This window comes from Triturus cristatus, chromosome 1_2 (genome assembly GCF_964204655.1).
Source record: "Triturus cristatus chromosome 1_2, aTriCri1.1, whole genome shotgun sequence".
Taxonomy (NCBI): Eukaryota; Metazoa; Chordata; class Amphibia; order Caudata; family Salamandridae; genus Triturus; species Triturus cristatus.
In genome coordinates this window covers 783,024,910-783,096,998 of record NC_140580.1, presented here as the reverse complement: position 1 = coordinate 783,096,998, position 72,089 = coordinate 783,024,910, and the positions used below count along the sequence as shown (strand labels likewise).

General features: G+C 42.3%; 1 long non-coding RNA gene across 1 annotated transcript; it reads right to left on the bottom strand.

The window, feature by feature from the left end:
* Positions 1-19,079: 19,079 nt before the first annotated feature.
* Positions 19,080-66,635, bottom strand: LOC146868027 (uncharacterized). The gene is made up of 3 exons (XR_014966174.1): positions 65,889-66,635; positions 62,826-62,968; positions 19,080-19,610 (listed from the first exon to the last, which is right to left on the bottom strand). It is a non-coding gene; the product is annotated as an uncharacterized LOC146868027 (long non-coding RNA).
* Positions 66,636-72,089: the final 5,454 nt, after the last annotated feature.

The window sequence follows — 72,089 nt, the reverse complement described above, 5'->3', positions numbered from 1 at the left end:
CCCCTGCACCCTCCTTCTTGCCCATCATAGCCATTGTGCTGCCACTAACCCTCCCACTTGCCATGCATGGTCTTCTGTGCTGCCATGGCCCCTCCCACCTTCCCTGTGTGGTCAGTTAGCTGCCCCTGACACCCTTCCACCTTCCCTCCATGGTCTGTGTGTATGCCATCACAGTCTCACTGTTGCTCTTCATGGTGTGTCTTGCTTCTAGTGCCCATCCTGCCTGACCTCGATGGCTATCTTGCTGCTCCTGCCCTGCCCCCTTGCCCCCAGCCCTCTGTTTACATGTGCAGACCCCTACTCCCTCCCTCCTGGCTTGTCTGTTCTATTGTAATGCCCCTGATCCGTCCCTCCTGCCCTTTATGGTCTGTTATGCTGTAGCTTTCTCTCCTGTCTGTCCATTATGGTCAGCTAGCTACCATTGCCTCTTGCCCCTCTGTTCTCTGTTGTCCATGTGCATGGTCCTGTCCCCTCCCTCTTGCTTTCTATGGATTGTTGTGCTGCACTCCCGTCCCGCATGCCCTGTGTGGTGTATTGTGCTGCTGCAAACCCTGATGCCTGCCCTGCAGGGTCAGTTTGGTGCACCTCTCCATGTCCCTCCTGTCCTCTGTTATCCAAGTCCATGTCCATACCCCATTTCCTTCCATGATCCAATGTACCATACTTGCGAACATTTTGATCTTGGTAAGAGGGAGATTTTGAAAAAAAACTGGGGTATTGATTTTCCCCTTTGAGTTACATTGAAAAAGAGGAGATTGTAGACAGGAGACAGATCAAATAAAGCCCATTTGAGCTTAAAAACATTGGACGTTTCCTGGCTGAATCGGGTCTGTTGGCATGTATGGTTGTACTACCATTGCCTCTTCCTTCTGCCCACAATGGTCTATTACATTGCCACAGCCTCTCTTGCAAGTCCTGTATTGTTGGTTTGTTGCCCCTGCCCCCCTTTCCACTGCCCTCAATAGTCTGTTGTGCTGCCACGGCCCTTCCTGCCTGCTCAGTGTGGTTAAATTGTTGCCTTTGCACCCTCCTACCTGCCTTCAATTTTCAGAGTCCGTGCCCCTGGCCTCTGCCTCTCAACAGTATCCTAATGAACAACTAGATTGCTAACATTCTATATTTATTACAAAAGTGTGGAACGCCTGACGTCATCTTGATGTAATCAAAACTGTAATACCTAGAGCATTTCCTTTAGAAATTACATATATGAGAGGGTCTTATTGGCATCAAAATTATGGTTAGTGCGCTAAAAGACTAAAATAAGGACATATTTTCTGAGTTTTCAAATAGCAACAAAGCACTTTTAAATTAGTTCTCATCTTTATGTTTTTTTATCCAGTTGACCACTTGATTAAATGTTGCACTTAGGGGATAGGATGTGGTGTTACTTCCAGAACTGCAGACTTTGCAACTGGGGAACCAGGTTGGAGTTTCTGCTTCAGCTCGACATTCTGTGATTCTGGTCAAATCCCTTAGTCTCCCCATGTCTACAACCAAAATGAATTTGTTCTTGTGTGATGTAACCAATGCTCATGTAAAGCACTCCAATACACTATATAACACTGCAAAAACACAAAATAATAAGTGTTTTGCACACTTCTGTCATTGGGCTATATTTGGGCTACATCTGGGTGATTTTGGGCTACATTTGGGCTCTTTTGTCTCCGGTGGCCATCTTGGGAGATTTATTTGTTATGAAGTTTCCTAATTTCCTCATGTACTGCAGTCTCCTCAGTAGGAAATGCTTTCAGTTTTTTACTTTGATTCCATCATGAAGGTATTCAGATATGTCACACATTTGCCATAAATTCTGAAAGTTAGCACTCTAGTTGCTCATTAGATCACTGTAGTAAAACTACTGTTCACCATGGAAGTCTGCTCCTGGCATTAAAAGTGCATGTTTCAGTCTGCATGTCAGAATTTTTTAATGAAATAGAAGAGGATTTGAGAAGTCACTCAAAATGTGCCCTAATTTTCTTTCTTCAGCATTAATCATAATTTCTAAGGCAAAATGAACCCCCTCATTGTGTTCCTTTTTAAATTACATGTTTTAAGTGTTACCAGTTTATTCCAATCAAGATGGCTTCAGGTGTGCCATACTTTTGTCATAATGAAGACAGTAAGCGCTCTAGTTGTTTTTAAGAACACTCTGGGACATTCTGTCATTGGGCTATACTTGGGCTACTTCTGGGTGATATTTGGGCTACATTTGGGCTCTTTTGTCTCTGGTTGCCATCTTGGGAGACTTATTTGTTATGAAGTTTCCTAATTTCCTCATTTACTGCAGTCTCCTCAGTAGGAAATACTTTCAGTTTTTTACTTTGATCACACATTTGCCATAAATTCAGAATGTTAGCACTCTTTTTGCTCATTAGATCACTGTAGTAAAGCTACTGCTCACCAGGGAAAACTGCTGCTGGTATTGAAAGTGCATGTTTCAGTCTGCATGTCAGAATTTTTTAATGAAATAAAAGAGGATTTCAGAAGTCAAAATGTGCCCTAGTTTTTCTTTCTGCAGCACTAATCATACTTGTTATGGAAAAATGAACCCCCTCATTTTGTTCCTTTTTAAATTAAATGTTTTAAGAGTTACCACTTTAATCCAAGCAAGATGGCTTCAGGTGTGCCATACGTTTATCATAAGTAGGACTGTTAGCTCTCTAGTTGTTCTTTGGAACACTCTGGGAAGCTGCAGTAGAACACAAAGGAATCAACTGACAGTCTCTGCCCTTGTTGGATGTACATGTTTTACTGAGAATGTCAGACTTCATTCTCACATGACTGAGAAAGATAATGTGAATTTACAGAAAATAAGCTCTCAGTTTAGCTTATAGATCACCTTCCAAACCTCTGTGGGAAAAGCATGAGAACATATTTTTCTCTCAATCATGATATCCCAGCAGAAGGCTTTGTCACATGGTGAAATCACCTTAGAACATACCACAATTCCTAAAATGAGTATGGTACCATCAACAAATGATTTATAATGTAACTAAAGTCTTAAAACCTTCTATCAACTGCAATGCTTTTTAATGAGGTGCTATCATGTATATTGGTCCCAAGATGGCTGCCAACACTTCTTGGATGAAGTGCTGACAGCCAATCAGATCTCAGGATGAGATGTGTGGTTAGGCTCCGCCCACATATATATATGATTTTACTTTTGATTTTCTCAGGAACTACTGAACAGATTGACACCAGACCTGCAAAAGGCACTTCCCTGAGCTGAGGACTACCTCTCTGCCAAATTTCAAGTAATTCTGTTCAGCCGTTCGGGCTGTACCTTGGACTAAAGGTCCCTATGGAAAATTGCATGGGGAAAACGCGTTTTGGGACCCCCCTTTTTTCTCAGCCCCCGCTTGACGAATCCCCCCGAGACTTTCAGGGTAGGAGCGGAGCGCCCCACCTATTTTGAAAATTTCGCGAGGATTCGTCAACCGGCGTCAAAGTTATTCCAAATAGAATGTTGCGGATTTCCTACGGAAACACGGTCCTAACTATAATTATCTACTGGCGACAGCCAGCAGATAATACATATATATATATATATTATCTACTGGCGGTCGCCAGTAGATAGTTATAGTTACAACCTAGTTTGCATAGGAAATCTCAAAACTCTATTTTGAATAACTTTGGCGCCGTTTGAAGAATCCTCGCAAAATTTTCAAAACTAATGGTGCGCTCCGTTCAGCTCCTACCCTGAAAGTCTCGGGGTGATTCGTCAAGCGGGGACCGAGAAAAAGGAGGGGTCCCAAAACGCGTTTTCCCCATGCATTTTTCCCTAGGACCTTTAGTCGCAGCTACAGCCCGAACGGCTGAACAGAATTACGTGAAATTTGGCAGAGAGGTAGCCATAAGGTCAAGGAAGTGCCTTTTGCAGGTCTGGTGTAAATCTGTTCAGTATTTCCTGAGAAAATAGCATTTAAAAGCATATCAATATCTATACGCGCGCACCGTGCGCGCACTGTGTGCGTGCTGCAGATCAGAGCTTATAAATTCTCCCTACTTCCACGGACAGAGTAATTTCACAGTCATACGCACATACACTCTTCATACGCTGGTGGGGCCCATAACACCAACATTCATTCTATTACTCTATTCCCACTGAATATAAGAGAGAACTCCTTGATCAATCTGCATCTAATTTGAGGTCAATGCAACCTAATTGAATTGTCTCGAGTCATGATTTAAACAGTTTAAACACATTTGAGATCTCAATAAATGACAAAGAAATAACCACCCGACACTGAAATTCAAACAAGAATTATTTTATCTAAATTAATTCATAAGGAAAGTTATTCAATTGCAAAATCATTATTCTCATATTTACCTATTCTAGCTAAATGTCGTATTCTAGTCAGGACAGGTCTCTCAGTAAAGAATCAAAGTCTCTCGAGTCGCCGTCCTCTTAGTCAGCATCGATCCTCTTGAGCATAAGTTCAGGAAGAAGTGGCCTTAGACCCTCTCTAGTCTAGTCATATTTATACCAAAACTTACATATTAAAAGTTACAAACAAACTCTAAACGTCCGTTGAGCAGAGCGAGCAGGAAAGGATGTCAGCTTGCAACATTTAGAAAAATCTTCACTCTTGGATAACTCAAAAATAAAAACACGGAAAAAGGAAGTCACAACTAAATTTGCAACATCCATGGATGCTCTTCTCCGGAATTATATCACTTGCAATGAAGCCACCGCAAGTTTATCAAAAATGTTCATTTGTGACAAATGTTCTCCTCCAAGGATATCTGGCGACCATCCCAGAGTTGTCGTCTTTTCATAACTTTTAGCTCAGACAGAGGCCGAGGTCATGTTCAACTATATTCAGCGAGGCCTCTCTTCATATTTCATCTACTCAAATGCAGGCTGTAGATGTTGGCCATTTCTCAACAGGCCAGAATGGACAACTTAATTAAAAAAAAGAAACACAAAACAACGTTACTACATCGTATTGATTATACAGTGTTAATTCCCACTAATACCCTTATGTGTATGTATTTATCTAGCCTTTTGCAACATAAAAAAGCATTAAAGCATATTATTTTAAAGCGCAAACACATAACAAATAGCACATTAGCCACACTTTTTTAATTAATTTGCTCACCAACTTAGTTCACTTATTAATTAAGCCATGCAATTGCATTCCCACGTGAAATTTTCTTATTAGTAAGGTTGATTAATAAAAAACTTAACAAAACTTTAGTACTTAATAATTAAACATTAATAATTTTATTTATGACATACGAAAATATAAACTGAAGTTTGAGTTTAAATAGAAAACCCTGCTCCAGCAATCCCCCCTTTGGTGATATATCATCACCACAAAAATCCAACCCAAAAATGTAGTCCCCTTTTCTTAGGAGAAAATCAAATGTCTTTTTGCTTTTACATTAAACACATTAAACTCCAGTTTCTCTTTCATCATCTCTTTTTGTTTCTAAGTACATGCTCTCTCTAAATTCTTCTAATTCTATTTCTTGTCGGTCTCTTTTTGACCTCTTTTGTCTCTTTTCAGAATTCTCTTTTACTATTTTCTTTTTATTCCTCCTATATTTACAGCATAAACACCCTAATCTAAGAATCAATAAAGCATCAATCACACATGTCAATGGAAATAATATCCTACCAAAAATGGTACTACCTATCTTAGCAATAAAATTCTTAACAGCAATCATCTTATTAACCATTTTAGTCCAGATACTTTCAGCTTCCAGTGGTACTAATTCTTCATGCAAATCAGTAATATTTTTGATATAGACCTTTAGATCTTTGCTTTCATCAGGAATGTAAGTGCAACAATGTTGAACTTTCAGCATTCCGCAGACTCCACCCTCCTTTGCCAATAGAATATCAAGGGCAAGTCGATTTTGCATAGACATGGCGCGTAAGGCAATCATCTCTGTATTTACCAATAGAAACCCTCCAGCGGTGCTTGTCGATAAGCGATCCACCACTGTTGACAATTTCCGAATTCCATATGCATTTAGTGAAATTCCCACTGCTGGAATCAAAGCTCCAAAAATATCTCCTACAATTTCTGTCCAGGTTTCTCTTCTAAAGCGTGTTAGTAAATTAATTTGTTCTGCATCTTCTATTCTATCCATATGAAAAATCTTTGGAAAGACCAGGCCAACATAACATGTGCCATACCAATGGTCAGGCAACCTGTAATAAGCCTTATTCCCACAAATATAATACACTCCCGGGAAAACTGGATCTTCTCCTCCTTTGAATCCCCATCCTGTTGCAATAAAGTATGTATCATGACACTCACTAGTCCCAACAAAATAATTATCATATTGGGATTTCCTTCTGGTAATGCATAGTTTACCCTTCTGTGGTGCATCTAAAGCCAAAGTTGGACTGTCCCCATTCTTCAATTCCTTTCCCATCTCAATGTCCCACACTGTCTCACTCATTTTATATCCTCCTGCCTTTTCATACATGCTCATTCTCCTTTTCTCTACCATGTCTAGGAAAGCTTTTTCCTCTTCCTTCAAACTACAAGTTAAATTGTTTCTAAAAATGTAATCTAATGTTAATTCTTCTGTTTCAATAAAAATCTCACCTAAATTGTTAGCTTCTTTAGCAGGATTCAGTTTTTTATTCATAGGCAATTGCCCAAAAATATTATCCTTATTAGACATCTCATAATCTATTTTCCCTAACAAATAAAAAATACTACTCAACACACTTCATGAAATTCCATACGTAGCTGGAATATGATGATAAGTAACTCCCTCTGAAACGGATGCAGGCAATTGCATACAGACGTAGCAATCCCTTACTTCTATTGTCTTTACGTATTCATATAACAATTTTGAAAAAACATTGCTAGAAAAATCATTAATTGACCTATCCTTGTGTATGTATATATTACTAATTCTAGTTGGTACTACTTTCTGTGAACTCTTCCCTATGTTAGTCATATTCTCAGTATGTATTCCCAAAGTGTCTATTGTAACTCTAAAAGTAACTAATAAAGCAAGCACACTCCATAGTAGCATTAATAATCCTGTACAGCAGCAGCACATTCTACACCATCTTTTCAAGAAGGTACATCTACTTTGATTATTTTCTGTGTTAGCCATCTTATTACTTTGGCAGTGTCTTTTGACTTAGCCTCTACTACTCCACTACTGAATTTCTAGAACACTAGATCGTTAAAATCTGTTAATTTTAGTTTCTTCTTCTTCACTCTTCTCCAAGTGACTCCTTTAGTTCACTCAATTTGAATTTTCATCACTTTTCACTTCTTCTTCAGCAACATCAAATTGTATCAGATCCTGAACATCTGTCTCTTCTCCAATGTCAGACAAGATAACTTTCAGGATTCCAACAGCTTTCTCCTCCTCAACCACTCTCCGTAAGGTCCCCTCTGGATTTCCTTGACCTTCTGTCTCTTCTTCTTCTTCAGACAGTGCCACATACGTCCATTCCGGTGACCTATACTTCTGGTTGGGTTTTCTGATTCTTTTGATCTCCTCTGGTTCCTTTGGTTCCTTTGGTTCTTCTTCTTTTGCTTGATTTTGACTTGACACCTCGTTCACCTGTTCAGCTTTCGATGAATTTACTCGTGTCAATCGGTAGCTCAGCCTCTTTATCTTGTTAGGCCAAAAATCCCCTTTTACACTTCTTTTCTGTTTCACTTCTCTATTGTTTCTTTCTCCAATCCAAGCTCTCTTTCTCAGAACTCGGCCCTCTGGTATCTCATTCTCACTCTCATCCGATTCTGTCTCATTTGCCTCTTGTTCATCAACAATTCTCTCTTTTTCCACAGTCTTCTTCCCCACCGATTGAGATTTCCCTACTACTGTCCCTCCTCGGGTCTCCGACACGCAATCTTCTTGCTGTCTACTTGTCCCTTCACCTAGCTTATCAGGAATGTTCCCTACACCTCCTCGGGGGTCTTCCGCAATCTGTCCCTCTCTATCTTCTTCTGACCCTACTTCTTCAGAAGTTATTTCAGGTGTATTTCTCTCAATCTCTTCATTTGACTCAGGTATAGTCTCTGTGGAATCACTCTTTTCTTTTCTTTCTTTCTCTTTATTTTCTCCACTGCTCGTTAGAACTTCAGGCACCTTTCCAGAATCTGAACTCTCTTCTGAGGTTCGCAATGTTCCTCTTGAAGCCTCTCCTGGTAAGAAAAAAGAATCACCTGACTCTCTTTCTGACTCTCTTTCCCCCCTTTCAGGATTCTTTTTTCTTCTCACTGTTTCAGTGTCTGTATCATCACTAGAATCTGACTCTTCAAAGTACTCTTTCCCAGTCCCATCCAGCCAGGCCTTTACAGTAATCCAAAATCATGTCATCAGTTATAGTCATCAGCTTGTTGACAGGCACGAATGCATGTCTCATTGCACGTCCCATTAATATTTCATGTGGACTCAACCCCGTAGTTCTATCTGGAGTAGATCTAATAGCCATTAACACTAGAGGCAAGACATCAGGCCATTTCATTCCAGTGGCTAAGCACATCTTACCAATTCTGTTTTTTATTGTGCCATTCATCTGCTCAACAACGCCAGAAGCCTCTGGCCTGTATGCACAATGTAGTTTCTGCTGTATGCTCAATGCTTCACAAATTAAACTCATGAGCTCATTGTAGAAGTGTCCTCCTCTGTCTGACTCAATTGTCACTGGGAACCCGTACCTAGGAATCAACTCTCTTAACAGTAACTTGGCCACTGTTATTCCATCATTTCTCCTAGTTGGATATGCTTCCACCCACCTTGAGAACAAACAGACTACCACTAGAACATACCTCAATCTATTGACTTGGGGCATTTCAATGAAATCTATTTGCATTCTGGTAAAAGGACCTCCTTCTCTGCCTATTGTTCCTAGGCTCACCACCGTTTTCTTTCCAGTATTGAATTGCTGACAAATCAAACATCTTTGACAGATGCTCTCTGCAATCAGCCTGAACTTTGCATTGTACCAGGTCTGCTTGAAGGACCTAATCATAGCATCCCTCCCCAGGTGCCCCTGGCCATGATACATTCTTGCCATTGTTGACAACATAGAATTTGGCATGACTGGTCTTCCATCCCTATAGATCCAAACATGATCTTTCTCTCTTGGTGCACAACCTGCTTTGATCCAATCTCTCATTTCCTCATCTCCTGCTTCATCCTGCAACTGCCTCACTTCATCCCATGTTTCCAGTTCATTAGTAAACATCACAGAACAAAAAGACATCTCCTTCTCCTTTCCCCTGTTAATAGAATGATTGTTCTTTGCACAATACTGTGCTATGTCATTTGCAAACCGATTACCAAGAGTAACAAAATCATTTCCCTGTCCATGAGCAGCACATTTTACAACTGCTAGTTCTTTAGGCAGCTGTATCGCCTCAAGCAATTTCCCAGTCACCTCAGCATTCTTTATAGGAGTTCCACTCGAGGTCAGGAAACCTCTCTGTAGCCAAAGCTGGCCAAAGTCATGAACAACTCCGAATCCGTACTGACTATCAGTCATTACAGTCACTCTCACATTTCTTCCAATCTTGCAAGCTTTTGTCAACGCCACCAATTCCGCTACTTGAGCAGATTTAACTCCTTTCAAAGGTGAAGCTTCCATAACTTCTGAAACTTTACACACCGCATATGCTGCACTCAGCACACCTTCTTCTGTTCTCAGACATGATCCATCCACAAACAGCACATGATCACTCTCAGGTAGTGGCAGATCTCTTATGTCTGGTCTCGGCTTTGTACAGTAATCAAGCACATCCAAGCAATCATGATCAACATCCTCTCTCACACTTACATTTTCAGCATCTGGCAAAAGTGTTGCTGGATTCACATTCACACATCTCTCAAGAGTCACATTTGATGCTCCCAGAATGATTTTCTCATATTTAGTCAGCCGACTATGTGACATATATTGAGTTCTGCTTCTTGTCAAAAGAATTGCCACATCATGAGGTACGAACACCCTTACAGGATATCCCATTATTATACCCTCACTCTGTTCCAAGCTTCTGCATGTAGCAGCTACTGCTTTCAGGCAACCTGGTAAACCCACAGCTACTGGATCAAGTGTTGATGAGAAGTACGCAATTGGCCTCCTCAGACGTCCATGTTTCTGGATTAACACTGAAAGTGCACATCCATTCCTCTCACTACAGTATAGTTCAAACTCCTTCTCATAGTCTGGCATTCCTAGAGCAGGAGCTTCACATAATCTGCTCTTCAGTTCTTCAAATGCTGCTATTTGCTCTGCATTTAATTCCAATGGGTCTTTTACTTCATTTTTGGTCAATTTAATCAGTGGCTTTGCTATCAGGGAAAAATTACTTATCCACTGACGACAATAACCCACCATTCCCAGAAACATTCTCACTTCTCTCTGGGTCATTGGGGCTCTCATTCCTCTGATAATTTTGATCCTGTCAATGGTCACCTTTCTTAGACCTTTTTCAATATTGTGTCCAAGATAATGTACTTCTTTCTTGCAAAATTGCAATTTGGCTGGAGATACCTTTAATCCTCCATCTGCCAGATGATTCAGTAAAGCTATGGTATCTACTTCACAAGCTTCACGTGTCTTCGATGACACAAGTAGGTCATCGATATACTGTACTAGTACTGAGCTTTCAGGCATAGTCAGACTCTCCAAAGACCTCTTCAGCAACTGATTGAATATTGAAGGACTCTCTGTATACCCCTGTGGGATTCGGCACCATGCCAAAATACGCTGTCCAAACCGAAATGCAAAAATCGGCTGGCTGTCATGATGCAATGGAATTGAAAAGAAAGCATGGCACAAATCAATTACTGTGTACCATTCAGCATCATGAGGAATCTGATACAAAATGACTGATGGATTTGGCACAATGGGACAGCATGATACCACAATTTTGTTAACCTTTCTCAAATCTTGCACTATTCTGAACTTCCCATTAGGTTTCTTCAATCCCATTATTGGTGAATTACATGGGCTACTCAGTAACTCTCTCAAAACACCTTGCTGAATCATTTTGTCAATTATAGGTGTTATTCCTTCAATTATCTCCGGTGTCAATCTGTATTGTGGGATATTGGGATAAGAGATTCCCTCTTTCACTGTAATCTTTACTGGATCTACATTATTCATCAATCCCACATCTTCTCCAGTAAAATCCCAAACTACTGCTTTTACTGTGTTTCTCAACTCTTGAGGCAAGTCATCTGGATTAAATACAGCATATGTTCCAACAATCTCATTTTCTCTATTATCTAGAGTCATCCTGTATAAGACATCCTCATCCGGTGTCTCAAAGGCTATTCCATCCGGAGTACAAAAAATTGTGCAATTCATTTTACACAACAAGTCCCTACCTAACAAGTTCACTGGACTAGTGTCGCACACTACAAACCTGTGCATATCTGAAAATGTCCCTATCCTTACCCTTACTGGTTCAGTAAGTCGAGTCTTAATCTGTGTATTAGACACACCAACCACTTGGATTGCTTCATCCGAGGGAGGAAGATTTCTTATATCTGCTGACCTGACAGTTGATCTCGTCGTTCCTGTGTCTATCAAGAAAGTAACACTTTCCCCATTTATTTTCCCATCTACAAATGGTCCTGCCTGGTCTATTTCTAGAGTTGCTCCAAGTATGCACTCTTCCTCCTCTCTTCGGCACCGTCAGTAGTCCCCTTCAGACTCACTCCCCTCATTCTTTAACCAGTATTGTTGTACTGGATTCGTACGTCTCGGTTTGTTTACCTGTTCATCATTGTAGAATCCCGAGTCTTGATTGTATTTCTGGGATCCTCTGTTCTGTGGCAAGGGCGGTTTTGGCTCTTGATTCTGCTGCTTGACAACCTTCTGCTGTTGCTGCTGATGATTACACCCATCGTTCTGCACCTGTTGATTCAAGGATTGATTTTCATTATTCACTAATGGTGGATTCGTACACTCGGATCTCCAATGCCCTAATTTTCCGCAGTTGTGGCACGGAAATTTCTTCTTCGCCTCTTCGATGTTCCCCTTTCCTTTTCCTGTACCATATCTAGGCCTATTTCCTGGATTATTTGCTTGTTCAACCAGCTGTGCTTCTTGTCTTTCTGCAACCTTCACCTGTGCCCACATTGCTTTCTCCTTCAGCTTTCTTTGTTTCGCCTCAATTTCATCACTGAAGTATTTCGCATGTCTCAAGATTTCATCAATCTTCTTACTCTGCCAATCAACTGTGTGCTCACGTATCATTTCACTGATTTCAGGTCTCAAGCCATATACAAATCTGTATACAAAATGACTCAAATCCTTATCACCCAGATGTTCATCTCCACTGAACTGTTTAAAAGCCAGTATTAACCTTTCATAAAAAGCATGAACTGATTCTTTTGCTTCCTGATGTGTTCAATCTATCTTAACCCAGTCTATCTCTTTAGGGGGTACCTTATTCTTCAGGAACACAATAACCTGCTCGTATTTCTTCATAACCTCCGGGTCTGGAGCTCCTGTTCTCTGATCTCTTGGGTATTCTTTAGCAGGCCAATCTACAACTATTTTACACTCTGCCCACAAGTCTGCTGGAACATTTATATCAAACAGACTATTCAGGTCAATCCACAGCACTTTTGACAATTTCACAAACCTATCTACCTGCCTATACCACTCAACGGGCTTTTCTCTCAGTCGAGGGAAATCATTTGTAAATGACAAAATATCCTGCCTAGTCCATGGGACGGGCTTTTCTCTCAGTCGAGGGAAATCATTTGTAAATGACAAAATATCCTGCCTAGTCCATGGGACATGTACATATCCTCCTTCAGGAATCTCTCTCATAGGATAAGCATCCACTGTTTTTTCCTTTTCTCTCATGGGAAATGCTGAATAAGTCCTGTCCACTGTATCTTCTCTTTTCTTGTACCATCTATCCTTCCACTTTTCCACATCAACCCATTTTCGCAATAAGGAAATCATTTCCTTAATCTGCCCTGTTCTGCCAACATCATTTAGATTCTCGATGTCCTTATCCGAAAAGTCCATTCGGTAAGGCTTCTGTAAAGCTTTCACCTTGTCCATATAAATTCCCAGTTCACTCGCTATTCCTTTTAACCTTTCATGTGTATTCTTAGCCCTCCATGTGATACTCTTGCACATGAATAACAACTCCCCATCATGATGATTTTTTAACATTTCTGTAGGAATTGTTCCCGCTATGAGCTCCTCCAGTTCTATGCGCAATCTAGCTACATCAATTGCCTGAGAATCTTTATCCTTCTTTTGTAAAACTTTCAACCAATCATTCAAATCCTCAGCCGTTATTTCTGTAGACCTTTTCCCTGTACTCACTTGTTCTGCCATCCTCTGTGGTTCCAAAATTGATCCTTCCATCATAACATTTCTCTCTACACAACCAGTATTCAATCCTGAATTAGGCTGCACATTTAACTCTCCACCACATGTGTCATGTCTCAACTGTCTCAAATGATTTTCTCCCGTCCTCATTCCTGACTCTCCCGGAGAACCAACTAGTCCATTTCCTACATATGGAACTGTCAAACCATTTTCACCCATTCTTTGCTTATCAAAAATAGGCATAACCGGACCTATGGTTACAGGCACTGTAACAGCTTCTAGATTTTTGGTCAATTCTCTAATTTTCTCTGTCAACTCAGATGTGGTTCTTGCTAATTCTCTTGTTTTCTCATCCCCTATTTGATTCCCTCTTTCTCTCTCTCGCTCTCTCTCTCTCTCCCTTTCCGTGAAAGAGCTACCACTTTTCAGATCAGGGGTCACAACTTCTGTTTTAATGATTTTCAAAGTATCTCTTATTGGTGTAGCAACTGGTGTTCTCACTTCTGGTTCTGGTCTATATGGAGGTGGTCTCTTGTAAATCATGTCATCCAAGACTTCATCCTCATATTCATTAGCCCCATACCTTCTCAATTCTGCATCCTGTACCTTTTCCGTACCTTTCCTCCCTTCTGTTTCTTCAACAGTTCTCATAGGATATAGTCCCTCTGACATACTAGCATCTCGCCATCTCCTCATTCGATCATGATGAGTTTCACGATCATATTTCCTCCCAAATATGTACCTATAATTACCTCCACTCCTCTGTTTTTCTCGCTCATGCACCTCATCTTCCCATTCTACCAATGCCTCGAACTGTGTCGGCCTTGGTCTTGGCTCTAGACACATCATTTTCTCCCGTAAATTTCTCAACACGGCCAGATTAAATGAACCATGTTCCGGGAATGCTAGAACACCATCTTCTTTAGTGTACTTTGCCCAATTGTCTAACCAAATACAAGTATGATACCCATATTTCGCAACCATGAAGGATGCGGGGGTTCTTGTCGGAGGTAGTAACTCACCCTCTCTAGTTATTATGTCTTTATCCTTGTCAAACCATTTTTTAATTTTACTGAACAAGGATTTCTTTTTCTTTTCCTCTGTTTGGTAATACATTTTTGTGTTTACCACAACCCTCTAGTCCTTTCCGCAACTGTACGATCTTTTGTCCAATAACAGCGCGACTCACACTAACGCACCAATCCCGGAGCGTCTACGTCACCCTGTGCTTCTTCCAATCCCTGCGCGGCTCACACCAACGCACCAATCACAGCGCTTTCGCTGTTCTAACCCACTGTCCAATCACAGCGCGGTCCTTTCTGACGTCAGTAGTCGCTGCAGTCGCTTCTACTCCTGTCTCCTGTCACTCGTCTACCCCTCCTTTACAAAGCCTTCTTGGTAGACTCTGTTTCAGATTCTACAAATCTATTAGTTACAACATATAAACATCTCCATTGTCTGCTCCGCTAACCACAGAATAGTAAAGACCTTTCCCACAAGAATCCCGCTTCTCTCTAGAACAGCGCTTACCTCTGCTCCACTACGGAATTATTACTTTCGTTGACACAGTAGCACATCCCTCTACCCTGCCCTTCTAACATGCATCCATTAACTGTTTCCTCCCGGAATGCTCCTAAGAGTTTCACAATCAACTAAATGCTCATACATTCACGCACTTTCACACCAGAAAATGTAGCACATTTACACAGAATCCTGCCTTTCCCGAGAACAGCGAACAATCTGTCCTACTACAGAATTATAACATACGTTAACCAAGCAGCGCTTACCTCTGCTCAATCCTTTAAACAAGCTCAGAGAATACCTATTACTTCTCCAGCGGTAAGCTTTAACGGCGAACCTTAGGGATCCCTGGGACTTAAGACCAGAGTTTCACAGATAACCTTCGCTACCATACACACTTCTTTTATACAGAAAATATGTCTCTAGTAGTAACACACGACGATGTCACTAAATCGAACTCAGACAATGCGACGCGCAACTTCAATTGTCACACGCTTTTCCCTGCATTCGTACAGGGCCAACAATCCCGTCTTTCCCGAGAGCAGCACTCACTTCCCTCTGCCCTACTACGGAACCGTCACCGACTCCCTACGTCCCAGAAGCCGTACACACTACATATAACTCAATACGACGACTTCAACATTTAGTGTTAGTACATGTATCATCATCAATCAATAAATCCAAAAGCCTATGTACAAGCAATGTATCAGATCAGGACAATAATCAAAACCATCATACTGCTACCAGGAAACTGCTGCAGATCAGAGCTTATAAATTCTCCCTACTTCCACGGACAGAGTAATTTCAGAGTCATACGCACATACACTCTTCATACGCTGGTGGGGCCCATAACACCAACATTCATTCTATTACTCTATTCACACTGAATATAAGAGAGAACTCCTTGATCAATCTGCATCTAATTTGAGGTCAATGCAACCTAATTGAATTGTCTCGAGTCATGATTTAAACAGTTTAAACACATTTGAGATCTCAATAAATGACAAAGAAATAACCACCCGACACTGAAATTCAAACAAGAATTATTTTATCTAAATTAATTCATAAGGAAAGTTATTCAATTGCAAAATCATTATTCTCATATTTACCTATTCTAGCTAAATGTCGTATTCTAGTCAGGACAGGTCTCTCAGTAAAGAATCAAAGTCTCTCGAGTCGCCGTCCTCTTAGTCAGCATCGATCCTCTTGAGCATAAGTTCAGGAAGAAGTGGCCTTAGACCCTCTCTAGTCTAGTCATATTTATATAAAAACTTACATATTAAAAGTTACAAACAAACTCTAAACGTCCGTTGAGCAGAGCGAGCAGGAAAGGATGTCAGCTTGCAACATTTAGAAAAATCTTCACTCTCGGATAACTCAAAAATAAAAACACGGAAAAAGGAAGTCACAACTAAATTTGCAACATCTATGGATGCTCTTCTCCGGAATTATATCACTTGCAATGAAGCCACCGCAAGTTTATCAAAAATGTTCATTTGTGACAAATGTTCTCCTCCAAGGATATCTGGCGACCATCCCAGAGTTGTCGTCTTTTCATAACTTTTAGCTCAGACAGAGGCCGAGGTCATGTTCAACTATATTCAGCGAGGCCTCTCTTCATATTTCATCTACTCAAATGCAGGCTGTAGATGTTGGCCATTTCTCAACAGGCCAGAATGGACAACTTAATTAAAAAGAAACACAAAACAACGTTACTACATCGTATTGATTATACAGTGTTAATTCCCACTAATACCCTTATGTGTATGTATTTATCTAGCCTTTTGCAACATAAAAAAGCATTAAAGCATATTATTTTAAAGCGCAAACACATAACAAATAGCACATTAGCCACACTTATTTAATTAATTTGCTCACCAACTTAGTTAACTTATTAATTAAGCCATGCAATTGCATTCCCACGTGTAATTTTCTTATTAGTAAGGTTGATTAATAAAAAACTTAACAAAACTTTAGTACTTAATAATTAAACATTAATAATTTTATTTATGACATACGAAAATATAAACTGAAGTTTGAGTTTAAATAGAAAACCCTGCTCCAGCACGCGCACCCTGCTGTGCGCGAGCGCAATTCTGATTGGTTGTTAGATGTTGGTAAACATTCGAATCGGTCGAAACCAGGAAGTGTCGGCTGCCATTTTGTCTCTCGCAGTCTGAGGGGGAGAAAAAAAAAGGTGGAGAACGTGAAAAGGGAGCAGAGTGGACAGTTCCTGACCCCCTACCCTTGGTCAGGGGGTCACAGAAGGACCCCCAAGGGAGAAAAAAACAATTTTATTATTTTTTTTAAATCGCGAGGTGCGCGCACCGCGCATGCACGGCACGCACTGCGAACCATGGGTGCTCGGTGCGCTACACGCACCGAGTGCCCACAGCGCGCGTAAAAAACAGTACAAATTAACTGAAAAAACCATAGGTTTCACACACGTTATAGTTACGAATTAGCATTTAAAAAACCTTGCTAATTCATTTAAAAAACCATAGGTTTCACACATGTTATAGTTAGCTGGACATTTCACTCGTAAAAAACCAATGAAATTCCCCCGTTATAGTTAGTGCAGGCACCTATAACTCACGCGACCGCAATCCTCTGCTGATGACGTCAGATATTACATCACTGATGACATATGTGTCTTTATGAAAAATAAATATTTGTAATATATGCATAGCTAAAGATTAATGGAAGAAGACATGGGTAAATAAGTGTCTAAATACAGTGATGTAATATCTGACGTCATCAGCAGAGGATTGCGGTCGCGTGAGTTATAGTTGCCTGCACTAACTATAACGGGGGAATTTCATTGGTTTTTTACTAGTGAAATGTCCAGCTAACTATAACATGTGTGAAACCTATGGTTTTTTAAGTGAATATATATATATATATATATATATATATATATATATATATATATATATATATATATATATATATATATATATATATATATATATATATATATATATATATATATATATATATATGTATATATATATATCAAAAGACCTCCCCATGAAAGAAGCCAGAGGACACGGCGGGGAGCTTTCGGGGATTTGCTTTAATGACAGCTTTGTTTGGCATGATGCATTTCGGCGTTTGCCTTCTTCTGATGCCGCTGGCTTTAATCGGGAACACTCCTCCTCACATCCTTGATATTCTCAGGTCCTCCCAATCAGGGGAGGTGAGTTGGCTCCTCCTAATGATCACTCTCAGCTGAAGTTCAATGTTAGTGAACTTCAGCTCCCATGATGCAGTATTCTGGTGAGTACCGATTGTGGAACCATGTTGTTGATCTTGAAATGAAAGCTGTAATTCCTGGCAAGGGGTGGGGATATTGTAGATGTGAAGAAATCCCGTTAATAACAGTCCCGCATTCCCTCGGGTCCCCAACGTGCCAGCCCCAATATCAAAGTCAAACCGAGCCATGAAACTGGGATACAGTGATCCCGCTTCCCCGTGAAGTCACGGGCTGTGCTTGACAGTGGCCGCTTGCCTGTTTTAATTCTGTGGCGGTCCTGCGATATCCGATCCCTCGGGTGAACAACTGCGATGATATATATATAAATTATGCTCTATTAGTGTAATAAATGAATAGATCGAAAACAAAGAGAGCGCAGCCCTCAAAGACGTCCATAAGGACGAGCTGCCATTGTGTTCCTGCCACTGAATTTTCCCACCTCTGAGGCCAGGGGTCGCAAAGGCAGTGTCCGGGGTAGCAAGGGGCAAGCCAAGGGTCATAGCTGCGACCCATGGTGACCCCTAAATGACATCCATGCTTATAGAGGCTTCAGTTAGACCTAATCCTTTAGTCTATGGTTCGTGTGATTAACACTTTTTTCTACCCACTCTATTAAGGGACAATGTATCAACGACTTGAGCCACTGGCTGACTTAACTACGAGTTACAGCATACTGTACTTTGACAAAGAACACATCCACACACGCAGTCCTTCCCGTCAGTGCCAGGGAGTACTATGGTAATGTGTGTATTTTTTTAACGAAAAATCTTTTTTTGCGTGAAGCAAATTATTTTTTTTAGATTGATGAGGGCCTTGCATATTCCCAAACAAGAAAGTTTAGCAAAAACCATCACAAAAGAAAAACAAGACTTGCCAAAAGGCGGGCAGCCAACGCTAAACCTATTAGCTTTGCCAGTGCTTGTTATTATACCAGGCAAAGAGTTCCTTCAAACCATGTGTTCAATTATCATTTGCAACATTTGATATTAAATGTTTTACTGTTAACATCTTCAATATACGTCCAATTCAAATATTCATTGTGCTTACTGTGATAATGATGGTGATAAGAGATTGACTTATTAATTTGACAGTCAATAAAATCGCATTTGTCCATTTCAATTGTAGCAATGAGTGGTTTCTTCAGTCAATTGCAGGTAACGTGTTTTTTTGTATTCGGTTTTGATATCCAAGAACACAAACCATTCCTCCGAATCAGTGCGTTTGACAAAAAATATGAAATAAAGCAGAAAGGGCGATCAGAAACATAAAAATCTGTGCCCTTTGCAGCTGCAGGCGAGTCAGCAAAGAAAGGGCAGCTGTTCGGAAAGTTCCATAGCACTGTCTTGCAGATAAACACAAAGTGTGTACTGTGCCACCCCTTGGTTATGAAAGTACACTCTGTTCTTGGCTGTTTTCTCTCAAGAGCCACAGTGTGCAATGGCACATGAAGTTGAAACATAAGTTGGATACAAGCATGGCCAATGTTGCCTTTGTGTCCCCTCTGTTTATGAAGATCACTGGTACCGCCCAATACTGGTCCTGCAGAAAGAGCATAACACAACTGTGACATCTCCTTCAAGAAAACAACGTCATTATTTATTCACCCTCACATAAGCTTCTGTCCGCTCAGGGGCAGGCTGACCATGAAAGCAGAAAAAGATGAACTGAACACTGCTGTCTTCAATGTCAAAGGAAACCTATGAAAAATACAAAGAAAGAGACATCCTAAACGCTGACATTCCTGAATCCTCTCAGTTTTTAAAGAACGCCATCTCATTTTCCGTAATGCAACAAGTTGAAGAGTCTTATGACCTCCTACCTTTGTTCAGGGACGGCTTTAGCGCTGCTGGCGCCCTGTGCGACAATGTTTGTTGGCTCCCCCAATGAACAACTCCGCCAGAGATTCCTTCACTACCACCATTCAACAGTGCCCCTCAAGTCTCCATTACTACTCTCTCTCAGATTCATTTAGTTTTATAGCGCCACTCACACCAGTGTAAGGTGTCAGAGCACTTTACATCACACACACATTGCACAGCAGTGGCGTAGCTAGACGTTGTGCCGCCCGTGGCGGTCCCTGATTTTGCTGTCGGGGCGGACGGCATTGCTACGCCACTGTTGCCCAGAGACAATCATACGTGTGTAAATCAGTGTATAGGAAATGTTTCAGAGGACTACAAGGTGTAGGAGTCACTTGTCATCCATCCTGGTAGGCAGTATAATTTAAGAGTCCCTGGTCTGGAGAAGCACAAATTCAGAATTTAAAACGTAACACCACTGTTAGGGGTTCTCCTTAATAATACCTAATTCTACGCAAATTAACCCTTTTTGCGAGATTAGGATCATGAAATACTGGGCAAAAAAACATATAGCTCTAATATATACCTTGCAGCTTGCATTCAGCTCTTTGAGGACAGTTAATAGCTCACTGTTCTATATTAGGATTTAACCTATAAACTGCAAGTAACAAAAGAATCTCTCTGATAAAAGCAGTAACCCACTGACCTATTTACATTATATGCACTTTGTGATCTGCATGGCACACGTTCTTTGCAGCAGGCATATCAACCCTCTGCGCTACCTTTTTATGAGTCAAAACTTGCACTAGAAAAAACTCAGGTCTCTCTCCAGGAAGAACATTAATCACCAGAGTTATCTAGAAATTTTTATGGCAGCCTGAAAATTGCTGGAGGCCAGGAACATGGCAGCAGATGCTTTTAAACGCATAATATACTTATAAACATGTAACCCCCACCCCACGTCAGCGCCCGGTGCGCACTTCTCGCACTGCCCTAGAGCCAGCCCTGCCTTTGTTCGTAACATTGTTAAGCTGGCTATAACTTACAATGTAATGGTCAGCTTCTGACCCCATAGCAGCATTTACTTACGTCTTCATGCATGAATTTTAGGAAACATGCTCTGATATATCACGTTTTACTTGACAGATGCCAGTTGGTGCTGGGAGTGCTAACATTATATGAAAGATGATTTTAAGGAGTTCGGACCAATAGTAAAAGCATGAATCCCTCAAAACAGCGACACCACACCATTCACCCAGGGCACTTGTGAAGTTCCCTAAAGCTCTGTTTTATCTTCAATTACATTGAGTTTGTTTCTCAGCCCACCAAAATATATTATGATCTAGCACGCTGTGGGCTCTTGTTCCTAGTTAGCTGACATCTAGTTTTATTTGCCTGACCAAGGACTGTACGAATCGGAAGAATGATGTAAGTCACACACACTCGATGCAGGCTTGGCGTGGAGGACTATGTTTAGATAATATGATAAAAAAATAGGCTCATCGCTCACACACAGTAGGAGGCCTGCTTCATCATAGACCTCACTCCTTGCCACTAAAATCGTTGCTAAGTAGGCTTATCCTGTGGTATTTTTGGTGAGTGTTTGTTGATGTATGAGTACCATCTTTATGATATCTTTTCTCATATTTGGAATGCAGAACTTTGTAGCAATAGACATGAGCAATGTACTTTCTCACAAAAGCTTAGAGATACCTTTCAATGATGAGTTTAAGGCTTGGAAGCTTACAGATGGAGTCAAAAAGATACTCAGAGTGATCTTGTTCAGGGACTAACTGCAACTATGAAGGAGCTGAAAATCATCAAAGCGAAAAATGAAGACTTGGAAGGCAGATCCAGCCACAATAATATTAGGATACTCAGAGTACCTGAATCATCCATGGGGAACGATATGGAGGGCTTTATCGAGAAAGTTCTAGGCACTTTGTTTGGTCTGTAAATGTTTTCCAATGTTCTCATTGTTGAGTGGCGGCATCGCACCCTGGTACTCAAGCCTAAACCTGGCCAAGCACGAGACCTATCATAGCACTATAGAGATAGGGACTGTATACTGCTACTTAACAGGAAGTCCCTGGATTTACAATATGAAGGGACCAAACTATCCTTCTACGCTGACTGCACCTCAGCAGTCCAGAAGGCCCGACAATCGTTATTGGAGGTCAAGATGATACTTAGATCCAAAGCGATTAAATATTCCAGGACGCCCCCTGTGACAGTGTTTAGGATTCTGTCATCAGGACTCACTGTATAGCAATGTTTTTTTTCTTTAAATGTCTTGCCGTTAGTTTTGGTACACCAAGTTGTCCCGATCGAGTGACATAATACACACTGTGTTTCTTCTGCAAAGCTGGTTCTAACTACTGATGCTATTTTATATATGCAGTGAGGATTAATGATTACATGTCTAACGTTAGCTGTGGGCAGTCACCTCCTTATACGATATGTAGCATATGGTAGAATACTCATAGCTGCGACGTTCGTCTAGCAGATACCAAGCATATCTAAACCGGGTGATCCCTCGAGGTTTAGATATGTTTGGCTGCAGTTTTCTTTGTTCATTACTCATTGGGATGTTCGCTGACAATTTGGGATGGCATGGTTTGGTTATGGGCGGTTTGTCCAATTTCTGTATTGTTCTTGTTGTTATTTGTTGTTGACACCACCACATTCACAAGTCTAAATGCACTTTTGCATTACTACACTCCACTTGTGTCACATTGGGATATATCTTGTACACCAGTTGTCCCTCTCTCTGGCCTTACTGCCCATCGTGGTTACTTTTAAAACTTGTAATGTTCGTGTTTTAGATAACCAACGAAAAGCCCGACAGGTGCTAGTGTATCTTGACAGAAATAAAATAGACGTTGCTTTGATTCAGGAACCCCATTGTTCTCCAATGGCACACTCAACATTTGCAAACACATGGTTGGTGATGTTCTCACAATATGGGAAGCCTTTAATGCCTACATTCGGGGTACATGTATCTCTAAGATCTCTGGGGACCCTCAAATCAATTCAATTGCCTCTCTCACATCATGTCTTAACTTTGACAGCTAGAGAACACATAATCTGTCACTAAGCACACAGAGCTATTAGCTCAGCTCCAGGTTACACTACAGAAATGCAAAGAACATGCAAATCGTGAGGTCCTATACTTGGGATGTGGGGCTCAGGTGCAAGCCTTTGGGGAACGTGAAAGATCGGGAAAACCCTGACCTGGATTACTGAGAGCGATAGAGGATCAGATCACTAACATTACCTGTGAGAAAACTGGAACCATGTCAAATGAGTCAATTTTGTTAAGCACTTTTTTGCACTTCTATAGGCATCTATATACAAAAAGAAAAGTTAGAGGACAGACCGATATCTGCAACTATTTAGACCAAGTAGCACTGGCCTGGCTAGATGGCGAGGACAGGGTGTTATTAAATTCCTCCTTAACATTGAAGAAAACAAAAAGCTGTCATAAGTCTTACCAGTGGTTAGATCCTGAGCAGCAATGGCCTCCCCGTTTATTTTTATATAGCATATCTGGATATCCTGGCCACAAGGCTTTTAGACATGTAGACTCCAGCCATTGAGGAGGATAATCTGCCACCCTCTGCCATGGACGCAACCATCACAGTCCTCTTGAAAGCCAAACAAAGATTTCACCCTTCGCTCCTTGTATAGACTTTTGTCTTTACTCAACATTGACAATAACATTTTTGCCAAAATTCTTGTACAACGCTTACAACCTTTGATGCAATTTTTAGTGCTTCCAGATCAATTGAGGTTCATAAGACAACATTCCATTGTGTTTAATCTCTTCACCTTATTGGCTGTATTGCACATAGGAGACCTACAACTTCCATAAGTAGCCGTGCTCCTCGACAATGAGAAAGCCTTTGAATGACTCGATTGGACATTCATGTTTGAAACACTTTGTAAATTGGGTCTGGAAAACTTTATTCTATCCCTTACCAAACTATTATAGACAGGGCCCAAAGCAAGAGTACCTGTGCATAAATTATACTCAATGCCACTCGACATTGGTAGAGGCACACATCAGGGCTGTCCCATCTCTCCCCTGATCTTTCCCCTCACCATTGAACCATTAGCCTGTTATATCAAGGAGTTTAAATTTCACCGTGATCTCTGCCTAGGAACCGGATCGTTAACCAATTCCTTATATGCGGATGACATGATACTGTATGTTCAACGCCCTGAAGTTAATCTTTCCCTGATTAGCTGAGATATTATCTGCTATAGAGACTACTCAGGATTGCAGATAAACTGGACTAAATCTGAAGTGTTTCCATTCATGATTTTTCTTCCTCTCCCACTTTAGAATACCCTCTACATTAGAGCCCACATGGTGCACGGTACTCAGGCATTTGGATCTCTCTGGATTACGATGATCTGATCTACAGTAACTTCTGAACAGCACCCATTACTTGAAATATTGGGCAACTTCCTAGACTACGTCAAAGCATGTAGGAGTGGAACACACAAATGCACAAATGCACTCTATCTTAGGACGTATCTGTGCACCACCGCATATAGCCCGTCAGAATGTCAATGTCCTTGCTACAACAAGTCAGCTTGGTGGGACCTCGCAGAAGGCTTGCAACTGGAATGTCCATACTATGAGGATCTGGTCTGACAATGGCTGGGGATCCTTTCGACAATGGTATTTTCATTTCACGGCACAAATTGTGCATCCACCTTGATGCGCCGTTGTTTGCTCCCTTTTGCTACCTGCGACTGCGGTCAGCTGCCAAGGCTGGATTCTCTTTATTCCCTGATGAGCCACAAGAGAGGTCTTTTCCTAAAACATATATTGGCCCAGTGGATATGGGCCATCTCAGTGCCTACTTGTACTCTAGTTATCTCTCCAGTACACTAGGCGCACTGTCAAATGGCAAACGCAAATGAGAAGCCTCCTTGGGCTTCCTTATATCTGATAGGACATGAGCATACTGCTGCGGACCGGTGCAGAATACTCCTGTCAATTCCAAACGCAAAGTGCATCAATATTACTACACACCCAAACGTATGGCGAAGTATACTGGATCTGACGATAATAAGTGTATGAGATGCAGCTTGATTGCAGCTGATTTTCTGCATATGCCCTGGTCATGCCGTGCCCTCACTCTTTCCTGACAGGAAGTCTTTCCAATCACAGCCGAGATCCTTGAGAACACTCTTGCCCCCATCACCCCAGACGGCTTTGATGGGTCACACCTCAGGATTACCTGTGGGTCGCTGTCCACTTGCCTTTATCCTCTTTGTTCTTGTAAAAAGAAGAGGATGCAAAAATGAATTCCTATAGCTAAAAAATGGTTACAAGACACTGCATATCGTCTAGACATGGCTGAACACTATGCAGAGTTATCGTACCCCTCTGCCCGTCCAAGAGAATTCTAGGCCCCATATAGGTCTTACCTTCTCCGCAATTCAGTATCTGTACTACCCTCCCAGCTGATTCACCGGCATTGCCTCATTAAATTCCCCAAAATATATATTACCGGTTCTGTACTGCTAACAACCCAAACAGCAGGCAGGTGGTATAGTTCTGGACTCTTCAGTACTGCAACAGTTACGTTTGGGAAGGCAGTATATGGGCTATTGCATAGGGAAACACTCTTTACCATGCAGTGCAATTACCACATAGTCTTTACCACACATATGCCTTTGCACCGCATGAATTTACCACAAATATGTGTTTACCATGAAATCCTTTACCATGCATGCCTCTACCACACACATTTGGTAAGTCTATTGGTAACTCTGTGATTCTGTGTAAGTATGGATAAGTGGTTTTACATTTTTTAAATTAATTAATTTTAAATGTGTGTATATCTACATATATATTATATGTATATATATATATTTAATGCAAATACATTTAAACATGTCATAATGTAGATTTAGGAGTGGGAAGTGAGGGATAAGGGTTAATTGTTGAGGGAAGTGTATTAACACTCAGGTATTAACTGTGATACCTGAACATTAAATTAGTGATTATTTAATTTGTATTTTAATATTTTTAAAGTAATTATTGCAAATTAATAAAAAAATATAAAAGTAAAGATTTAGAAGCAGGATGCAAGGGATATTGGCCTAATGGGTGGGGAAGTGTATTAATACTCAGTCATCAACTGTTATATCTGAGTATTACATTTGTAATCCATTTAATAACTATTTCAATATTTATAAACAAATTATTGAAAAGTAATTAAAAAATATCTGAATAAAATTTTAGGAGTGGGATGCAATGGATTTAGAGGTAATTGGTGGGGAAGTGTGTTAATTCTCAGGTATCACCTGTGATACCCGAGTATAAATTAGTAATTAATTTAATAAATATTTAAAAAATAATGATGGCAAATTAATGTAAAAATATAAAAATTACGTTTCAGGAGCAGAAGGCGAGTGATATTTATATTAATGCTCAGATATTAACTGTGATACATGAGTATTAATTTAAAAATTATTATAACATATTTAGCTATCTACATATATATGTGTAGTAAAAGGTTTAAACCCAAATACAAGGTGATACATCATTTTTAAAAGTAGTACAATAGAAAAATCTTTTTGTAAGAAAAAACGAAGTCATTTTGTAATAATTTAATTCACATTTTTAACATAGCAAGTTTATTTGTACTAAATGTATTATCATTTTTTTTTATTATTTATTAAAATATTTAAAAAATATAATAACATATAATTTAAAAATATAAAACATAGTGTTATATAATGTTAAACATATATATTACCTACTGGCGGTCGCCAGTAGGTAGTTATAGTTAGGACCTATTTTCCATAGGAAATCCGCAACATTCTATTCCCAATAAGTCTGGCGCCGGTTGACATATCCTCGCAAAATTTTCCAAACTTTTGCCCAGCTCCGCTCCGCTCCTACCCTGAAAATTTTGTGGTGATTCGTCAAGCGGGGGCCGACAAAAAAGGGGGGTCCCAAAACGCATTTTCCCCATGCAATTTCCCATAGGATCTGTTGTCGCAGCTACAACCCGAACCGCTGAACGGAGTGACACCAAATTTGGCAAAGAGGTAGTCCTCAGTTCAGACTCGTGCCTTTTGCATAAATGGTGTGAATCCGTTCAGTAGTGCCTGAGAAAATTAGAGTTAAAAGTACATAAATATCTATGGCCGGGGAGGATCCGCGGACCCTACCCACACCGTGAGCGCACCCTTCCCGAACCGAGCGCGCACCCTCCCGATCGCGCGCTGAATGCTAATTGGCTGTCGAGTGTCTCTCTACATTCGAAACCAGGAACTGTTGGCGGCCATTTTCTGCCTCGGTAGAAGCGAGGCTGAAGAAGCAAGGGGAATAAGTGTGTAAAACATATAAAGGGGGCAGAGTGGAAATACTCTGACCCTCTAGAGGTGCTTAGGGGGTCCCTTTTAAGAAAAAAAAAACAGCGAAATGCGCGCACAGTGCGCGCATCCTATCGCGTTGGGTGCGCGGATCCACGGATTTTTTTTTTAAAAAGACAAGAAATCATTGGTTGTATGACTACTTTGTACACTGAAAGGTAGGGTGTATATTTCTGTTTTTTAAAGGTATGATTCTCATTGGTTAACAAAAACAGATTGTAAGGAACATTAAATATGATTAGCTGATATGTTGAAAAGTGAAGCGCCATTAGCCGGTAACGAGGCCACACCCACCATCCCGAGGCCACGCCCCCTCCCTCCGCCCCATAAGGATGTGCCTCGGTCGGACGCGCAGCGGACGCGCGCTGCGGGCGCGCCGCCAGCGCGCCGAAGGCGCGCCAAAGGCAAGCCCGTCTGCGCCCGTCCGTGCCAGACCGAGCCCTGAGCCCAGAACCCCTGGAACTCCAACACCTTCTCCACTGAGGTACTCCCAAGACACCCTCCTCCAACTCGGGAAGCTTTTTCCCACCCCTTGCCGCAACATTATCTCTTTAGAGGAAGGACGATCCTGCTGCTCGGTCTGCCCATACAGGCTGACACCTCGAATCCTCCCGAAAACACGATGGATTAAGATGGCTCTACTCAATTGCAGGCCCCTCCCGAAACACCGAGCAGAAATCAATATGCTTCTGCTGGAATCCGAACTTGAGGTTCTCTTCCTCACTGAAACATGGATCAACCCCACTTCAGACCCTGACATAGTTCAAACACTTCCCCCTGGTTACCTAATCAAACATCAGGATAGACTTTCCGGGACAGGGGGCGGAATTGCAATTATCTACAGAAGCAACTTGTCCTGTCATCTCAAGGACAGCCCAATTCAGAACTGTGAAAACGTTTGGTTCTCCATCCATTTATCACCATCAAAAACCCTCTCGGGAATCCTCGTCTACCGCCCTCCAGGACTGCATAGCCTTTTTTGCAAATCCCTGATGGTACCCATCTCCTCTCTCGCCTGTCTGTCACCCAATTTTACGGTCTTAGGAGATTTAAATCTCCACTTTGACGACTCTTCAAACAAAATAACGGAAGACCTTAAGGAAGACCTAGCTGCCCTTAATATTCATTTAAAAGGCAGTCAGCCCACCCACTCTAAGGGCCACTTGCTGGACCCCATATTCACTAATCTCCCCAGCCTAGTAGAGAATGAACCCCTCCCTATTCCTTGGTCAGACCATCACTTGATCTCTTTTAAACTTCAATTTTCTAGCGAAGCGCCGGATAGTTCCCCCCCCAAGCACCAGCCCGCCCTTGGCAAAAACTGGACACGGCAGTATGGATCCACGAATTAGCCTCCACTACACCTGAGCTCGACCCAGATCCCTCCCTAGCAGATGTCCAACTCCGCTCCTGGATTGAACAATCCCTCGACGTAGTCCTCCCCGTCAAACCTCTCCCCAGTAAAAAGGGAACCTTCAAATCTCCCTGGTTCACCCCGGAACTACACGAACTCAGAAAAAGGTGTAAAAAGCTCGAGCGCCTCTGGAGAAAGGACTGGGCTAACGAAAGTAAAATTGAATACAGGTCTGCCGTGAAGGATTACAAAACTTGCATAAAAAACACCCAGGCAACTTTTTTCGAGGGAAAAATATTAGCTGCATCTAATTCCGCCAAAGAAACCTATCGCATCGTCCGTCTTCTGACGAACACTCCGGAACCACTGCCCATACCAGACCCATCTGGCACTAGATGCAACCAGCTCGCTGAGTTTTTTTCAACAAAAATCAACAACATTTTAAAAACCCTCCCCACCCACAACATCCCCTTACACCCCCCGACTCCTCCCACCTGCCCGGAGGCCCCATGTTTCGAAGCATTCTCCCAGGTGTCCACAGAATCGTTCTTGACCATCCTTCATACAGTGAAGAGTGGAGCTCCCACAGACCCGGCCCCCATGAGCAAATTCAAATTGGTTGCTTCCACGATTTCCTCCCCCTTCACCAATCTCATTAATGCATCTTTTGCACAAGGCACCGTCCCAACCAACTGGAAAAACGCCACAGTCCGCGCGCTTCTCAAAAAGCCCACCTCGATCCCGCTGACCTGTCTAACTTTAGACCTATCTCACTCCTCCCGGCCATCAGCAAAGTGGCCGAGAAAATTGTCAATCAGCAATTATCCCTCTTCTTAGAATCCAACAACCTTCTTCGCCAATCACAGACAGGGTTCAGACCAGGACAGGGTACGAAGAGGCAAGATCCATCCTAGATGTGGGAGGATCAGTGGTAGTGATCCTCATGGACTTGAGCGCGGCCTTCGACACGGTGGATCATGCCATCCTTATCCACCATCTTAGCATGGCAGGAATCTCCGGTACCGCCCTGTCTTGGATCAAATCCTTCCTAGAAGGCAGAACCTTCCAGGTGACCGACGGCTCAGTTAACTCCAGGGCTCTCCCCCTCCAGTGTGGGGTCCCCCAGGGCTCCTCCCTGAGCCCCACACTCTTTAACGTATACATGTCTCCCCTCAAAGACATCGTAACCCCATTCGGCATAAAAACGGTTATGTACGCCGACGATACCCAGCTGGTCGTCTCTCTAAACCAGTCGACCAAATGTCTGGACAACTTGTCATCTTGCCTACAGAAAATATCCCAATGGATGTGCGACTCTCGTTTGAAACTAAACGGAGAGAAATCTGAGATCCTTCTGCTGGGGGACCCACGCAGACTCCCCCATCCCTCTCTTGGCCACCCTGCATGGGAGCACCCCCCTCCCCTAAGACCGAAGTCAAGAGCCTGGGTATCTGGTTGGACCAGGACTTCAACTTTAAAGTCCAGGCCAGAAAAACAGCCGGCACGTGCTTTGGCCTCATTCAGATAGCTCGAAAAATCCTCCACCTACTCCCCTTTCAGTCCAGGAAACTGTTAATACAGGGGCTAGTTAACTCTAGACTGGACTACGGAAATGCCCTATATTTAGGTGCTCCCTCATCAGTCATCATCAGACTGCAATGTGCCGCGGCCAGACTCCTGACCGGGACCAAATCTAGATGCTCTGCCAAACCGGCCCTCAGATCACTACACTGGCTCCCGATCAAGGAAAGGATCACCTTTAAGACCCTCTGCATCTCACACAAAATGCTTCAAGGCAGAGGCCCTCCCATTCTGAGATCTCTCGTCAAACCACATCACTCCAACAGACAGCTCAGATCAGACTCCCTTTCCTTGGCCAGTGTCCCCAGAATAAGAAAGGCTCGCTCAGGGGGGCGACTGTTCTCATATAATGCTCCAAAGTTGTGGAATTCCCTCCCACTCCCCATCCGAAGAGAACACAACCTACTGGCCTTCCGTAGGCAATTAAAGACCTGGCTCTTCGCATAAAACCCTCCATACAGCTCCCCCTCTCTGAATGCTACAGGTTGACCGACAGCGCTGGGACGCCCCAGGGTAGCTACGCGCTTTACAAATCTGAAATCAAATCAAATCAAATCAAGCACACTTCCTCTCTTGTGTAGGAACATTGTGTGCTGAACTTCTGACCTGTGTGCTTAGTGCAGTGTTCCATGACCTGTTTCTATGGTAACAGGCAGAAGGCAGATAGGGGGAAGGGTTGAAATGTATTTCAGTTGGAAAGGGTTGAAATGTTTAACCAATAGAAATGTGTGTTTGCTTTTGAGTTTATGTGTGAAGGATTGTGATTTGATGTTTACATGTATATGTGTGGAAAATGAAAGGGAAACTTTTCCATTCTTTGTTTTTGCTGAGAGGTGCACAGTGCAGAGATTCTGTAAAAGAAAATATGGTGAGTGACTGAAATACTTCTTAATCTACAAAAGAACTTGAAAGATGAGTTATGTAATTGTGAGGGGATGTATGTAGACTATTTTGATTTTAATCAGTCTAATGTATTTCTCCTGCTAAAGTGTAGGGAGTACTTTTTTCTCTACAATCTTATTGACAGTGTGTGTGCATGTAGAAACCATTCTGTGATAAGCATTTGTGTTTTTCATGTGTTTGCAGACAGATAACTGTGCCGTTTTTATATTTTGGTAGAATTAGAAACCAGTCATTGTTTATGAACTTGTGAAATGAGTTATGTTAGGTTTCTATACTAAAATGTAGTACTACTTATAGATGAAGAAATGTGTTTTGGTATAGTGCAAGGGATAGTGTTGTTTGTCTAGAATCACACAGTGAGTCTGTGTGCATTTGGGAACCACTCTGAGAGAAGCATTTGGTAACATCGTGTATTTGCTGACATATAACTGTTTTAACTTGTCATGTTGTGAAGTTTTAATAGCATTAGAAGACAGTTATGGCTTATGATTTGATTTAATGAGTCAGGCTTTGACAGAAAAGTGCAGTCCTGAAATATGTAGATTGTGTGCAGTTCCCTTACCACTTGCACTGTAGTGAATGAGTTTTGGTAAACTCCTAGGGATAGTGGTGCTTGTCTAGAATCACAGTGTGAGTTAGTGTGTATTTGGGATCACTGTGAGAGAAGCATTTGGTGACATCATGTATTTGCTGACAGATAACTTTTTTAAAACCTGTCATGTTGTGAAGTTTTAGTAGCATTAGCATCCAGTCTTTGCTTATGCGTTGATTAAATGAGTCATGCTTTGACACTGATGTGCTGTACTTAAATATGTAGATAGTGTGCAGTACCATTAACTCTTCTAGACTAGTGAATGAGTTTTGGTAAACTCCTAGGATAGTGTTGATTGTCTAAAATCACACTGTGAGTCTGTGTGCATTTGGGTAAGGATTGTGAGAGAAGCATTTGGTAACATTGTGTATTTGCTGACAGATAACTGTTTTAAAACCGGTCATGTTGTCAAGTTTTAGTAGCATTAGAAGCTAGTCTTTGCTTATGCATTGATAAAATGAGTCAGGGTTTGACACTAAGGTGCAGTACCATGTACTCTTCTCTTCACTGTGGCAGAACTGAAAATTTAAAGGTTTTACCTAAGCACTGTCCTAGAAGTAGTCTGATTATTTAGTCAGTTTCTAAGTACCAAATAGATTGCTTCAAATGTCTAAGCAGTATGCATGTAGTGTTCTAACATACTATACACTTGTCTTTTACACCTTCAATTCCCTGACAGTATCCATACACTTCCAGGAAACACCCTGTCACTCCCTTTGCAGTCCTCTAGTGACCCATTCAACACCATGTACTAATCCATTCACTGTGCCAAAACCCAAACACTTATAAATTCACCAAGACACTCTCTTTCCAGTACTCTAATGATTCAGTCACTGCCTAAGTATTCATGCACTGAGCCAGGCCTTAGCACATGGGCTTCTTCAAACCCCTATCCACTATGCATGCAGTCCTCTAACCACCTACACACTTGTCTTTCACACCTTCAATTCCCCAGTCAGTATCCATACACTTCCAGCAAACACCCTGTCACTCCCCTTGCACTCCTCTAGTGACCTTATTAAGCATCATGTACTAATCCATTCACTACGCCAAACCCTAATAAATTCACCCAGGCACTCTCCTTGCAGTACTCTAATCATTCAGTCAGTACCCAAGTACTCATCCAGTGACCCAGGCCTTAGTATATGGACTGCTTCAAACCCCTATCCACTATGCATGCAGTCCTCTAACCACCTACACAATTGTCTTTCACACCTTCAATTCCCTAGTCAGTATCCATACACTTCCAGGAAACACCCTGTCACTCCCTTTGCAGTCTTCTAGTGACCCATTCAGCATCATGTACTAATCCATTCACTGTGCGAAAACTCAAACACTTATAAATTCACCAAGATACTATCTTTGCAGTACTCTAATCATTCAGTCAGTGCCTAAGTATTCATGCACTGAGCCAGGCCTTAGCACATGAACTGCTTCAAACCCCTATCCACTATGCATGCAGTCTTCTAACCACCTAGACACTTGTCTTTCACACTTTCAATTTCCTAGTCAGTATCCATACAGTCCAGCAAACATCTTGTCACTGCCTTTGCACTCCTCTAGTGACCCATTCAGTACCAAGTACTAATCCATTCCCTGTGCGAAAAGCCTAGCACTTATATTCACCTAGGCACTCTCCTTGCTGTACTGTAATCACTCAGTCAGTACCCAAGTAGTCATGCAGTGAGCCAGGCCTTAGCACATGGACTGCTTTAAATGCCTATGCAGTATGGATGCAGTCCTCTAATCACCTACACAGTTGTGTTTCACACCTTCAATTCCCTAGTTAGTATTCATACTCTTCTAGCAAACACCCTGTCACTCACCCAGTGTGTCTCCTTATAGTACTGTAATCATTTAGTCAGTTAGCATGTAGAGTTTTAGTGAGGTAGGCTTTAGGGCATGAACGGCTTCAAAGTAGTATGCACTATGCATGTAGTGTTTTAACCATCGTCACACTTGTGGTTCAGGGACATAGTTTCTTAGTCAGTATTTATATAAAATGTGTTTGTACAGTAATGGAATAGTATAATTTTGAAAGTTATTAATATACATTTATTTGTGATTCTTTTTTACAGATACAGAACAGGAGTGTTTCTCATCTGTTTGCACTCTTCTCATGCAAGATTGTTTGGATGAAGGGTCCTTAGGTGTTTCATCATACTTGCTGTGCCGCATGAGTATTTTTTGTTAGGATCCCCTCGTAACAGAACTCTTTTGAAAATCTTGTGCATGAGAAAGGTGGTATTGGTCTTTGTTTGCCCCTCGAGAAAAGTAGAAAATTTCCACATCACTGAAGGAAAACGTTGCGGCCATGGTGCATCCTCCAAAAATTCAACTTTAGATTTGGTGAAAATTTTATAGCGACATCATTTACAGTTTTTGGAAGTTAAAGTTAAAAAAAATTGTTAGCTGTGTGCATTTTATATTTCTGTGATTTGTATTTTGAGAATGGCATGTTTTTTTTTTTTTAACAATCTTTGAGATTGTGTTTTTTTTGCCCGCTGTTGAATCACTATTTTTAGTGAAAGTTCATATATTCTGAGAACAGCAAAAAAGGCAAAAAAATTACTTTGTGGAAATTATGCTCTGTTGTAAAAAATTTATTATTACATGTTATACTTTTTTTTTCCTTTTCTTTCACAGATCCAAATTTTAAAATAAGCAATTTATATGAATTTATATTTGAATGAAAAACAGAAAAAAATGTATACCATTTTTTATTCCTATGACTGTGAAGGTAAGTTTAACTAAGTCTCAATATGCAGAATGAAGAGGCCTGCAAGAAGCTACAAAGTTGAAACACGTTTCTAAAAACACTCTGTTTATGTAGTTTTGAAATCTGACCATAATCAGATATCATGTGACCTGCAAAAAAAGAGATTTGAGGGGTTCATAATATTTCACCTTTTTAGCTGTTGAAGGACCGCAATGATTTCAATCATTCTTCTTTGAACATCTTTGCAAACAAAACTCTGTGCTTACCTTCTATCATTCGCAAGGAAATTTAAAAACGGAAATATGTCACTTTTTGTAACATAGTTATTGTGCAAGATACTCTTTTATATTTACAAAGAGGGGAAAAGCCACTCTGTGCACTTTTTATACTCCATGTAAATATAACCTCATCATGCACACCACTTTGTGTTGAAAGGGTGTTCTATAAGGGTTGTTGTGCATGATTGCACTTAATACTCGTAGAACAAGACACATGTCTAGATTTATCAGAAATCATAAATCTCGATATGTATGTGAATGGTGCACCATTCTAAAATTGGTGTAGGAAAGCACAACAAGGAGAATTGTTTTCATTTCTCCACATTTTTATATCTTCAATGCATGCTGAAATGTTCAGCATACATTGAAGGAGAAAATTGCATTTTCTCATTGTTTTTGTGCAGGAAGGTGTGTCTTCCTGCAGAAAAACAAACAGCACATGACACAGATATCCTTGCACTACGGTGCAAGGGTGCCTGTGTCACCACATGCCTGCAGTTTAAGCAGCCGTGCAGACAGAAGCATAGGTTTGCAACATATTTATGTACATATGTTGCATCCCTGTGCTTCTGAAGTACTACAGCACACTGCAGCTAAAGAGGTTACTGTGTGATGCCCAAGCACTTCCTCATACTTCTGCACTTATACATTCACCATACGCTACTAATGCATTCATTCAGTCAATTATGTACTACACATACATACATCTAAACTAACACTAACAAAGAAATGTAGCTCTTTTTTTAAACCAGGAAAGTTAGTTCTTACAAGAACTTTTTTTTTCTTCTTTTATAATTTTTTTAGGGTTTCTGAACAATTTGTAATTTTTTTTTGGTTTTTCTTCAAAAAGAAAAAAAAAACCAGGAGAAACCAAACAATGAACTTCAGGGAACAATAAAAAACAAAACAAAAAAAAAATAGCAAATCTGACTTTCTTGGCGACGGCAGATCAGACCGTTCGACTGCTCGCCATAGCACAAAGTCGCATTGCACTTAGTGCAGAGCACTTTTAAAAATTGAAATTGAGAACGGATGTCCAAGGTTTGGGCTGATGGATGCACTTGTCAAGGCCGTCGATTCTCCACAGAGGCAGAAGAAGCTTATTCCCAATTCCTTCCTCTCAGAACACACTGCGTTAAGCAGCTGCTCTAAGCAGGGGGAAAGGGGAGTGGACAGAGAAGAGAAAGACACTCGAGCTGGACCTGAATTCCCTTGTCTTCTGTTTTCCTGTCTTCTGGGATTCCTAATGCACATAAGGGGAAAGAAGCATTCAAATACACATAACAGTTCTGCTCATTACTTATCTAATCACTTCTGATCTATCCTACCAGGTATGGCTGGAGTATAGGCTCCTCTTCTGTATTGAGGTCTCTCAGTTCCTACTGGCCTGGAACTGCAGCTTCCTATCACACAGGGAAGACACTACATTAGTATCACAACACTACTTTCTACCATTCTTCTACTAACTGGGAAATGGACGTCTCCTACCTAACTGGTAGCTAGACCTATCTCATATGGTTCTCATCAAAGGTTCGGGATATTTGTCTAATTGAATGAAGTCTCTCACGAAGTCTCTCTTCCTGAAGTCTGGTACAGTTCACGTTGAAATAGTGAAGATAAATGGCTTCAGGGAGGTACGCGCAAGAAGGATCAAGGAAGGATAGAATGGGAGGAAAGGAAAGGGAAGAACGCTAGGAAGGAAGGGTACAGAGGCAAACGCGCTTCTCCAAAGTTGCAGTCTCCTTACGCTGTAGCAGGATAAATTCTTGGCTTACTTGACTGTGAAGGTTCTCGGGCTCACCAGCTTAGTACTCTCGAAACTCCTGGAAGGCTTCAACAACTGGCCTCTCACAATGCGAATTAGTAATGTCCCAAATATGAATTGGACACTTGGACACCGCACACTTGAATGGGAAATAATTCCCTCTGTGAAATTATATCTTTGGATAAGCGCCGCTTCCACTAATTGCTTAAAAGGAAGCGCGCTTCGAATTCGGACTTCTCTACCTCAGGTTCAAATTGAAGTGCGCAGTTGAGCGCGCTCGCGAGCCGCATCATTCCGAAAAGCCTTCAAGACTAGAACGTCACTTTCGGAGGCTCTGATGCTCTGTGGGCAACGCGGCGGCCATCTTGAAATGGTCTTTTTCACCGGGTTAACATTAAACCAATAATTTACAGTAGCAGGTTTAATTACTACTCTATGTCTCTTGGGATAACACTGCCCTATGGTAAGGGCACTCACCAGGTTCCTGACAGTACCCCCTCTCAATGACCGATTTATCGGTCTAGGTTTGAGAGGATTCTGGAAATGAAAGCGTTTAATTAATTGGGAAGCATGCACGTTTAAGGCCGGTTCCCAAGATCTCTCTTCAGGTCCATACCCCTTCCAGTCCACCAAATAATATAGTTTCCCTCGAATCCTTCTTGAATCTAAGATTTCTTTGACTTCATATTCTGTTTGTCCTTGGATTCTCACTGGAGGGGGAGGGGTACCCTTGCGAAGATGGGAGACTGCTGGCTTAAGGAGGGATACATGGAATACACGGTGAATCTTTAATTGTGAGGGCAATTTGAGCTTAACTGTCACTGGCCCTAACACCTGTTCTATTGGGAAGGGACCAATATACCGTGGTTGAAATTTTCTATTCCCCTTCAATCGCAGATGACGAGAGGATAACCACACTGAATCTCCCACCTGATACTGAGGGGCCTTCTTTCTGTGTTTATCTGCTTGTCGCTTATAACTCTCCTTAGCCTTTAGAATGTTGGACTCTGCAGATTTGTGAGCTCGGGATAGTTCTTTCAAATACTGATCAGCTGCTGGAACCCCAAACTCTTCTCCACAACTGAAGGGATTCGGATGTCTTCCAAAATTGAGGTAAAATGGAGTGAACCCAGTGGAGACATTCTTTGCATTGTTGTGAGCGAATTCTGCCATCCACAGCAGGTCTGACCACTCACCATCCCGAGCCAAAAGGAACAGGCGAAGGTATTGTTCCAACTCTTGATTTACTCGTTCCGTTTGACCATCTGTCTCGGGATGATAACTGGTAGAATGCCTGACTTCTACCCCTAATCCCAGCATGAAGGCCTTCCAGAATCGAGAGACAAACTGAGGACCCCTGTCAGAAATCAAGATCTTAGGCACCCCATGAATCTTAACTATGTGTTCACTGAAAAGTTTGGCTATTTCTCTAGCTGTGGGAACCCCTTTTCTAGGAATGAAGTGACTCATTTTAGTAAAGGTGTCCACTACAACTAAAACGGTATCATAACCCCTGCTTACTGGAAGGTCTACGATTAAATCTAATGTGACTTTGTGCCAGGGTTCTGTGGGAGTAGGTAGGGGTTGTAAAAATCCTTGGGGCGCTTGCCTACTGGTTTTCCCTCGAGCACAGATGTCACAAGATTCCACATAACGTTTTACATGAGCTTTCATATCTGGCCACCAGAAGTATCGCTGGACTAAGTCAAGAGTCTTGACCATGCCTTTATGCCCTGCTAATGGTTGATCATGACAGTCTTTCAAAGCTTGTTCTTGGATTGCTCTGGTTGGCAAATATAACGCACCTCGATGGTAAGGCAAAGAGTTGACAATCTCTCGGTCGGTTTCTTGATTTGCCCATTCTGACATTTCCTCAATAGTCATTTGTCTTCCAATTTCTTCCTTATAGTTCGTGAAACTAAGAGTGCATACAATCTTGGATTCAGGAAAAATTGGGCGTGGTTCCACCGGATGTTCTGTGGCCTCTGTTTGAATTCGGGACAGAGCATCCGCTTTGCCATTCTTACTGCCTGGGCGATCAGTAATCACGAAATCAAAGTCGGCAAAGTAAAGGGACCAACGTAGTTGACGAGGAGTCAAGGTTCTGGCTGATTTCAAAAACTGAAGGTTTTTATGATCCGTGAAAACTGTGACCGTATGCTGGGCTCCTAATAAATAATGCCTCCATTCCACAAAAGCATCCTTTACTGCTAGCAGCTCTTTCTCCGCAATAGTGTAATTCTGTTCTGCTGCATTCAACTTTCTAGACCTGAAAGCTACTGGATGTAGTTGTCCCGTAGATCGGTGTCGCTGAGACAGGATTCCACCTATGGCTTGGTCTGAGGCATCCGCTTCAACAAAAAAAGGTTCAGAAGGATCTGCATGAAGGAGAATTGGGGCCGATGTAAAACTGGTCTTGAGATAGACAAAGGCCTGTTCAGCCTCTACTGTCCATTGAAATTTTTCCCCTTTTTTTAACAATCTTGTGATGGGGAGAATCTTTTGAGAAAAACCTTGAATGAATCGACGATAAAAATTGGCAAACCCCAAAAATCGCTGTACCTCCTTGACATCTGTGGGGGATGGCCATTCGACCACAGCCTGCACCTTACTTGTGTCCATGGTGATTCCGTCTGGTGACAGTACAAACCCCAAAAACTCTACAGTGCGAACACTGAACACACACTTCTCTAATTTTACATAGAGCTGATGTTGTCGAAGTCTTTCGAGGACCAACTTCACATGCCTCACATGTTCTTGTGGGTTCTTAGAAAAAATCAAAATGTCGTCCAAATAGATCACCGCTACCTTATCCAACAAATCTCCCATGGCATCATTAATAAAATGTTGAAAGGCTGCGGGAGCATTGCACAGCCCGAAGGGCATCACCTGATATTCGAAGAGCCCGTACTTGGTTCTGAAGGCAGTCTTCCACTCATGACCCTCCTTCATTCGGATAAGATGGTAAGCTCCCCGAAGATCTAATTTCGTGAATATCTGAGCCTCTTTGATCTGATCCAAAAGGACGGAAATCAAAGGTAACGGATAGCGGTTTTTTAATCATTGCTCTGTTGATTGCTCGATAATCGATGCAAGCCCTCAAAGACCCTTCTTTCTTTGGAATGAAAAACAATGGAGAGGAGACCGGAGACTGGGTTCGTCTAATGAACCCGTTAGCTAAGTAACAATCCAAATAATCCTTCAAATACAGGTTCTCGGCCTCCGTTAATGCGTAAATTCGACTGCAGGGCAAAACGGCCCCGGGTTCAAGGTCAATGGCGCAATCATAAGAGCGATGGGGGGGCAATCGTTCCGCTTCACATTCACTGAACACATCTCCAAATTCCTTGTATTCATCCGGAACAAGTATAGACTCGACAACCCCAATGGAATCTCCCCCGTAAGACAACAAGGTGGCTGTGGAAGGTTCTAGATTCTTCTCGTCTGAAGAGAAACAATGTTCAGAACAAAACAAAGAAGTCATCTCAACAGTCCGATTCTCCCAGTCAATAGTCGGATTGTGTGTGGTGAGCCACGGAATACCCAGAATGATCTGAAACTGTGGGGCATCAATCAGGTTAAACTGAAGATATTCTCGATGTCCATTTGATTGGACCAATTCTAACAACTCATTGTGATGGGTGATGGGACCCGATGAAAGATTGGTCCCATCTACGGCTGGAACCAACTCCTTCTTTTCCTTTAACATCGCTTGGATTCCCATCCTCTTCGCGTACTTGATGTCACAGAAGTTCCCAGTAGCTCCGGAGTCAATCATGATGGCTACTCCTGTGATTTCTTGTTCACGGAACTTCAACGTCATCTGTAGGATCAAATGTGGTGCTTGTGTTTGAAGGGTGTTCATTATACAATGAGAGTCTGGAACCTTCTTCTCACATTTCGCCATCTGAGCGGCTCCTCCTACAGATGGTTTTGAGAGTTTCCTGACACAACAGGTTTAGGTCTCTTTGGGCACTCTTTCACGAAATGTCCTGCTGCTCCACAGTACATACATAACTTCTTTGCTCTCCTCAACTCCTTTTCTTCTTTACTTAAGGGACCCCTCACCGTTCCTATCTGCATTGGTTCACTCTCTGATGTGGATCCATTAGTTTTATTCCCTTCAACTCTAGGTCTGTCAAAACGTGAAAAATTCCATTTAAAATCTCTAGACTTCTTTTCTCCTTTTCTCTCCGCACAGCGAAAATCGATTTCTAACATTAAATCTACTAATTCTGTAAAATCAGTAGGTCGGTTTGGAATCTGTGCAAGCGTGTTCTTTATCTCATCCCGTAAGCCTCTATAAAACAGTGCAGCCCTCTTCTCTGGTGGCCAATTAGTTTCCACTAACAGTTTGTTAAATTGCGTTAAGTACGTGAGGAGATCTTTGGATCCTTGACGCAGTTCCAAAAGTTCATTGTCAGTGGCCTGGGAAATTCTTCTCCTGTCAAAAATACGAAGAAACTCAGTCTTGAAGCGATCAAAATCATATAAAAAAGGATCATCTTAGCCCAATTGGCGGCATCCCCACTAAGATAAGACAAAATGAAAGCCACCCGGGATTGAGCGTCTGGAAATAGGGTTGAGCGACACATGAAATGAAGGGAACATTGTGTGAGGAACACTGTTCGGGGGTTAGTTTCTGGCAAGGAACCCTTTAAATCTGCTACGGAAGGAGGAGAGTCTGAGGACATCATCTCACTAACTCTTTGGGATAGCATCATTGTTTCCTGCCGTGAAGCTACCATTTCTTGTTTAAGACTCTTATTCTCAGCGCTAAGATGTCCCACATCCTGCTGAATTCTCTCTAACATGTCCCCTAACGCCTTCAAACTAAAACCCTCCGCCATTCTGCCTGGGTGGAGTGAAGTCGTGGGCACTTCAATCTGTCAAGGCCGTCGATTCTCCACAGAGGCAGAAGAAGCTTATTCCCAATTCCTTCCTCTCAGAACACATTGCGTTAAGCAGCTGCTCTAAGCAGGGGGAAAGGGGAGTGGACAGAGAAGAGAAAGACACTCGAGCTGGACCTGAATTCCCTTGTCTTCTGTTTTCCTGTCTTCTGGGATTCCTAATGCACATAAGGGGAAAGAAGCATTCAAATACACATAACAGTTCTGCTCATTACTTATCTAATCACTTCTGGTCTATCCTACCAGGTATGGCTGGGGTATAGGCTCCTCTTCTGTATTGAGGTCTCTCAGTTCCTACTGGCCTGGAACTGCAGCTTCCTATCACACAGGGAAGAAACTACATTAGTATCACAACACTACTTTCTACCATTCTTCTACTAACTGGGAAATGGACGTCTCCTATCTAACTGGTAGCTAGACCTATCTCATATGGTTCTCATCAAAGGTTCGGGATATTTGTCTAATTGAATGAAGTCTCTCACGAAGTCTCTCTTCCTGAAGTCTGGTACAGTTCACGTTGAAATAGTGAAGATAAATGGCTTCAGGGAGGTACGCGCAAGAAGGATCAAGGAAGGATAGAATGGGAGGAAAGGAAAGGGAAGAACGCTAGGAAGGGTACAGAGGCAAACGCGCTTCTCCAAAGTTGCAGTCTCCTTACGCTGTAGCAGGATAAATTCTTGGCTTACTTGGCTGTGAAGGTTCTCGGGCTCACCAGCTTAGTACTCTCGAAACTCCTGGAAGGCTTCAACAACTGGCCTCTCACAATGCGAATTAGTAATGTCCCAAATATGAATTGGACACTTGGACACCGCACACTTGAATGGGAAATAATTCCCTCTGTGAAATTATATCTTTAGATAAGCGCCGCTTCCACTAATTGCTTAAAAGGAAGCGCGCTTCGAATTCGGACTTCTCTACCTCAGGTTCAAATTGAAGTGCGCAGTTGAGCGCGCTCGCGACCCGCATCATTCCGAAAAGCCTTCAAGACTAGAACATCACTTTCGGAGGCTCTGATGCTCTGTGGGCAACGCGGCGGCCATCTTGAAATGGTCTTTTTCACCGGGTTAACATTAAACCAATAATTTACAGTAGCAGGTTTAATTACTACTCTATGTCTCTTGGGATAACACTGCCCTATGGTAAGGGCACTCACCAGGTTCCTGACAGCACTCTTGATGTGCTCGTCTGCGATGAGGTGGATGGCGCAGGAGCAGGAGTGTTTCTTATCCGTCGGCACTCTTCTCGTGCAAGATTGTTTGGATGAAGGGTCCTCATGTGCTTCATCATACTTGCCGTGCCGCAAGAGTATTTCTTGTTAGGATCCCCTCGCGACAGGACTCTTTTGCAAATCTTGCACGTGACCAAGGTGGCATTGGTCTTATTCTGCCCCTCTGGAAAAGTAAAAAATGTCCACACCACTGAAGAAAAACGTTCTTTGGGTGGTGCTTCCGGCAAAAATTCATCCTCAGAAGTATGAGGTGATGCAGGTGATGCCTGCTGCCCTGAAGCCATTTTTGGTTGAAAAAAGTTAGAGTTAAGTGTAAACTTAGTCTAAAAAAATCTTCTTCTCTCCAAAGAGATGGTGCTCCAAAGAAGGTCAAAGAAGAATGATTGAAATGGGTGGGGTCTTTCAATAGTTAGAAGAGGAAGTGTAATGAACCAATTAAATCTCTTTTTTTGCAGGTCACATGGGATCCGCGCACCCTGCGCGTACGCAGCACGCACCCAGCGCGCATCCGCGAAATTGAATAAAAAAAGATTATAGGATTAGATGTAAAAATATATTAGTTTTAAGACTAGTTTAGAGTTTGTCTTCAATTAATATTCACATGAAATACATACATATGTTTTTTAAAATGTTAAATACTTCGCGGGATCCGCTCACCCACCGCGTCATAGACGCAGATGACGCATCGCGGAAGCGCGTAAACGTCGTGCTACGTACATCGAACGTGTCACGTATAGGCTGGGAGTCGCGTACCATTAGCATTGGAATCGCGCACTAACCACGTACCCGACGCATACCATGTGCGGATGCTATCGCGTAGGGATCGAGAACGGTGCGCATAGGGTCCGCGGATCCACAAACATTGAAAGAAATATATAAGATACAGTTTTGAACATATAGTTAAAAATAAGTTTAAAAAATGGTGATAAAAAAGTATTTAAAAAAACAAAGATAATTAATGAAATTGACACACTGAATTTGAAAAATATAGAAATCCAATAAAAATCATTAAACATCATATCTTCAGAGATAAGTTATAGATAGGAATTAGCATTTAAAAAACCTTTGAAATTCACTGAAAAAACCATAGGTTTCATGCACGGTATAGTTAGGAATTGGCATTTAAAAAACCTTTGAAATTCACTGAAAAAACCAAAGGTTTCAGGGGCGTTATAGTTAGGCATCGGCATTTAAAAAACCTTAGAAATTCACTGAAAAACCATAGTTTTCAGGGGCGTTATAGTTAGCTGAACTTTTCACTCGTACAAAACCCTAGAAATTCCCCTGGTCTAGTTAGTTCAGCTAACTATAACTCGCGCCCCCGCAATGCACTGCTGATGACGTCACATATTACATCACTCATGACATGGTCAGTGACATCACTGATGACATCACTGATGACATCTCAAATGACATCACTGATGATGTCATCCATGTGATAAATTAGTGCATCTTCTCACACCCTAATATAACCTCTGATGCACCGACTCAAAATTTCAGACGGCCATTCTCAAAACCATAGATACTTCAATACCAATAACTACATACCTACTCATTGACTCTTAGGTCTACATACACCTCCACTCACTCACCTGTACAGTCACTCATACTTACAGTCACTCTGTACAGGACTATCATATGCATTTATACACCTATATAGACACTCACACACCGCCAATCATCCATTGAGGTACTGACACACCTAGTCAGTTGTGCAAACAATTAAACACAGTCCAATTTACTCACCTATACAGTTAAACACACTCAAGTTCACTTACTCATAAAAATACTAACAAATTCTGACACTCTTATACAATTACTAATACAAGCACACACTCATCCATACAGGCAGTCTCACATATACCCACTTATATACTCTTACACACATATATACTGCCTTTCACATATGTAGTTACTGACACATGCAGCGGCGTAGCTAGGGGGGGGCGGTGGGGGCGGTCCGCCCCAGGCGGCACTGTTTTGCGGGCGGCCGCGCAGCACTGGCCCATTGTGGCGGCCTTTATAATTTATTTGGGGACACTGACAGTCAGTGTACCCAAATAAATGATAAAGGCCGCCGCAACGGGCCTGTGCCGCGCAGCCGCCGTTTCACGTACAAGCACTGCTCACGTGCTTGCAAAAAAGCAACAAATTGCCGCCTGCAGCACACGCACCACGTTGCCAGATTAGGCTATTTGGGCGCGCGGTGAAACAAGCTCCGCCTCCAGCGCGTGCACCGCGACGTCAAGCAGCCCACAACTTCCGGTGCAGCCAGGGAGAGCACGTCCAGGGGTTGGGATGGATTCCTGCACCCCACCACCATTCCCAGATGACGTGAATGAATCGGCTATGGTGCCTGACACCCCTGGATGGGACCCGTTTACCAATATAAAGTGTACTTTTACTTTAAAGGTAGGAGAGCACAGTGTGCGTCTGAATGGGCAGTTTTTCAAACTGGAGTGTAGTACAAGCCCGGTTCTAGGGGGTGGGCCTGGGCAATGGCAATGAATCTGCAACCGATGTACAACAATAATAAAAAATGTTCAGATAACTGGTGATTTATGATCTTGCTAGAGAGCAATCATTTGTCTGTTAGTTTTTAAATGCAGATAAACTGTATTTTATGTGGGCAGCCCGGTGGGTTACTGCCTTTGTCACAGAGATCCTTGTGTTACTTGCCGTTAAGAAGTTACAATCCTAAAATAGGACAGTGAACTCAGAACTGTCATCAAAGAGCTGCATACAAACTTCACCTTTTTTTGTGTTGTGATATAGTTAGAACTTCTCCAGTCTTTCATTATTCTGATGTCGCTAAAAAGAGTTTGTTTGGGAAGTCATACATTTTTATCAGTAAAGCCAACCTCCAACCACTGGAGTGCTCTTTAAATCCTGAGTTTGTGCTTCTCCAGACCAAAGCCTAGTAAAATATATTGCCCACCAGCATGGATGACATGTGACTCCTACACTTGTAATCCTCATTGGCCTATGTGACATTCCCCGTAGACTGATTCATTCTCTCTGTATAATGTGTGCTGTTATGTAAAGTACTGTGACACCTTACACTGATATGAGTAGCGCTATACAACAAATGGAATGCATATGAGAGAGGGGCAACAGAGATGAGGGGCACTGGTTAAGGGTGGCAGTGAGGGAATACGAGGAGCTGGTCATGGGGTGGGGCAACTACCGAGAGATGAGGGGTACTAGTGGAGGGTGGCAGTGAGGGAGGCCAAGGAGGATGTCATGGGGTGGGGGGGGACTACAGAGAGATGAGCGGCACTAGTGTAGGGTGGCAGTGAGGTAAGCGAGGAGGAGGTCATGGGGTAGGGGTCTACAGAGCGATGAGGGGCACTGGTGGAGGGTGGCAGTGATGGAGTCTGAGGAGGAGGTCATGAGGGGGAGGGGCTGCGGAGAGATGAAGGACACTGTTGGAGGGTGGTAGTAAAGGTATCCACGGAGAAAGAGGTCATTGTTAGGGCCCCAAAAAAGACTTTTGCACCAGCACTAAATCCAACCCTGTCATGGCCTTTCTGTTTTCGTATATTTAATTAACAGTCGGGTGATTAGGAAAACTGTAAAGTGCATGCTAATTACATTTACTGCTATATTCAATGCTTCAAGTTTGAAGGTGATTTTACTAATGTTTTTTTACCAGGAATAATGAAAATGCAACTGGATGGTGGCTCATATGGGGCTGGGGCCCAAGGTCAGCTGTGAGATAAGATGCACTGAAGAGGGGTGGTAGAAAAGTGGGTAAGCAAGCCTGTAAGGGAGCACGCTGCAGAGTCTGGGGTCAGGTGGAGGTAGTAATGAAGAGGGATTCTTCCTGAAGGTCGCACGGAGGGAGCCTGAGTAGTGTCACTTGCCTGATACTCCCACCTTAGAAATCTCCTCTTCCCATCAAAGGGACATATCATGGAGAAAAAAAACACTTTTTGAGAGTAATAACATTTAGAAAGAGATTTGGAAAAGAGTGTGTTTTACTGGGCCTTGGTAGACTAAGAAGAGCTAAAGGAGGGCTGGAAGCAGGCCTGGCTAGACATATAAGCGACAAATCGGGCCTGTAGTGGCCCACCCGAATGCACCCTTGGCCCACCCAAATAAAAGTTCCTGGAGCCGGGCCTGGTGTAGTGTGTGAGTTTTGGTGATATGATGTGAGGGTAGAAGGAGTAATTTAAAGGTTGGATAGTTTAAATATAGGATGGGTTAATAAAAGGCAGAGGTAGTAGGAGTATGGAGTAGTTTGGGTGTTGAAGGGGTCATTATGTTTGTGTGCATTTTCTGATCTAGCACGTTCTAAATTCAGTACACTTGTGAGCAGATTTACCAAGATTCACACTATGCAACTATGTGCAATAGTCTCCCTTGCACAACCAAAATTAGCATTGCATTGTATTTACTGCGCATTGTGCCACAATGATGGCATCAGCCACACACATGCAAATAACTCTGTTATTTGTGACAAATATGATTTTTAATTTATGCAAAGACAGAGAAACAATACTTTGTATGAGTTTTGTGTTTTGAGTAAACCCTCGAATGTAATTCTTTTGTGCAGACAGACTCCTAAGGGTAAATTAGGCACTGTGTGTAATTTTAGCAAATATCACACCTAATATGCTTTGAAATATTTTGGCATTTCCCATTGTCTGTTGTTTGTACTGGGCTACGCTAGTTTGTATGGCTTTAGTTAGGTTGATATGGCTTTGTTTGGAGTTCTAGGCCTGTTGGTGTGGTTCCTACCCCATTACACCCACTTTACAAGAATTCTAAGGGGTTTTGTGCTACGCGACTAGAATTAGATTACTCAACATTATGTTGTTACATATATATTATAATTTATGGAATAATAAAATGTAAGAGGAGAGAGGGTGAATTTCAATATCAGTAAATAAGCCCAGTTCTAGAAATCCTTGGTATAGTGAAAGGGAAGGGGCATGGGGTATTGAGGCTGACTTTGTGACATCGAAGATTTGCTCAGGTAAAATGGGTCATGCTGAGTGCGCAGGGTAAGTTGATACTGGGAGACTGAGTATAGGAGTAGTAGGAAGTGGGGACAGTTTGACAGTTGGAAGTATTTAGAGGTCAGGAGGGATGTGACAAAATACAGGGTAGCTTCGGTGCTGGGGAGGAAGTTGGAAGGGAATACTTTACAACTGGAGGTAGTTTCAGCATTGGAGGGGTAGTTTGAAGGTGGAGTTCGCATGAAGGTAGGGGTAGTTTGTTTGAAGGGGTGACTTTGTTCTAGAAGGTAGTAAGTGGAGATACTCTGACTGTAGGCAGAGTTCTTTGACAATAGGAAGTAGTTTGAGTGGAAAGGTAGTCTAAAAGTATGGGGTAGCGAGAAGATGGGGTAGTTTTGGTATTGGAGAGGTTGTTTTGGTGCAGTTTGGGTGAAGGAGGTTAGGTTGAAAGGGGGGGATCATTTGAGCATAGAAGTGCTAGATTGAAGGTAGAAGGGGACAGTGTGAGGGAAGATTGGGATATCTGATGGTTGGGATAGTTTAAGTGGAAGTATCGGGTAAAAGTGCATTAGCCCTGGCTGTGTATTAGTGCCATTTAAAATGAGTTTTAGCCACACTGCAAAGCATCTGCAATGCTGTACAGCATGGCTACAAAGCATTGCCAAATCAATAGCTCTCAGAAGCAAGACCTTTTGGCTTTGCCAGTGCTTGTTTTTGATTACAGCGTCAGCTCAGCAAAGTGAGTCTGTGCTGAAGTGGACATTTACAGCTGAAGAGTGAATGTGGCAAGCAACACCTGCGTGTTCTTAGTAACACACACAAAAAGAGCGCGGGCGATATGAAAGTGCAGAGACCTTGGCATTACTCATGTGCTAACAAGAGATGTTTGTGAGGACTGGCACATACCATGATATCAGGACTCACATTCAATTACTTTCCTTTCTAAACTTTCAGGAATATTGAAACGAGGCACCTTGGGTGCAATTCATTTTAATATTACATTGGGAAACTAAACTGTTATTAGTATACATTGCCACGGTTCCTTCTGCAGATTCCGTGGGTTGTCTCCTCCTAGTATACCCTTTTCCCCCCACAAAAATAGGAAAATATTTCTATAGATTTTTACATCTTTTTTGCGGGCATGGGGCTGTCTGTAGTGACAGGTGCAGGGTCAAGGCTGTCTCTACGCTGGGCCACGGGTCAGATCCCCCTTCTGGCCTGGTAAAAACTGAATTTTTCACATTCTACTGCATTCTCTGGCCTGACACTCCAGCTTATTGAAATGCTTTCGGAGCACTGACAGTCTTTAAAAACTCACATTACTATACTGTAGTGACCGTAGGCGACCCTGAGTTGGTGTTGAATGCTCTCTGTTTGGCGGGAGGGAGGAGTAGAATGGTTACACTGCTCTCTCCTGGGATGGGTGGGGTCAGGGTATGTAGTTCTTCTGCGGCTGGGGCAGTGGATGGCTCCACTGCTCTCTCCTGGGAGGGGCACGTGGGATGGCGTCTACTGAGCTCTCATGGGGAGCTTGGGTGGAGTGAGAAGGCTTTCACTGCAGGGCTGGTACTGCCCCAACTACAGAACTCAAGTTAGTCTAGTGATCAGGGGCATTGGACTCACCTGTAGTATCCTGAAGGTCCTGCCAGGGGAATCGTGGTCAAACCCAGTTTGGTGGACCGGTCTGCAGACATTGCTGAGGTCACGGACGGGGTAGATAGGGGACAGGGGACAAGGGTCCTGCACAAGCTGTGATTTTATGAGTGAGATGTCACAAGCAGAGTAGGTAGAACTGATGTAAGTTTTGGGTTTCCTTCTGCTTTTCCTTCAGCGGCGTAGCTAGGTGGGGGCCGTCCGCCCCAGGCGGCAATATTTTGGGGACAGGGGCTGTCTAGCCCTGGACCGTGTCATGTATGTGCATGTAACTTGCACGATCGAGGTAACTATTAGCGGCGATACTACGTGTCTCTGACCTCTTTCAGGTGCTCGCCATCCTTTTTCTCCAGCACCCCCTCAGGGGGGCGGCAATCTGAAGGATAGCCCCGGGCGTCACAAGCTCTAGCTACGCCTCTGGACACATGTACAACTGAGATATACATTCAATCACTAACACACTCATACATACACTCACCCAACCATACAGTCCATCACAGTTGCACTCTTAAAACCATGCACCATAGAATCACCCACTCACACATCTATGCACAGAGTCACAAACACCCTACCCACACAAACACTCAGGCACCCGTACAGATACTCAGACAACCAATCAATAACCCATATAGACACTCATATAGCTATTCACAAAACCATGCAGTCACTTATACACCAACACACAGACACAGAGAAATTATCACAGTTTAGTGACTAGTCTGCAGTAAGATACATTTAATGACTCACTCATAGAGTCAGTTATACACCTAGAAAATCACCCATTCACATACTTATACACCCACTCATTCTTCCATAGGCCTTTCACTATAAATATATAAAACATATTTAAACTTTTAAGAAAAACACACATTCACTAGATGGTGTCATCAGTGATGTCATCAGTGATGTCACTGACCATGTCATGAGTGATGTAATATGTGACGTCATCAGCAGTGCATTGCGGGGGCGCGAGTTATAGTTAGCTGAACTAACTATAACAGGTGAATTTCTAGGATTTTGTACAAGTGAAAAGTCCACCTAACTATAACGCCCCTGAAACCTTTGAAATTCACTGAAAAAACCATAGGTTTCAGGGACGTTATAGTTAGTTGGTCATTTTACTCGTACAAAAACAGAGAAATTCTAACGTTATAGTTAGTAGAGCTAACTATAACTCGCGCCCCCGCAATGCACTGCTGATGACGTCACATATTACATCACTCATGACTTGGTCAGTGACATCACTGATGATATTTCAATTGACATCACTGATGACATCATCCAGTGAAGTGAATGTGTGTTTCTGTAAAGTTTAAATATATTTTATATATGTTAATGCCAAGGTGTATTAAAGAATGAGTTGGTGTATAAGTGTGTGGGTGGAGCATTTAATAGGTGTGTGACTGACTGTATAAGTTAGTGATTAAATGTGTCTTACTGAATGCATGGGTTAGTGACTAAACTATGTGAATGTCTGTATCAGTCTCTCAGTTGTTGTGTAAGCTGCTGCATGGGTTGATGATTAGGTACATGACTGTCTATATGGGTTGCTTATTAGTTGCATGAGTATCTGTATGGGTGCCTCAGTGTTTGTGTGTGTAGGTGGGTGGATGGTGTGTGCCTTTCTGCCTACATGTGTGAGTGGATAATTTACTGGGTGTATGGGCTCAATAGTGCATGTGGAAATAGCTGTATAGGTGAGTGAGTGTGTATAAGTATGTTGGTGAGTGAATGTATGTCTCATTGGTATATGTGTGAGTAACTACATATGTGAAAGGCAGTATATGTGAGTGTTGAAGTATATAAATGACAAGATGTGAGAGTGAGTAATTGTGAGAGTGGCTGGATAAATGAGTGTGCGCTTGTGTCAGTGATTGCATATGTTAGTATCTGTACGAATGGGTTAGATGGTGAATGTATAACTGTATAGGTGAATAAATGGCAGTGTTATTGATTCTTTACATAACTAGCTAGGTGTGTCAATAACTCTATGGATGGAGGCGGTGTATGAGTGTTTGTATAGATGTATGAGTACATATAATAGTGCTGTATTGATGAGTGACTGAATGTATGAGTAACTGTATGGGTGAATGAATGTGTGTGTATAGCTAGGAATTAATCAGTGGGTATGTAGTAACTGCTATTGATTTGTCTATGGTTTCGAAAATGGTAGTCTGTATTTTAGACTGGGTGTATCTGAGATTATATTAGGGTGCGAGGAGGTGCATCAGATTATTACGTGGAAGATGTCATCAGTGATCTCATCAGTGATGTCACTGACCATGTCATGAGTGATGTAATATGTGACGTCATCAGCAGTGTAGCAGCCTGAGTGCGCAGGGGCGAAACAGAGAATTACGCGTGTGCAGTTGTATGTACTCTGACATCACTGTTTCTATACTATGTTTCAGAGGACTAAACTTGAGGGCTGCATTTTATCCCAGGACGTGGTTGGAGACACACCAGTGGCAGAAAGGTGAGCTGTGAAGATTTTCTCCTTAGTATCAACACTCACTCTCACTCTCCATCTCTTCCTTTCTGTCACTCACACTCTTTCTCTCTCTTATTCTCTATCTCTTCCTTTCTCCCTCTCACACTTTCTCTCTTGCTCTGTCTCTTCCTCTCTCTCTCATTCTTTCTTTCTCTCTCTTCCTCTCTCTCACTCTTTCTTTCTCTCTCTCCCTCTCCCTCTCCCTCACTCTCTCTCTTTTTCTCTCTCTCTCCTTTGCTGGACGCATTACGCACCATCTTATCTTTCTTTTTGTCTTGCAGGCTGTGATTCACAAATTGTTGAGGGATGACACGCCATACATGTACCTACTTTTATTTTGTTCTTTTGTTTAAATAAAATGTTTTGTATGTAAATCCATACATGACTAAGATTCTTATTTGTCCAACCTCACAAGCATCTTCTTATTAATAATTGTACGACATTAGCCAATTTTTTAAGTTACAGATTCCCTAACGTGACTGTCACATTTGTTTGTGGAGGGTGGGGGGTGAGGGGAGATGGCGTACAAGGAGCTGCTGCTGGGGGGTATCGGAGCAGTGATGGGTGTCCGACCTGCATGATCGTTGGCTCCATTGCATCTGTTCACAGAGATTTGCGAGCCAACGGGCTGGCTCGTAGATGAAGAGCTGCGAGCCGACTGGCTGGCTCGTAGAGGGAGAGCTGCGGCCCATCAGTTCGCAGAGGGAGAGCTGCGGGCCAGCTCGCAGAGGAACAGCTGCCGGCCGACAGGTATAGGGAAAGGTGCGGGCCGTCAGCTTCAAAAGGGATAGCTGAGGAACAGTGATGTGGGAAGAGGGAGCGTGAAGGGGGTATCTCGTAGAGAGAGACCAGCTGTTACGTTTCCGTCCCAAGTCCAACACTCCTCAGGATTCGTGTGATGCTATAGGGTATCCACCTCTTGACATCCCCAACTCCTGCACTAAAGACACGGAAGGTTAGAGCGATCAAGCGAGGGAAGGGAAGGAAGGGAACAGCGGGGAGTAGAACCTGTAAAGGAAAAGTACACAAACGAGATACAGAGGTATGTAATGCTACACTCATAAATTCTCACTATAAATAGCTACTAGCCACTTAATCTGTATTCTATCTTTGTTAGCAGCAATATTACATCATATCCATGCAGACAAAGAATCCAGATCCAAAGCCCACACACCACACATTCATACGTGTCATGAGAGCAGATGAGGGAAAACACCCCCTCTTGACTTCGTGAAAAGGAACTGCGGGTATTGTAGGGTTCCCTAATTACTAGTCCCGCACATGTAAGGTCTGAAATGTTTGTTTGCAAGGCACGAGGTAAATGCTCCACTTGCCACTATGGCTGTTGCTAACCCCGGCGTTATTGGGCCTCACGCGGAAGTTTTGAATCAGGTCTGGCAATCCCCCTTCTTGCCTCACTGTAATGTCTTTTTTCCCCCCGCGGTTACTTCACCGCTAACAGGACTGTATCAAACAAACAAAAAAAGGAACTAACATCAATCACACAGCTACCCCTTTTTTCTCTGTACCAGTAGAGGGGGAGATAAGTGCGGGGTCACCAAGGGAACGCTAGAAGCAACAGCACACCATGCTTCAGAGTCCTCAGTGCAAGTACTGTGTGAGACAAACGAAAGGCGTCTGGTCCGAGGAGGCTGAACCGATAAAGTCAGTACCTAGGCTGACCTCCCTATCGCATCCGGGAGAATAGCGCACATATCTGGCCTCCAGCGAAGACGTCTCCAGGGTGTTAGTCAGCAGTACGTCTGAAGCCGCACACCGGCGGCTTTGTTGGTGAGCGGAAATGCCGGCAGAGTCCGCGAGCACTCTATACACTGGCTCCTTCCTTCTCGGACCGGGGTCGAAGACGGACTCGTACACGGGAATTACGCACAGCGTGCTGTGCGCGTTGCGTCTCTTTTGTGCTTGCGGCTCCTCCCCCCTGTCCTCTGGCCTTCTGGGGATTGTAGGCCATGCAGGTGCGCGATACCTGATCCCTGACACCCGCGGTATATTTCCAATCTTGGCTTCACAGATACAACTGCGGGCCCGAGAAGTCGCACCCGAAGAGCTGCGAGCCGACTGGTGGTTCGCAGAGGGAGACTTGCGGGCTCAAGAAGGTTGTTGGGGGTATGCTGGTGATGTGGGAAGAGGGTGCGTTACCTGCTGATGTGGGGAGAGGCAGTGTGAAAGGGGTATCTTGCACAGACAGAGCTCCGGTATGTTTTCAGAGTTGCCTCGGACAGATGCGAGCTGACGGACTGAATCACAAAATGGCTTTTCAATGCTCATATAGTGTGACTTAGCAACAGTTCTCACCCAGGCTCGCAGAGGGACAGCTGCGGCCCGTGGGCTTGACTCGCAGAGGGAGAACTACGGGCCGTCCGCTCCCAAAGGAACAGCAGCGTACTAGCTCGCAGAGGTAGAGGCACAGCAGTGTACTAGCTCACAAAGGTAGAGGGCTGCTAGCCGACGGATTGGCTTCTAAAGGCATAGCTGCGAAGTGGTGATGTGGGGAGAGGGAACGTGAAACAGGAATGTCGCACAGACAGAGCTCCGGTATATTTTCAGTATTGCCTCGCAGAGGTAGAACTACGGAGAGATACGAGCTGACGGACTGAATCACAAAATGGCTGCCAATACTTACTAGTCTCAACAGTTCGCAGCCAATGAGCCGCAAGCTCGTGCTCGTAACGCCTCAACCAATCAGATGTCAGAATTCTCAACTATCGATATCTGTACAATATGATATTTCTCAAAAACTACTGAATGGATTTAATCCATTTAAACAAAAGCGTGCTTTCTGGACCACGACCTTTCTCCCTGCCAAATGTGGTGCGTCCGCTCGCAAAGAGGCACAGCAGCGTACTAGCTCGCAAAGGAAGAGAGATGCGAGCCGACGGACTGCCTTTCTAAAGGCTTAGCTGCGAGATGGTGATGTGGGCAGAGGGAGCGTGAAAGGGGTATAAACAAAAGCGTGCTTTCTGGACCACAACCTTTCTCCCTGCCAAATGTGGCGCATCCGCTCGCAAAGAGGCACAGCAGCGTACTAGCTCGCAAAGGTAGAGAGCTGCGAGCCGACAGAATGCCTTCTAAAGGCATAGCTGGTGATGTGGGCAGAGGGAGCATGAAAGGGGTATCTCGCACAGACAGAGCTCCGGTATATTAAATTGTCCCCGGCACCTTTGTTTTTTATTTTCGCTCTATGTGAGGCACAAGATGGCTGCTAACAGTTCCTGGTTTGAAGTGTTAGCAGCCATTCAGAGGACACTTCCTGGTTTGAAGAGTTAGCAGCCAATCAGAGGCAAGCTTGTGCTCTGGAGTTAGGCTCCCCCAGAAATATATATTTTTTTCTTTTAATATTTCAACAAAAGCGTGCTTTCTGGACCAAGACCTTTCTCCCTGCCAAATTTGGCGTTATTCCGTTCAGCAGTTTGACCTGTAGCCTTGTCTAAAGTTTCCAATGGAAAATGCATTGAGAAAACACATTTTGGGACCCCCCTTTTTTCTCAGCCCCCCCTCGACCAATCACCCCCAAACTTTCAAGCTAGGAGCTGATCAAAAAAGAAAAACTTTTTGGAAAATTTCGTAATGTTTCGTCAAACGACGCCAAAGTTATAAGCACATGAAAAAGTGTTTTTCCTATGGAAACGTGGTCCTAACTATAACTATCTACTGGCGACCGCCAGTAGATAATATATATGTACATTTCTAGAAAGCTATATAAAATTAACAAACAGAGGATTAGTTAATCCTGAAGTTAAGTAATTTAGGGGCACATGCATCAACATAAGGAATTGCGATTCTTAAATAGCAAATTTTAAGGAATCGCTATTTAAGAATCGCAATTTCTTATGCATATAGGAATCGCAAAATAAATTGTGATTCCTACACATTACCTAATGTCACTCCATTCATTCCTATGGGCCCATAGAAATTAATGGGAATGCATTCGCAATTTGCGATTACCAAATTGGTAATCGCAAATTGCGAATGCAATAGCAAGAGTGCCAGGGGGCCTTGGGCCCTCCTGATGCACCCCCTCAAATGGTAAGTGTGAACATGTGGCGCACACACAAGCCCTAAGGGCATGTGTGTGCGCCACGTGTCACGTTGAAAATTCACTTTGCACTTGTGCATTTTTCAAAGATTTTCCAAATTACCATCAACTTGAAGTTGATAGTAATTAGTGTTTCCTAAATGCAAAGTCGCATTTAGGAAAGGCTTGATGCATCTCAAATAGGGAATCGCAATTTGCGATTCTCTAAATGTATTAGCAATTTAGGTAATCGCAATAAATTGTGATTACTTTTTTTGCGAATGCAAAGCCTTTGATGCATCGGAAAAGGCATTTTACCAGTTGCAAACGGGCCAATTCTGCGAATCGCCCCGTTTGCGACCGGTAAAATGCTTGATGCATGTGACCCTAATCCTTATTTTAAGCCCTTCATATTTTTTGTGGATATTCCTGGTTTAATTTCTAGGAACTTTTCCATTTGGGAAAATATTGTTTTTGGTTTTCCTTTTGATATGGATATCTGTTTTGGGCTTTCACTGATTTCATACTATATCACTATCATAAGTTAGTTCATGTGATAGTATCATTTCATATAAACTTACTCTACTCTAAGTACATAAACACCTAATTTTCCTTTCTTACTTGCATAGTTGGTAGTCTGATCCTGCATCTACCACCACTACTTCATAAGCAGAAGGGGGACATTTAACATGTAGTTACTCACTGACTGTGATAACGTATATATAACAGGAGTGCAGGGTATTACATAAAAAACATATACATACACTAACACCTATACTCTTTTCTTTACATGCAGGAATCACATACTGATCCTGAAGCTTACTATTCATCCTGGAGTGCACCATGAACATGTGTCTTTTCTCTTCCTTGTTTTCCCCTCTTCCCCCATCTCACCATTTCTGGCTTTGACATTGTTGGGCATTCTTGGTGGATGAGGGAAGTTGAAACTTTGCTTAGAAACTTGCATCTCGCCCCTGCTGAAACCTCAGTTGAGAATTACACCCAGTACCAGATCTCTTTCCCAAACACTGTACCATGATTGGCACAACTTCAGCTACCCCTGTAAGTTCCTAGTAAACGTTATCCTGGTACCTAGGGCATGGGTACTGAAGAGGGCCCTCTGGGGCTGCAGCACTGGTTGTGCCACCCCAAGGACCTCTCACCCAGGCTATGCACTCCGCCATTGCAGGCTGCATGTCTTTGTGCAGAGAAAACCGAAGAGTTGACATGCACACAGCCCTGTGTGGCATGCCTCCCATACACTGCACAAGGTATAGGTAAGTCACCCCTCCTGCAGGCCTTTAGCCCTAAGTCAGGGTCCATTAAATTCTAAGTGAGAGCATATCAGAAGGAGCAGGTTTGCCCCGACAATGTCGTCTATTCTGAGGTGTTGTAAGTGCACAGGGAAGCCATGAAGAGTGCATGGGCTGGATACTTGTCAACACGGGTTTCCTAGCACCATGATAGCTTCACTAATTCCTAAGTTGCTTTGTACCAAACATCTTGTCTTTATAAATCCTACATGATGCCAGTGGTGGATTTATTATTAAATTCAAACAGGTGACCCTTTTAGAGGGTCACCTGAAAACCTATCAAGCACTTGTGGGGTTCCTGACTTGTTTTCGCGAGCCTACCACTACCAGACATGTTTATGACCTCATGTGGTGAGAGCCAGCGCTCTCAGAGGACAGAAACAGAGCCAGCTCTGTTCGTAGGTGCTTCACACCTCCTCCAGGACAGAATGGCCTTCTTGGGTGGGAAGCTTCAAAGGCAATGCCACCTTTAAAATCCAACCCAGGAACCTCTAGATAGTGGGGAAAGTCAAACCCCATTCCTGATGTCACTAACCATGTCATGAGTGATAGCGTACGTTATAGTTAGCTCAGGTAACTATAACTGCTGAATTTCTTTAGTTTTTTACATATGAAATCTGAGCCTAACTATAATGTCCCTGTAATCTTTGTTTTTTTTCAGTGAATATATATATATATATATATATATATATGAAAACACAAGAGTTGCCTCCCAATGATGAAGCCTCACACAGCGTGCTTTTCACCTTTTAATCCAAAGATGTAATCCGCTCGGCCTTCTGGACACAAATAAAACAACCAGACGCGTTTCAGGCATCACCTGCCCTTGATCTCTGGTATGTGGAAAGCAGCAGCAAAGCAGAACCACTAGCGCAACTTAAATATCCCGCCCATGTAGGCGTGTGCGCACTTGAATGCTGGTATACATAGTTCGCCAAACTAAAACCCAAGTGGGCGCCGCCACACCACAAAATGAAAGTCTTACCCCAGTGGGTGTGTACAGAGTCAGTCATGGATTTAAATAACTTCCTCAGACTGGGCACGCTGTTCCTTACAGTGGCTTTTGATTCTTGGCACTGCGGACCCGCTCTGTACGCAGTGGGGCTCCATCGCGGCTCAGGCTAGCCGCTATACACAAAAACACAAGAGTTGCCTCCCAATGATGAAGCCTCACACAGCGTGCTTTTCACCTTTTTTTTTTTAAGTTTAAAGTTTATTGAAAAGAAAAATTATAGCATACAAAACAGAAGTAACATCATATAGGAGAAACACCATATAAGAAATCTAAACAACCAAACCTATTAGTAATAAACAGGAAAAAGCAAGAGAGGGAGAGGGGGATAAGGAGGAAGAAGATCCAATATAAATAAAAGGTATTATCAGAATCTGAGACTCTATTGCATATACATGAACTGTAATAAATATACTGTAATCAAAAATTCATAAGATACAATACTGAAAAGAAAAAGGAGTCACCAGAGTATACATTTAGAAATAAGCTTAAACAGACAACAGAGGATTTATGGACGTTTTCTGACTTCATCTGGAGTGTTCACTGTAGTGGCGGAATTAGAAGCTATATCAGTCAGGTAAGTGGATAAAGGGAGCCATAAAAGATCTCTTTTAATAGATAAGGATAGTGGAGAAACATTACTTGTATCCAATCTATGATGAAAACAAACAGCATTCCACCAGGCTTTGAAGGTTACTTTTTCAACTTGTTTCCAATTGGAAGTTATTAAATGAAGGGCTATAGCTAATAATAAGTCAATTAAAGAGGGATTAGGAGATGGGTGAGGCCAAGAAGGTGCTAAGGAGCCTAAAAAGATGTTAGATAAAGAAAAAGGGGTTTGGGTATTGAAAATGTTATTAATTTGAGACCAGACTAGGAGCCAAAAACGGGAAAGAGAGGGACAGTCAAAGAGCATATGTTTTAAATCAGCAGAAGTCATTTCGCATGACCAACAGGACGAAGAATAGTCTGTAGAGAAAGAAGCTAACTTTGAAGGAGTTAGAAGAAGGCGTTTGTAAACAAAATAAAGGGTCGGAGAGGTATTCGCTGCCCTAGATGTTTTATGAATTTTTGACCAGAATTTATCCCAAAATGGGATAGTCCAACAATCCGCAAGATCCCTCTCCCAAGCCAGTTCAGTCTTCCCCTTGGTTCTATCAGAAGAGAAAAACAAGGTTCTATATAAAGAGGAAGCTGATATATTAGTAGATAATAAAGGAAAAAGACTGGAGCATTTAGAAGGAATATTAGGATTAGGCTGTAGGGAAAGAAGATATTGTAAGAGAGGTGGAAGGAGAGAATCATATTGAGATTTACATGAGGGGGGTAAAGAAAATTGTAATTGAAGCTCCGAGAAGGATAGCGGAGTATGATTAGATACTAATTGTGAAATCCAAAGTAAACCCTTGAGTCTCCAAGACTTCCAATAAATAGTACGGCCCTTAATACGCAACAGGTGATTACGCCAGATTGGTTGCAGATCTAACGCAGAAAATGAGGGGTACGAGGACGGAAGAAGGGACTTTAATATTTTACGTGTATGAGAGATACCTTGAGAGCGAAAAGAAGGAATAGTGTTAGTAAAGTTAAGGGATTCCTTAAACTGGAGAGGAGCTATAAAAAAAAATTCAATAGTCAACCAAATAGGAGGATGCACACCTTGATCCGGAGAAAGCCAACGGGAAGATTGCCTAAGAGAAAAAGCATAATGATAGGATTTAAAATCAGGAAATTTGAGACCTCCAGAGGTTTTGTCAGCCTTAAGGGCGTTGAGAGCAATTCGAGGAGTCTTATTTTTCCAAAGGAATTTGTTTAACAGAGAATCAATTTTTTTTTAAATAAAAACCAGGAATATGAACTGGGATCATAGATAGAAGATAGAGAATTAGTGGCGAAAGCATCATCTTAATAGAGTCCATGCGTCCCCACCAGGAAAGAAAAAGTGGATGCCATCGGTCAATAGAGGTGGATACATTTTTAGTAAGATTGTCAAAGTTTTCTTTTAAGGTTTCTGGAATGGTGGGAGAGAACCACAGACCTAAATATTTTATTTTAGTGGATTTCCAGGAGAAACCAGTGGAGACAAAATCCTGTTTCAGACAGAGAACATTTAATGGAAGAACTTCACATTTATCCGAGTTAAGTCGGTATCCGGAGAGCTGAGAAAAATTATCAACTTGAGAAAGAAAGGCTGGAAGAGAAGTGGAGGGATTTGAGCAGTACAGGAGGATATCGTCAGCATAAACAGACATTTTAACCTGAGTAGTGGCAAGGTTAAAACCGGTAATTCTATCATCTAACCTAATTTTCGTTAAGAAGGGTTCTAATGCGATTATAAATAAAAGAGGTGATGAAGGGCAACCTTGACAAACACCTCTGAAAAGAGGAAAATATTCAGAGGTTTTCCCATTAACAAAAATAGAAGCCATAGGGACAGAGTAAAGTAAAGAAATAAGAGAAATCAAATTTGTAGGGAATCCGATAGACTGAAGCTCATGAAACATAAAATCCCAGCCAATCCTGTCAAATGCTTTTTCAGCATCCAATGCTATTGCAGCAATGGGATAGTCAAGAGAAGAGGCTTTACTTAAAATGTTAAAGAAGACTCTGGAATTATCCGAGGATAAACGACCTTTAATAAATTCTGATTGTTCAGGTCCAATAAGGTTCGGCAGAATGGGATCAATACGAAGCGCAAGAATCTTGGAATAAATCTTATAGTCTAAATTAACTAGGGAGATTGGGCGATAATTTTTACAAAAAGCAGGATCTTTGTTTTCCTTGGGAATTAAACAGATCACGGCTTCTTGAAAAGATCCTGAAGAGGAACCATCCTTGACAAAAGACTTATAAAGTAATAAGAGATGGGGAAGTAGTAAAGCTGCGAAGTGAGCATAAAATTCAATAGTAAACTCATCAGGACCAGGTGCTTTACCTCTTTTCAATACGGATACAGCATGTTTAATCTCAGCTAAAGTAATGTCCGCTTCTAATAAAGAAAAATCAGTATCATAAGGGGGAGGGGAATTTATTGATTGGAAGAAAGAGGAAAGTGCATCTGAAGTTGGTTGGTGCTCTGGAGTATACAAAGTTTTGTAAAATGAAACAAATTCATTTAAAATATCATTATCTTTAAATAGCAACTCTCCTACATTATTACGTATGGATTCGATTTTAGTCCGTTCACAACGGATTTTTAAATAATTTGCAAGAAGTTTACCCATCTTATTTTGGCCACCAAAATAACGGGCACTACTTTTTAAGAGATAAGAGGATGCAGCCTCCGTAGTAGATTTGTTAAAAGAGATTTTTGCTTCAATAAGATTTTTTAATGATGTTTCGGAATTAGAGCGATAATACCAATATTCAAGTTGCTTAATCTTGGCTAATAACAGAGAATTTTTGGCTTCAAAAAACTTTTTTTCCGTGATACAAAATGTATAATGAATCCTCTGGCTGTAGCTTTAAAAGAGTCCCAAATCATTACAGGAGAAGAGTCCAGAATGGAATTAATAGAAAAGAATTCAGAAGCAAAAGAGCTAAATTGGCTTGTGAAATTAGGATCTGATAATAATGCATTATTAAAACGCCATCTACCGGCATTAGGAGAAAAGGACAGCAGATCAAAATCTACAAAAACTGGAGCATGATCTGAGATGAGGATAGAACCAATTTCAGCATAAGTGACAAGTTGAGACAAAGGTTTACTGAAAAAGAGATAATCTATTCTAGATTGTGAGTTGTGAGGAGGAGAATAGAAGGTATACTCTTGTAAGTCTGGATTACATAGTCTCCAGATATCAATTAAAGCATTACGACGTATGGCAGAGGTAAATTGTGAGTGCATCTTAGAAATGGAGAATTTTACAGAAGAGTGTCTTTCTAATATAGGGTCTAAAACCTGGTTACAATCACCTCCAAAGATAACATAATCGTCATCTAAGAGAAGAAGTTTGTCAGATACCTGAGTCCAAAACGTATTATCAATAGTAACAGGTGCATAAACATTAAATGAAACTAAGGGTATTAGATCAATAAGTAATTTAAAAATTACCCAACGACCATCAGGATCATTTTCCTGATGTACAATTGAAAACTGGTGTTTTTTCTGACATAAAATCAAAGCACCATTCTTCTTTCCTAAAGCTGGGGAAGAAAAAACATGACCCACCCAACCCCTTTTCAACTTAGCTGCTTCAGCATCTGATAAGTGCGTTTCTTGGATTAGAGCAATATCAGTATTTAATCTAGATAAATGCGTTAACACGCGTTGTCTTTTAATAGGATTATTGACTCCTTTAACATTCCATGTTACAACTCTAAAGGTAAACTATTAAAAGAATCTGCACAAATAAGATAAACACAGTTAAGAAATATCGATCAAACAGAATAAGAGCAATCAATATGCAACCAATATGAGAAATTAGAACCTTATTACCTAGGAGAAAGAAAACAGAGAAGAAAAAGTTGTAAAATAGACTCAGGATGAAGGAAAAGAAAAAGATATGTATAAAGGCAGGGTTAACTAAAAGAATATTGTGAAATGTAGAGATGAAGATACCGTATAACAAAGGGGAGAAAGAACAAAGACCAAGGATGTGATTAGATGTTAACAAAAAGCGAAAAAAGGGAAAAGAGAAGAAAAGGAAGAAAAAAGATTGAGAAAAAAGAACAGAAATAAAAGAGACATTGAACAGGAAAACAAAACAAGTCAAACAATCGATGGTACAAAATAATGTAAAAAAGAAATACCATAAAAAAGGCAAGAAAAGTGGGGATGGAAGAGCCACATAGGGAAGGTAGCACGTCGAACGGAGGACTCCAAGAGGACGCAGCAAGGGGGAAACGCCTCCAGGCAAGAACATCATACACAACAAGGGAGCACAGAACCGCACCTAAGAAAGGAAGAGAGAGAAGACATTAAAAATGATAACTCACAACGCATTAAAAACAAAACAATAAAAGAAGGACCAATGCCAAATAACAACAACCCGTTATGAAACGAGTCAACAATTATAAACCAGGAGTGTCCATGGAATCATCTCTGTGTGAATTCAGAAATTGTTGAAGGAGAGCCGGATCTTCATAATTTGTTGTTCTATTGTTGTGGGTTACTTTGAAAAGGCAAGGGTGAAACAATCCGTATCGGGCATTCAGGGCACGCAGGGCCGGTCTCATGTCCAGAAACTGTTTGCGTCGGTCTGCAATAGCCTTAGCGTAATCTTGAGCAAAAATGAGATTTGAACCATTCCAAGTAATTTTCCCTTTCTGTTTAGCCGCCTGAATAACTTTTATGAGGTCAGAATATTCTAGAAGGTACAGGATGACTCCTCTAGGTTTCGAGGAAGAGGCAGAAGAATTAGATAAGCGGGATACTGGACCCAGACGATGAGCTCGCTGAATATTCAATGGAGGGGAGGTAGGAAGACCCAGAAGCGTTGGCAAGAAAGATTGAAAGACTGATGGGGGATGTGACCCTTCAAGACCTTCCGCCAAACCGTAAATGCGTAGGTTATTGCGCCTATTATGACTTTCCAAATTCTCAACCTGCTGCCTAAGAAAATGAATTTCTTTGTGAATGCCGAGGACCTGGTCTGAGACAACCTGCACTGAAGTCACTCTTCTTTCAAGATCCGCAACTCGAAGCTCGGTATGTGACCAGTTGTCCTCAAGGCTTTGAAGTCGGGTATTTGTTTCAGCCATATATGGTTTGAGTGACCGTATTTCCTCAAGCAAAAGATCCAAAGAAACAGCAGAGGCAGAGTTAGTAGGGGAAGGAGGATTTGTCTTTATTCGTTTTCCCGATGTGGAGGGAATTTTGGAGTTGGGTTTATTGCTCGAGCGAGAAGTAGTAGTAGATGTGCCTTTTATTCCAACAGAGTCATTAAGATTTTCCTCCATGTTATCCTGTAGTACACTAAAAGGATTAATATCTTCTAATGACGAAGAAGGCGCAGCAAGTTGCTGTGAAGAAGAGCGGTTAGAGCGAGCCATTTTAAAAGGAGAACTGAAAAGTAAACACCACGGATCAAAAATGGCGTCAAGCAGTCTGCTATTTATTTCTGAGAGGAAAGGAAAACAAAAATCTGACTAGAAACGCAGTTTCAATCAAGGAGCAAAAATATAATGTCCAGCGGCAAGGGAAAAGTTAAAACTGAATAAGTAATTATGATCCAGTATGGCTATTGAAAAGGAAAAGTTGGCAAATAGAATTTAGAATTCTAAGATGGCGCCCTGAAATGCTGGAAGAAAACTGAAGAGAAAAAAGAACAGCGCCAAAAAATTGCCAAAACGTGACAAAGTTGCCCACAAAGTTCAGTAATACTGAGGAAAAACTGTTTCCATTGTTGCAGATATCAATTCAGGGCGAAAGCATGGTGAATGCAGGCAGCAGAGAGACGTGGAGCAGGAAAGCCAATTAACTAAAATGGCGGCCGCGTCTTACCGAAGATCCGCGCTCTGAGGAGAACGTTGGGATACATTGTAGCGCGATCGCCTGGTGCCGCCTTGAAAGTCTTAAAATGCTTCCGAAGGGTTCCGCCGCATAAGGAAGCGGCTCGGTGATTGCTGCATACGCATTAAGCGCCTGGAGGAGGCCCGTCGCTTTACGCCCTCACGGAGCTCTCGTAAGCGGCGGCCATTCTCTCCGGCTCCGAAGCCACGCCCCCCCGTGCTTTTCACCTTTTAATCCAAGGATGTAATCCGCTCGGCATTCTGGACACAAATAAAACAACTAGACGCGTTTCAGGCATCACCTGCCCTTGATCACTGGTATGTGGAAAGCAGCAGCAAAGCAGAACCCCTAGCGCAACTTAAATGTCCCGCCCATGTGGGCGTGTGCGCACTTGAATGCTGGTATACGTAGTTCGCCAAACTAAACCCCCCTCATAGTGCGATATCCTCAATTGGGGCAACCTGTGTTTTTTTTGTGTAGAGCGGCAGCCTAGCCGCTAGGATGTCCCGCCGCTATCTCTGCGGATCCAAGGCGTTCGATATACCGAGCGCTGGTAGGAGTGAAGGGGGCCTAGCTGCTGGATTTACATTGGCGGGCTTGGAAGTGGCACTTTCATTTCGTGTGCCCACTTGGGTAAGACATTTTGAGTGAACTCCTCAATTTGCAAAGTGGTACCTAACCGGGTTTTGGATGGAACTGTGTCAGCTACTATGGGCGCGACTACATTGACCAGCATGCCCTGTTCTGCTATGCCCACATGGGCGGGACTATGAATTTGAATAAATTAGTATTCCACTTTAAACCGCTTTGTATACTTTATTTGATGAGAGCCAGTGAGCAAGAGCATTACATGCTCGAAACGCGTTTGGCAGTCACGCTACAGGAAATGGAGGGCTGGCTGAAGGGTCTGCTACCGGTGGCTGTGTGCGCAACCCCCTCATAGTGTGATACCCTCAATTGGGGCAACCTGTGTTTTCTTTATATATATATATATATATATATATATACACACACACACAAACAGAGTTTGCCCATGAAGGAGAGCCACAACAGGAAGGTACATTTTTCGTTTTATTCACGGAGGTACAGCACATCGGAAAGAAATCTTCTGTTATATTGAAATGCCTGCCTGACGCGTTTCATGCTGCTTTGCATTTCTTCAGAGGCAGTTCTGTCAAGACAGCGTGATGCAACGGCAGTACTTGTAATTCTAATTCAGACCACCTGTCCCTGTGGGCGGCGACTCGCACTGAGCCTGCTGGTCCATGTAGTGCCGAAAATTAAAACTTCAGTGAGTTGCTGCCACGCTGTCAATATTGTGCCTTTAAACCCCAGTGGGTATGAAATAATCCCAAACTCACTGTGCTGTACTGTATTCCACCATGGAACTACCTTCTACCCTTCACGCTGGTCGTCGGTTGACTCCAGCCAGGACCACTTTACAGCAGCTGGGCTTCTCCCACGACCGGGACCAGCCGTTAAACATCCATCCAAACAGAGTTTACCCATGAAGGAGAGCCACAACAGGAAGTTAAGTTTTTCGCTTTATTCACGGAGGTACAGCACATCTGAATGAAATCTTCTGTTATATTCAAATGCCTGCCTGGCGCGTTTCATGCTGCTTTGCATTTCTTCAGAGGCAGTTCTGGCAAAACAGCGTGATGCAACGGCAGTACTTGTAATTCTAATTCAGACCACCTGTCCCTGTGGGCGGCGACTCGCACTGAGCCTGCTGGTCCATGTAGTGCCGAAAATTAAAACTTCAGTGAGTTGCTGCCACGCTGTCAATATTGTGCCTTTAAACCCCAGTGGGTATGAAATAATCCCAAACTCACTGTGCTGTACTGTATTTCACCATGGAACGACCTCCTGCCCTTCGCGCTGGTCGCCGGTAGACTCCAGCCAGGCCCACTTTACAGCAGCTGGGCTTCTCCCACGACCGGGGCGAGCCGTTAAACATCCACCCAAACAGAGTTTGCCCATGAAGGAGAGCCACAAAAGGAAGGTAAGTTTTCATTTTATTCACGGAGGTACAGCACATCGGAATGAAATCTTCTGATATATTCAAATGCCTCCCTGACGCGTTTCATGCTACTTTGCATTTCTTCAGAGGCAGTTCTGGCAAGACGGAGTGATGCAACAGCAGTACTTGTAATTCTAATTCAGACCACCTGTCCCTGTGGGCGGCGACTCGCACTGAGCCTGCTGGTCCATGTAGTGCCGAAACGTAAAACTTCAGTGAGTTGCTGCCACGCTGTCAATATTGTGCCTGTTAAACCCCAGTGGGTATGAAGGCATCCCAAACTCACTGTACTGTACTGTATTTCACCATGGAACGACCTCCTGCCCTTCGCGCTGGTTGTCGGTTGACTCCTGGCAGGATCACTTTACAGCAGCTGGGCTTCTCCCACGACCGGGACGAGCTGTTAAACATCCATCCAAACAGAGTTTGCCCATGAAGGAGAGCCACAACAGGAAGGTAAGTTTTTCGTTTCAATAAATGTGACACACACTTAAGAATAAATCCAAGACCAATTAATAAAAATAATATCGATTTTTACAGAATTTTTAAGACAAAGAACAAAGTGCTAAGGTAAGCACTTTTGGAGTTACGATCTTTTAAAGTTCGGAAAATATATCACTTTCTATGAACAATTGCGTACCATAGGAAGCAATGGATGAAAAAGCAGAAAAACTAAATAGAAAATCAGGCAATGCTTTCACGAAGTTCACCTTCTCGTTTTAGGTCAAGGTCGGAACCAGGTCCAAAGTTCCAGCAAGAGAAATTTGGGAGTGTCCCCGATTGGACGGGAGCCGAGTGTTGAGGGTCTTGAAAACTGGTGCGCAAAGACAAAGGGGGCCACTCAAAAACGCACTGCACAGGTGGACTTACAGGTAAATCCTAGGGGGCTCCTTCAAGGGAGGAGGTCAGAAGGGCCTGGGGACTGCAGGAGCACAGCAAGTTAGTCAATGCCGGGGCCGGTGGGTGGGGTCGGGTGTAGAGCAAACAAGTCAGCTGTGTGTTGTGCGTCATTAGGTCCTCCCGGTCAGGAGCAGGGAACTTTGAGAGGCGATCTCAGAACAACTGGGCAACTCAGGAAGAGGGTCTCGGGTGTCTTGATGTCCCTTGGCATGTGCTTGCTTCTGGTGCTTTGGGAAACCGGAGTGGATCCTTCTATCGGTGTTTGTCTTTGGGGTTCCAGGACCCCAGGTGTTGGTACGCTGTGGCTCTGGTAGATCCTGGTGTCTCCAAACTTGGTGAGAAGGCAGATCTTACCCTCCGCAGCTTTTGTACCTCTTCTTGCATTGGTGCTGCGTTGAGGTCGTCAAGGAGCGCAAGTCGACCAACCAGACCTCACGGGATTGCTGTCTGCGTTGTGCAGGGGAGTGATACCTTCACTCCAGGGGAGCGTCTCTGTGATTTCTTGCAGGTGCCTGGGGTTCTTGGAGTTCTCTAAGGGTTCAGGACGACACAGCAGCAGCTATTGTCGAGTCCTGGGAGCAGCAGGCATGGTTTGGCGCCTTTTTCTTCTTCAGCAGGGCTTCAGTTTTCTAGCAGAGGGTCTTCTTTGTTCTTGTCTTCTCCTGGCTGTTGAATCTGATGTTCAGGTGTCTGATTAATTTACTGAAATACTGAATTTAGGGGTGTTTACAATGGGAGACAGGTTGTAGCCAATGGGCTACCTACCTTTAGGATGATTGTCTACACCCTCTAGTGACCACTTCCTGTGGTGAGAGGCATTATTCTAGCCCTGATAGGTTGCTCCCAAGATGGTGGAATTTTCAGGAGAGGGGTTCACCTCGCCTACCTCACACTATGGGTCGTGAGGTGAAGTGGGCACCCTCCTCCTAATCTAACTTTCCCACCTTTCAGTAATGTCATGAGTGATGTCACTGACCATGTCATGAGTGATGTAATATGTGAGGTCACGAGCAGGACATTGCGGGGGCATAAGTTATATTTAGCTCAGTTAACTCTAACTGCTGAATTTCTATGGTTGTGTACATAGAAATCGCTTCCTAATTATAATCAGCCTGTAACCTTTGGGTTTTTCAGTGAATTTCTATGCTTTAAAAAAATTCTACTTCCTAACTAAAACATTCCTGTAACTTTTGAGTCTTTTAGTGAATTTTAAAGGTTTTTTAAATTTTATTTCCTAATTGTAATGTCCCCGTAACCTTTGTTTTTTTCAGTGAATTTCAAAGGTTTTCCAAATTCTATTTCTAAAGTATTATGTCATTTTAATGTTTTGTTTTCTGAGTTAATTTCTAGGTTTTATTTCGAGTTCTGAGTATACTACAATTTATTTTGATTTATAATTTAGCATTTCCTTTTTTTGAACTGCAGACTTAAAAAAAATATATACTTTAAATTTGTATTAAAAGGTAAAAATGACATACATACTTAATGTAAAATATAAAATATTTTTGTAAATGTAATTATACAATTCTTATTATTTTTGTTAATTCATTTTTGACTCCGCTGTACCTCCGCAGGTCCGAAAACACTCAAGTACTCTATGGTTTTTAATGGCAATCACGTGATCAGAATTAATCCATTAAGTCGGATACGTGGATTCACGGAAAAGTTCAAAGATTACTTCACATATGTACATCTCTCTATTCTCATTAATGACATCAGTGTGAACATATTTACAAGTATATATATGGGCTACTATAACTGTTTTTCACAAACGTTTCTCATTTTATGAGTTTCGCAAACCTGTAAATCTACGGGCCAGATTCGCCAATTTGCCCGATGAGTCACTCAAACCTTGCCTTTGATTGGGTACGTTAGGACCCCACACATGTACATGTAAAACCACACCCAAAAACAGTTATTTCTCCAGTGAACTTCGTAGAAAGAGGATTGAGAACCAGTGGAGCTCTGACTTCATAGAATGACTGAAGCTTCATCTTCTGACCAGGATGAACATCCAGAACTTGTTGCGGATGAGCAGGAAGATGTACCACCTCCAAGAAAACAAAGTGATGTCTGAAAGTATTTCACAATACCTTCAGGGGAAAATAAGGTTAGAGCTGAATATGTGCAGTGCAGTGTATCCAGGGGCACTGCCAAGTAGTATTCACATGGGACAAGTTCCACAGGCAAGCACTTAAAAACAATTCATTATGAGTGTACAACCGGATGGAAGCAGGTGCAGCAGGACAGTCCATCTCTACAGCACCCTTGGGAGAACCTTCATCGATGACCAGCATGACAATTACAGCAGCCTGAGAATATTTGAGTGAAATAGTTACTACTGGGCGAAATGCAACATGCTTGTCACTGTAAAAATGACTTCTATGGGTGCATTTTTGGATACAGTAAAGAGGCATCGATGTTAGGGTTTTTAGTTTTGCTTCCTATTACCACATAATGTTTTTGAAGACTGGAGCAATTTGCTTCTTTCCATTTCCCCATTCTTACCCTTTTACTAATCTGTTTATTTTTTGTTAATTTTTTTTTAAAAAAATACAAAATTTAAAAGACCCTTCTGCAAAACAAAACTGTTCTATTTATGTATCAGTCTCTGTATCGGAGGGTGGCTGAGTTTGTCAGTAGCTATATCAATGTGTATAAGGATGTGTAAGTGGCTCTATTGATGTGTGAGTGGATATCTTATTAGGTGTATGAGTGTTTGTCTGGCTGTGTAATTGGCTGCATGAATATGTGCCTGGGTGAGTCAAATTAAGTATCGGAGCGTGGTTGGGTGTGTCAGTAGTTGTATGAGTGTGAGCCTGGTTCTGTCAGTGGCTGTATTGGTGATTGCCTGGGTGTATCAGTCACTGTTTTGGTCTGTGCATGGATGTGTCAGTATCTCTGTGGCTTTAGCGGTGTATGGTTGGGTGTGTGAGTACCTGTATTGGTGTGTGAGTGTGTGTGTGGGTGTATCATTATATAGCTGGCTGTATGAGTGGCAGTATCGGTGGGTGGCTTGGTGTGTGAGTGTTGTTTGCATGTGTAAATGGGTGTGTGACTGACTGTATGGGAGTTTGAGTAGGTGTTTGAATGTACATGTGGGTGTGGCTGTGTGACTGCCTCTAAAGGGGTGTGAGTGTATCTATGAGTACCTGTATAGGTGTGTTTGTAACCCATAAGTTAAATTAGTAATATACATTTTTCTAACTTTGCAAACACATTTTATGAACACATTACAGTACAATTTAAACAAAACAATGAACATATAAACTATTTAAGTATTTTCAAATACACTTAGACCAGCAAGAACAAAACAAAGTGCTGTCTGGAATCAATTTACAATACCCTCAAGATAAAAGAAGATTACAGCTACATATATGCAGTGTAATATTAGCGGCAAGCATTTATCCAGGGTCCTGTCAAAAAGTATTGACATGGGACAAGTTCCATATGGAAGCACGTAAAGACAATTCATGAAAGGTTCTACAACCAGATGATGTGGAAGAAATGCAGTCATTACAATACCAGCTGCTTGCGAAGATGTGAGTGAGATGGTTACTCACTGTGCACAATGCCACATGCTTGTCGCTATAAACATTTCTTCTGTGGGTGCATTTTCCCTTTTTACTGTTCTCAGGTTCTATACGCATGTACCTTAAATGGTGTATTGTTGAAAGACTCTTCATTGAATAGTGGGGAAAAACAGTCATAATGATTGTTGAAACAAACTGCACACTATGTGTATGTAAGTAGGTGTCTGCATGTGTCACATTCTAGTATGACTGACAGTATGGGACTTTGAGAGTGTGTGTATGTGTGTGTTGGTGTGTCAGTACCTGTGTGAATGACTCTATATATGTATAGTAAATTAGTAATATACATTTTTATAACTTTCCAAGTACATTTTATTAACACATTACAATACAATTTAAACCAAACAATTAAGAGATAAACATAGCATAACTTATTTAACTATTTACAACAAACCTGGATTTCTGATTAGCAACACTAAGACCCCACCGATGTACTTCCAGTGCTGCTGTCTATTTACTTTACTTCTCTAAATGTGATAAATTTGATGATATGCCAACGTGGGACCAATGAGTACTGGTATTCTTGTCATGGTGAGTTAAGGGCATGTTGCGAAATTCAGGAACACCAACTAGGTTTCTAACCTACAGTTATGCAGAATATCCATGGGATGGGAAATTACATTAACAATGTGGTTGGAACCAAGCATGCGGTTACCACGCTTGCCTTTGCCATGCATAAGCCTTTACCACGCATATTCCTTTACCACACATGTATTTACAACAATTTTCATTGTAAAGGCGGTAAAGGCATATGCGTGTTAAAGGTATTCAGCGCTCTAGATTGAGAGCCAACGGGTAGGGATTGGGAGGTGTTGGAGACTTCGATGGACTTCCTTCTGCCCATACAAGAATCGAAGGAACAGGATGCGGCTTGGTGAGTAGGGCTGGGTTTTAGGGTTAAGGGTGCTGGGTTGGGGTGGTTTTTAGTGCTGGGGCTGGTTTTAGGGCTCAGGGCGGGGCACATGGGGAGTTTTTAGGGCTAGGGTAGGGGTCGTTTTCAGGGCTGGGGGCCGGGTTTTAGGGTTCAGGGTGGGGAAGCTGAGGAG